The sequence below is a fragment of the Mytilinidion resinicola genome, assembly GCF_010093595.1.
Source record: "Mytilinidion resinicola strain CBS 304.34 unplaced genomic scaffold BDZ99scaffold_29, whole genome shotgun sequence".
In the NCBI taxonomy this organism is placed as follows: domain Eukaryota; kingdom Fungi; phylum Ascomycota; class Dothideomycetes; order Mytilinidiales; family Mytilinidiaceae; genus Mytilinidion; species Mytilinidion resinicola.
In genome coordinates this window covers 1-64,206 of record NW_022985465.1, presented here as the reverse complement: position 1 = coordinate 64,206, position 64,206 = coordinate 1, and the positions used below count along the sequence as shown (strand labels likewise).

General features: G+C 45.1%; 21 protein-coding genes across 21 annotated transcripts in view; 10 read left to right on the top strand and 11 right to left on the bottom strand.

Annotated features, from left to right (window-relative positions):
• Positions 1–350, top strand: part of BDZ99DRAFT_454105 (kinesin light chain 1) — a gene marked incomplete at its 3' end in the record, with an annotated part of 3,597 nt that extends 3,247 nt beyond the window's left edge. The window contains exon 3 of the mRNA XM_033718362.1: positions 5–350. Within this exon, the coding sequence (XP_033569832.1) occupies positions 5–350 (346 nt within the window). The remainder of the gene's footprint in view (positions 1–4) is intronic.
• Positions 351–1,001: 651 nt separating this feature from the next.
• On the top strand, positions 1,002–1,571 carry BDZ99DRAFT_548067 (uncharacterized protein; the record flags this gene model as incomplete). The annotated part of the gene is made up of 2 exons (XM_033726906.1): positions 1,002–1,049; positions 1,152–1,571. The coding sequence occupies 2 exons, from the start codon at positions 1,002–1,004 to the stop codon at positions 1,569–1,571; spliced, it is 468 nt and encodes a 155-aa protein (XP_033569831.1).
• A 1,579-nt stretch (positions 1,572–3,150) lies between these two features.
• BDZ99DRAFT_482436 (uncharacterized protein) lies at positions 3,151–4,589 on the bottom strand (the record flags this gene model as incomplete). Its single annotated transcript, XM_033722484.1, has 3 exons — positions 3,151–3,765; positions 3,811–4,035; positions 4,065–4,589. The coding sequence occupies 3 exons, from the start codon at positions 4,587–4,589 to the stop codon at positions 3,151–3,153; spliced, it is 1,365 nt and encodes a 454-aa protein (XP_033569830.1).
• Positions 4,590–4,628: 39 nt separating this feature from the next.
• On the bottom strand, positions 4,629–5,435 carry BDZ99DRAFT_548055 (uncharacterized protein; the record flags this gene model as incomplete). The annotated part of the gene is made up of 2 exons (XM_033726905.1): positions 4,629–5,204; positions 5,250–5,435. Coding segments are annotated over 2 exons (726 nt in total), but the record flags the coding sequence as incomplete, so codon positions are not given.
• Positions 5,436–5,474: 39 nt separating this feature from the next.
• BDZ99DRAFT_512295 (Clavaminate synthase-like protein) lies at positions 5,475–6,788 on the top strand (the record flags this gene model as incomplete). Its single annotated transcript, XM_033724620.1, has 3 exons — positions 5,475–5,535; positions 5,829–5,982; positions 6,088–6,788. 3 exons carry the CDS (start codon positions 5,475–5,477, stop codon positions 6,686–6,688), a joined length of 816 nt encoding a protein of 271 aa, XP_033569828.1. The 3' UTR covers positions 6,689–6,788.
• A 1,282-nt stretch (positions 6,789–8,070) lies between these two features.
• BDZ99DRAFT_176464 (uncharacterized protein) lies at positions 8,071–8,898 on the top strand. Its single transcript, XM_033713015.1, has 2 exons — positions 8,071–8,536; positions 8,590–8,898. Exons 1-2 carry the CDS (start codon positions 8,137–8,139, stop codon positions 8,691–8,693), a joined length of 504 nt encoding a protein of 167 aa, XP_033569827.1. The 5' UTR covers positions 8,071–8,136; the 3' UTR covers positions 8,694–8,898.
• Positions 8,899–10,276: 1,378 nt separating this feature from the next.
• On the top strand, positions 10,277–12,567 carry BDZ99DRAFT_491913 (uncharacterized protein; the record flags this gene model as incomplete). Its single annotated transcript, XM_033723130.1, has 9 exons — positions 10,277–10,302; positions 10,492–10,726; positions 10,790–11,112; positions 11,191–11,248; positions 11,282–11,407; positions 11,447–11,567; positions 11,620–11,852; positions 11,911–12,207; positions 12,319–12,567. The coding sequence occupies 9 exons, from the start codon at positions 10,277–10,279 to the stop codon at positions 12,565–12,567; spliced, it is 1,668 nt and encodes a 555-aa protein (XP_033569826.1).
• A 1,162-nt stretch (positions 12,568–13,729) lies between these two features.
• BDZ99DRAFT_482433 (uncharacterized protein) lies at positions 13,730–14,748 on the bottom strand (the record flags this gene model as incomplete). Its single annotated transcript, XM_033722483.1, has 2 exons — positions 13,730–14,681; positions 14,729–14,748. 2 exons carry the CDS (start codon positions 14,746–14,748, stop codon positions 13,730–13,732), a joined length of 972 nt encoding a protein of 323 aa, XP_033569825.1.
• A 6,747-nt stretch (positions 14,749–21,495) lies between these two features.
• BDZ99DRAFT_351369 (uncharacterized protein) lies at positions 21,496–21,672 on the bottom strand (the record flags this gene model as incomplete). Its single annotated transcript, XM_033714519.1, has 1 exon — positions 21,496–21,672. A coding segment is annotated over one exon (177 nt), but the record flags the coding sequence as incomplete, so codon positions are not given.
• A 15,114-nt stretch (positions 21,673–36,786) lies between these two features.
• BDZ99DRAFT_576464 (uncharacterized protein) lies at positions 36,787–38,330 on the top strand. The gene is made up of 6 exons (XM_033728586.1): positions 36,787–36,908; positions 36,956–37,217; positions 37,283–37,384; positions 37,451–37,849; positions 37,896–38,021; positions 38,076–38,330. The coding sequence occupies exons 2-6, from the start codon at positions 37,137–37,139 to the stop codon at positions 38,112–38,114; spliced, it is 747 nt and encodes a 248-aa protein (XP_033569823.1). The 5' UTR covers positions 36,787–36,908; positions 36,956–37,136; the 3' UTR covers positions 38,115–38,330.
• A 749-nt stretch (positions 38,331–39,079) lies between these two features.
• BDZ99DRAFT_503579 (uncharacterized protein) lies at positions 39,080–41,137 on the top strand (the record flags this gene model as incomplete). Its single annotated transcript, XM_033723974.1, has 3 exons — positions 39,080–39,182; positions 39,246–39,396; positions 39,447–41,137. 3 exons carry the CDS (start codon positions 39,080–39,082, stop codon positions 40,900–40,902), a joined length of 1,710 nt encoding a protein of 569 aa, XP_033569822.1. The 3' UTR covers positions 40,903–41,137.
• An 812-nt stretch (positions 41,138–41,949) lies between these two features.
• Positions 41,950–42,812, bottom strand: BDZ99DRAFT_548004 (uncharacterized protein). The gene has a single exon (XM_033726904.1). The coding sequence runs from the start codon at positions 42,354–42,356 to the stop codon at positions 42,057–42,059; it is 300 nt and encodes a 99-aa protein (XP_033569821.1). The 5' UTR covers positions 42,357–42,812; the 3' UTR covers positions 41,950–42,056.
• Positions 42,813–43,220: 408 nt separating this feature from the next.
• BDZ99DRAFT_400723 (uncharacterized protein) lies at positions 43,221–43,841 on the bottom strand (the record flags this gene model as incomplete). The annotated part of the gene is given in 3 exon segments (XM_033716184.1): positions 43,221–43,391; positions 43,407–43,562; positions 43,584–43,841. 3 exon segments carry the CDS (start codon positions 43,839–43,841, stop codon positions 43,221–43,223), a joined length of 585 nt encoding a protein of 194 aa, XP_033569820.1.
• Positions 43,842–44,101: 260 nt separating this feature from the next.
• Positions 44,102–44,597, bottom strand: BDZ99DRAFT_176385 (uncharacterized protein). The gene has a single exon (XM_033713014.1). It carries the CDS (start codon positions 44,407–44,409, stop codon positions 44,161–44,163), a length of 249 nt encoding a protein of 82 aa, XP_033569819.1. The 5' UTR covers positions 44,410–44,597; the 3' UTR covers positions 44,102–44,160.
• Positions 44,598–44,786: 189 nt separating this feature from the next.
• On the bottom strand, positions 44,787–46,547 carry BDZ99DRAFT_400850 (uncharacterized protein; the record flags this gene model as incomplete). The annotated part of the gene is made up of 1 exon (XM_033716192.1): positions 44,787–46,547. The coding sequence occupies one exon, from the start codon at positions 46,545–46,547 to the stop codon at positions 44,787–44,789; it is 1,761 nt and encodes a 586-aa protein (XP_033569818.1).
• Positions 46,548–50,474: 3,927 nt separating this feature from the next.
• BDZ99DRAFT_468547 (uncharacterized protein) lies at positions 50,475–51,554 on the top strand. The gene has a single exon (XM_033721279.1). It carries the CDS (start codon positions 50,512–50,514, stop codon positions 51,427–51,429), a length of 918 nt encoding a protein of 305 aa, XP_033569817.1. The 5' UTR covers positions 50,475–50,511; the 3' UTR covers positions 51,430–51,554.
• Positions 51,494–52,459, bottom strand: BDZ99DRAFT_526960 (uncharacterized protein; the record flags this gene model as incomplete). The annotated part of the gene is made up of 2 exons (XM_033726187.1): positions 51,494–52,206; positions 52,258–52,459. The coding sequence occupies 2 exons, from the start codon at positions 52,457–52,459 to the stop codon at positions 51,494–51,496; spliced, it is 915 nt and encodes a 304-aa protein (XP_033569816.1).
• Positions 52,460–53,134: 675 nt separating this feature from the next.
• Positions 53,135–53,747, top strand: BDZ99DRAFT_468546 (uncharacterized protein). Its single transcript, XM_033721278.1, has one exon. The coding sequence runs from the start codon at positions 53,355–53,357 to the stop codon at positions 53,568–53,570; it is 216 nt and encodes a 71-aa protein (XP_033569815.1). The 5' UTR covers positions 53,135–53,354; the 3' UTR covers positions 53,571–53,747.
• Positions 53,748–54,134: 387 nt separating this feature from the next.
• On the top strand, positions 54,135–54,350 carry BDZ99DRAFT_354000 (uncharacterized protein; the record flags this gene model as incomplete). The annotated part of the gene is made up of 1 exon (XM_033714577.1): positions 54,135–54,350. A coding segment is annotated over one exon (216 nt), but the record flags the coding sequence as incomplete, so codon positions are not given.
• A 1,789-nt stretch (positions 54,351–56,139) lies between these two features.
• BDZ99DRAFT_482428 (uncharacterized protein) lies at positions 56,140–56,746 on the bottom strand (the record flags this gene model as incomplete). The annotated part of the gene is made up of 2 exons (XM_033722482.1): positions 56,140–56,255; positions 56,314–56,746. 2 exons carry the CDS (start codon positions 56,744–56,746, stop codon positions 56,140–56,142), a joined length of 549 nt encoding a protein of 182 aa, XP_033569813.1.
• A 5,298-nt stretch (positions 56,747–62,044) lies between these two features.
• BDZ99DRAFT_526956 (uncharacterized protein) lies at positions 62,045–62,862 on the bottom strand (the record flags this gene model as incomplete). Its single annotated transcript, XM_033726186.1, has 3 exons — positions 62,045–62,059; positions 62,205–62,624; positions 62,698–62,862. 3 exons carry the CDS (start codon positions 62,860–62,862, stop codon positions 62,045–62,047), a joined length of 600 nt encoding a protein of 199 aa, XP_033569812.1.
• Between the last annotated feature and the right edge of the window lie 1,344 nt (positions 62,863–64,206).

Here is a 64,206-nt window from a genome sequence, read left to right as displayed (position 1 = left end):
ACAGGCAGACGCTGGCGACGCGTGAGAAGGTGCTTGGTGTTGAGCATCCAGACACGCTGACGAGCGTGTACTGCCTCGCTCATCTTCTTGCAAGTCGGCATCGTTACGATGAATCTACTGCGCTGTATGAAAGAGCATGCGCTGGGTACAATGCCACTCTTGGGAAGGATCATCCAACTACTCGCGCATGTCGCCAACACTATTCACAGATGCTCTCGTCTCAAGAGCAGGACCCGCTTGACGTTCCTCCAGACATTCCACAGTGGCGTAAGCAGACAAACGGGCAAGGATCAAGACTGTCACGTGGGCTCGCGAAGATAGGCCTTAGACGTTCAAAGGACCATACATAATAACGAGACCAGTTGTGTATTATTATACAGAATGCTATATTGATGCGTCCATCTATAAGAACAAGCATACTTCTTGTCACGGTACAGGCTGGGCGGTAAATAAGCGGACGTATGCACGAGTTATGCTTAAAGCGAGCTTTAAGCCTAGTCGGTCTGGCGTGAGTTGCGGCGAAAAGCTAGCGTCAGCAGCAATAAATTACGGCTAAGCTGCTTCAGGCTGGATGAGCGGATCCTCCTCACCTGTTAATTCCAAGCTGGTAGACTTTAAATCATAACAGAAACACAACTGCCTCTCGGACGCTATCGCCGCGCTCGGGATTGGATCGCCATATAATGAGCCGCAACTTGACAGATTTTTGGCAGGATGCATGAACTTTTGGTGCACCTACGGCCGTCTGAAGTAACACGCTTGTAGTATGCTCGTGGCAGATTATAGTATTGCACGGTAAGCAGGAGCTATTTTTAAAAGACGTTAAGAGGAAATCCAGTTTACAATTTAAGGCTATTATTCCGAGAATATCTATGCTCCTGACTTGTTATTGAGTTTGTTGTGTTAAGAAGTATATGCGGCATCTCGTTACGGCGGGCGTCTCGCCACACAGGGATAGACGTTACAGGGTTTCTACGGGTGACGAATTCTTCAACGTCATTATGCAATTTGCGGCTCCTAAGCCACGTCTTACTAGGGCGAGAATCAAGGTGTATCCTTGGGAAAATTTAGAGCGAGCTCTAAGAGGAGATTAATATCAATATGTATGGTATATCCAGTAATATTTGTTTCCTATAGCTTACATGTTACAGGTTTCCGTTCAACATGCTACTCCAGTGGATTCTGCTGTTACTCTATCCACCAAGCTCAAAAGGAGCACATACACGAAGACACCACCATTTCAGCACTCACCCGGACTGGTGTGGGGCATGTGGAAACAAATGAAAAAGGGGAACAATCTCCAAATAGCTGCCATCGTGCGGCCCGTGGATGGGTTTGAGGATATGTTAATCGAAATTCTCGATTGGACTAGCTTTAAGGAGCGAGGAAGAAGAGATACAATATCTGAAGAGTTATCTGAGCAATTAGAAAGCCAATCAATGACTCTAGACCTTTTAAAATGTAATAAGGAACTCTCACGACAAAATAAGCAGCTCTTAAGAACTAATGAGAAACTTTCACGACAAAATAAGGAGCTCTTACGAAGTAATGAGAAGCTTATTCGAAGTTAGGTGGCATTAGAATGCGCATTGCGAATATATACTTAACTTGTTTGCAGGAAACGGCACAGCAGGCGGCGCTTTTCCTTCAACAGAAAGCTCCTCACTCAACAAGCGCGCGAGAGTAGCCTGCTCGGGCTGCCGAACCCGGAAACGCAGATGTGAGCATGAAAGCGTGAAGAACGAGGTCAGAAGTTGAATGGTTGAGTATCCTCTGGTTTTTCCTTCTGATGTTCTGCGTTTTTCATCTGATGATATGTCGATATTCCCTTGCGAATACACATTCATTCCAAGAATTAAGCTGTTCTCCTTCCTGTACAACCTGTGCCAGGATTGGAAAGCCTTTGGATTCTTCATCACTCCAAATTTTCGTCGTATCCTGTCATTCGCAACTTTCCTCTTTAAACCATTCGCCTACGCCCACGCCCACAAGGGCCATCGCTATGTCCGCAGAACGCAATCAGAGCCCGAGCAAGCGCGCCCGAATCGATGACGAAGTACTCCCTGGGCAGAGCATTTCAGTGGTGTCGTACCCTCTGACACTCGAGGAGCGCAGCACATTCAGCCCGCCCGTCTGCGAGGCTTGACGGTTATCAAGTCCCTCGCGCGGGAGACCTGCGGTTTGCCGACCCGCCGATACGGAAAGAGCCCTTGAATAGAGTGAAGAATCCCATACCTCGGAGGGTTTGGGACGAAACCATGCAACAATGGAAAAAGTTGTATCGTACTACTTTTGGGGATGATAATCATTGATCCGCTCCTCAACCGCGACCTGCAAGCGCTTTCCACCAGCTTTACCCGACCTTTCCCGCTCCACCTCCGCCTGCTAGTCTCAGGATTACTTACGCCGGACAGCGCTGCGATAACTCGGCATCTCCGGCTCTGTGTCCGAACTAGGCTTCCAACCTCCGGCGGTGCTTTACAAGACCAACGACGGTGCCCTCTCCGCCGCGCTCTGGCGCTCTCTCCACCGCGCTCTCTCCAACGAGACGGGAGCCCGGTGGCGAGGCCCCGCCTTTTTTTTTCCATTGAAAATCAAATCCTGCATACCACTCCGACGGCCCAATGAGGGCGACCTCCTTGGACGAAGTCCGCCGCGCACCGTAGCGTCGTTATGTCTGAGCGCGCTGTCTAATCGTTGGGGGGATTTGAGGGTGTTCCCGACCCAGCACTCGCTGCATTGCTACTCCAACTCCTAGTCATAGAAGTTGTCACCTCTTACGCAGATGAAATCGGCATCGACACCCAGACGACACAATCAACAAAACGTTCACATAATCTTTGAGCAGGAGCGGCTTGCTAGCATTTGGAACGGAGCTTACGAGCCGTGGGCTTCCACGCTGGCAGTTTGGTGTCGCGCTCGTGGAGAGAATTGCCCTTTCAGAAGGGGGAGCGAATGGGCCATATCGAGATGCGGTTTTGTCGATTGAAAGGCTTCTTTTCTAGAACAGCAGACGGGGTGGGTCAACGGCGCCTGGATAGCCTAAGGGAGTGGAAATTGCAGGGACAATCATGTGATACCGGTTTTATGTTCGTTGTTTGCGTCTGCATGAATGGTGGTCAATGTTGCGCCTGCGTATAGGCATCGGCATTATTGTCCCTCAAGACTCTCAGCTACAGCCGAAGCCTGTGGCATCCTCTTCTCCACCCATGTGATCCAAGCCTGAGGGTTAAGAGTCTCCGCAAATAGATGATCGCCCTGCTTGGGAACTTTATCCGCGGAATCCAGTCCTTGAAGCTGCTGCAACATTGAGGAGAGAACAGACTCGAGCTCTAATTCTTGACCATGTTCTTTGAGTTGCGAGGCGTACAGGCCCCTTAGGCGGAGGGTGTACGGATCAGTCGGGCCAAGTTCAGCTTCGCACCGGTGAATAACATTAGTAAACAGCGCAATTTTGTCCGCACTTTCTGACCAGCATACGCGATCTCCCTCTATGAGTAGTGCCGAGCGCCGATCTGAATCCAAAGGGGCGTGTGCTGACGCCTCGAATTGGGCAAGAATTTCAAGCGAGATATGACTCCTCCCATGCTTACTCCATGCTCGGGCGAGTGCAAGAGCGAGAACAGGAAGAAGTCTTGGAAGTTTGAATATCGCTGTGTTGGGCTTCGGGTCAGGATCGGTGTCTTTGACCACCTTGGCTAGTTGTTCCTGGGAAACGTCAAATGGCTGGTGTTGGGCGAGCATTGCATGGGCCGCTTTGTTGTTCTAGGTGAATAAGCTTCTGTTGATACAAGGGAGGAGCATTCTTACCGCACGTCCCACCACGGCGAGGAAAGTCGAATTCAAATCATCAAGATCCCTATTGCATGCTGCAGTCCACCTCTTATCAGGTTCTCCTCTGAACTTTACAAGATTGAAGTTAATAAGGACAACGAAGCCGTCGATGGGACTAGGCCCATGTCGCTTAATACCGTCTCGAATAAGTATGTTGCGCCCGTTGATGTTATTGTGTGCCAGGCCCGCGCAATGGATAGCCTTAACAGCACGGCGTAAAGCCTCCTTACACTGCAGCAAGAGCTCTCCTGGCAAATTTCCGCATATTCCAACAGTGTTCTTCCGTATATGCGCTCGATGTATAAGATTTGATGCTTATCGTCTTGCCCGTAGTACTTCGGCACATAGCCGGACAGGGCATCGCATTTCCGTAGCCTTCGGTATGCGTAACGCTCGACTACGTAGTACTGGCTAGAAAGGCCAAGGGTGCCGTCTTTGTGGTCAAACTTTCTTCTGTTAGCTGCATCTCTCCGAGCACTCTGCAGGGTCATGTAACGAACCTGCTTTGCTGCACATTCTACGCCATTGTACAGCACCTCATTCACAGACGCAGCTAGTCCGTATCCTAGACGCGCATGTTTAGGAAAAGCCTCGGGGGTTGCTACGTGTTTCTTCGGCTGGTTGGGTGCTGGGTATCGGCTATTGGCGTTGGATCGGAAGATGCGACTTGCATCCACCTGCTTCAAGGCTTTCCCGCGGTCTGCGTGGGAGAAGGAGGATAGGCTTGCGCGCTTGCGCGAAAGGGAGGCGTGCATATAGGCTTATTTCGAAATACAGTTCTCGGCCCTCTTAACTACTCTTCTTCTTTGGAAAGACCACTTTGCACAGCACTAGTACCAGTGGAAGCCTGAATTACCCTTCCCACATTTCTTGCACCTTGCTTGAAGGGCTTCCATTGGCTGGTTCGAGCTACATGAAATGCACTCTCTATAGAAAGGGGCCTCAACGTAACTCCTTAACAAACCCTTCGTAAACTCGGGTATTTCAGTGAGAATCTCTTCATAAAACCCTGCAATGCCCTCATCCTCCAGCATTTTTGGCAAATTCTTGCGGATTGCCATGCAGGCCGCATCGCGCAGCTGTCGGGTGGTGGTAGGGGTCCTTCCGTACACGTCGTGAATAGATTCTAGGAACTCTCTTGGCCTCCAAACGGCGCACCTTGAAGAGTACTTCTCCTGAGCTATAGTACTCAAACCCTGAATGTCATACTCATCTGCTAGTGCAAACATTCGAGCATGGAGCTGGAGCAAGGATATGTCCGTCTCCTCTGGCAGGTTGTCGTCATAGTCCATATCGTAGAAGAAACTAACCATTTTCTTCAACTCTACGTGAGACACATGCCCCATTTCAATGACGACAGTAAAATTTTCCTACATATATGTTAGCAGCGAATAAGAATCATATGGTGTTGTCACCTTGAATCCTCCAGTGCATGCTTTGTAGAAGACTTTGGACTGAGGACAAACGACGATACGATGAACATTGAAGCTTTCAACGTCATGATTAAACACAAGGTCAGTAAATTCACCTCGGTCTCGCAATCTATGCACGGTTGGCGCCCTGGAATATAAGGAGATCGGATTCCATACGTCGAGATAGCCGAGAGAAGTCGTTTGCTGAGAGCCTGAGCCCTCGATGCCATGTCCTATCGGACTCGATTAATTTTCGAGCAGGTCTTCAAAACCGGTAGAGAAATAGAGGGTGCGTGCGTAATCCTTTTAAGTTGAAGTTTGAAGAGCTATCGCGGAGACATGCATTATCATCCTCATATAGAATAGGAACCGATATCTTTACAGCTACCCCGCATTTCGCTTAACAGATGTGACGACGATGCAAAATCATTGCGGGGTAGATCGTCGATCGCCGCTACACTCAACCGCAACTTCCTCAATTTAAATCGACTATGGCTACTCAAACCTCCAATTACCAACCCCCAGCTTACAAGCCAACCTGTGATTTTTCACTTCCCACCACAGCAGATCTTCTAAGCCCAGCAATCACCTTCATCAACCCCACTGTCGCGGCTCCATTCCCCGCAATCCAGCGCCTCTTTGGTTATCTGGCCCAAAACGCCGCTGCTGTCGCAGCTTTTAACGACACGTACGCTCTCCGCGGCATCTTCAAGACTGCTGCCACCACAGACCCTACGTGCGACCAGAAGCTCACCATTGACCTATCGCCCGCCCGAGCCGCGCGCATCCCACCCGCTCTCTAGGCCGAGCTTGCAGCACACGGACTCGCTGAGATTCTCAGCTTCTTCACTGCTATCACAGCCCACCATGTTCCACTAATCCTGGCCTCTCTCAGCGCCGTTGCCGGCCGCGACCTTGTCCCGCTGCACGCCGAGCTCAATGTCAACTTCCGCCTCATTGACTACACCCCTGCCACGGCATCCCCGGCCAGCCAGAATGGATGCGGCGCCCACACTGACTACGGCACCTTCAGCATCATCTTCCAGGACGGCACCGCGGGCCTTGAAATGGAGACACCCGGGGCGCCCGGCGTGTGGGTGCCCGTGCCGGGCGACGCGACTGTGCTGCTGTGTGGGTGGTGTGCAGTCGTGCTAAGCGGGGGGAAGATGGCCGCGGCGCGTCACCGCGTTCGACGCGTGCCTGGGGTGCGCCGATTGTCAGCAGTCTTGTTTGTGGCACCGGACCTGGATGTCAAGATGGCGCCGGCAGAGAGAGTCGAGGTATTTTCCGAGACTGTCAATAAGGGGCTTTTCGATGTGCGTTGGTTCAAGGAGGTCATGGGAAAGAAATGGAGATACCGAGAAGGCAATGAGAAGTTGGGAGCCGGGGAGGATAATGTTATTGAACAGGATGTTGAAGTAGAAGGCTTGATATGGAAGTAGAATTGTTTCCGGGCAGAGCTTGGGTGCTGCCGCAATGGTGGAATAGGTCAGATGAAGTTAGCTCGTGAGATATAGTAATGGGACGCGCACATTTTCCTCCATTTTAGCTCTTTGTGCCAATGGACAATACATGCTCAATGCTGCAGATGAGGCAACATTAAATATGCTTCCGATTCAGGTCAGCTCCACCCCGGCACTATCTCTCTGTCCTTCTTTACCTCTCTTATCTTTGCAGTGCAATAGAGCCGCCCAAGCCGCCTCTACCTTTGATCTTCGCGTTACGAGCCCGTCAAACAGGTTCAGGCGGCCTTCTAGCATTTCATCGGCAACAACAACCTCGTGTTCTACGCTACACCCATCTTAGCGACATTGCTGTCTTCACTGGGCCAGGGCTGGCAAGATGTTCCGGACGTAATAGCCAAGATGCTTGCTAAACACGAGCTAGAGTGAGGTGCAATCGTGAGAAGCAGTCAGTGCGTACTCACCAGAGAGGTGAATATGGGTGGTCGCTGCCATATGCTAGCCCAAGGTAGGTAAAGCGTACGCCAAGAGTTCGCACGCTCTCACGATCCCCCGGTTTTCAAGATCCTCCTGTTCGCAAGATCCTCTCGCTCTCACGATTCTTCCGATCGCACAGTTCCTCTCAATCGCACGGTTCTTCTCGATCGCACGACCCTCGCACTCTCACGATCCTCGCGCTCGCATTCTCCTGTGTTAGACTTGGATGGGAATACAGAGAAGAGCCTCTGGCCGCATGGACGACGTTATTCAAGGTGGCTGGGCCTCAGCCGAAACACGACGGTGTGGCCCTAGGCCTTCGAGCTAGCCCTCGAGCTGGCGGTTGGTGAGATCAAAGGGCTCATCACACTCTTCGCTGTGGGCGGCGTTGCATCACGGTGGAGGGCCGGGACACCCCTGTTCGGCGGCGGAATCATCTTAGCGAGGGCGGGGCGTGTCCGGTTCAGACCGCAATCAACGGGGAGGGAGAATGAGGGCGTCGTTCTACGCCGCTTGGAAGGTAGTCTGGTTGGTAGGCTGGTGGACATGGTGGGTGGACTAGTGGACAGCTTGGCGTCGGCCCAAGGACGCCAACGTGTCAAGGGATAGTGCAACGAAACTCGCTGCACTAGACGGTTACAGCCTTACAGACAAGAAACTTCTTTATTGGTTACTAAACCAACTTTTGAGATAGGCCATGCGCAGATTTTACCCGTTGTTGAAGTGTGAGTCCATGCTAAAACTGCGATTGGTCCAGCCACCGGCTTGCAAGGCAGATGCTATCGAAGTTCATGTAAGCTTCAATGCTACGTGTCGAGGTCTATAAGAACAAAGAAGAATACCCCAAAACTGTTGTTCAGTCTTCAACCCGAATTCTTCGATGACCTCTAACTCATTACGTTTGTTACTCTTTTGAACATCGCTATTACGCTGCAATACCGCCCTCCACCATGTGTGCAAGCCTTATTCGCAAGGAACTTGCCCGGCCTGCTTTGACGAAAAGAGTGCAACTGCCTTACTTGGTGCTTGGCTGCTCCCAAACCTTCAATCCAACCTCTCCAAACAACCCGCACCACCCCCCTCTCCGACCTCTCCAAACCCACCAAACTCCAACAACTCCACTACCGCCCCCCCTCCTCCGTCGCCACCCACCTCCTCTCCACCCTCCCTCCATTTCTCGACTACAACGCCCGTCTCAGCCAAAATATGGCCAGATTCCTACTAAAACACCAACATTTCGTCTATATTCCAGGCTTGGGCGTCTCTACAAGGCGAACTGGTACTGTGACTGTGGCCTTCAAGCTACCTGGGAAAGAGTAAACAAGTGTGGCCCCAGCAAAGGCAAAAGGTGTAAGTCGTGCCTTCAGCGACTATCGCGTCGTATTTAACTAAAAGATTATCAGTTCTTAGATGTCCAAAACACATCGGTAAACAATGCCCGTTTATTCTCTGGGAAGAACACGAGGCTATAGCAAAAAAGTGGTTCAAGTGTTCAAGGCCGCTATAGAGGTGGAGGAATCAGATTGTGTTGACCTCCTCGACTGTGCAGAGCTGGCTACTGCTTTCGAGACCCTCTAGCTGCTCCGTTGACTCCCAGCCTTGACGGCTGGGGATGTCGCGGCTCCCAAGGCGTCGCGGCGGAATTATCAAAATTCCCTACGGACTTTTTTTACGTACTGTTATAAATGCCGTATACATCTATCCTCTGCACGCCTTCTAGCTCCCTACACCTCCGTCCTCCGCACGTCTCCTAGCTCCGAGCAACCTCTCCCTCCGCTCCGCACATGATTCCTCTTGATCGTAGTGAAGTCTTGGAGGTTCCTGAAGGATGAAAGAGATACCACGTGACACGACTTTTATATAATTTATTTATTAAATTTGATAGAACAATCGTCACATGTACTCCCAGATCTGCCGTTCAGTATATCGTCTATGTTTTGCAATTCTGGAGATGTACTGCAGCTTGCCATGGGCGTTTCTGCATATTCTGGCATCTCTTCATCGTGATAAGAATAGCCTCCAAGCGGATGCTGCCGCGCATTCAACCATGTCGTCTACCGGGAAAGGATCTTCTAACGTAGTGGCAGAGGATCTCCGCTGTCGTTTGAGCTGGACTAGTCGGTCGTGATGACGGGCTACTATCGGTAACCTATAAGTTGAGCGAGGTGGAGACTTCACAGGGTTTTATGGGCTTTCCGCCCGGGAAATAATACGCATGGGTGACGTCATCCGAGGTGGCTGACTCTCCCAAAACGCATACGAAATGATGTAGCCGCCGAACAAAACGAGAATGGTTCCAAGGGGCGGGTTGAGCGGCTTTACCGGCGTCAAATTCGCTAGAGATGCTACGCTTATGGCGATTCGTCGCGCGTTGTAGTGTTGATGTCAAGGGGCGATGTTGCCAGGAGCGCAAACCTTCATCTCCTTGGGACGATGCCGCGCCCGTGCATCTCCACACGCTGGAGGGTAGATGCAGATGTTGGATGTGGGGTGGGAGATCTTGTGCTTCAGCAAAGTCTACCTGCGTCACCGCCCGGTACACAACCTCGAGGTCAGTCATCTTCTTTGTGGGTCTGCGGGCCCTCGAGCTGGCGGTTGGCGAGGTCGAAGGGGCCCAGTCCTCATCATATTCTTCGCTTTGAGCGGGCGTTGCCGACAACCACGGGTCGTGTCGCCCGTGGAGTCGCCAAGAGCTCCTTCCGCGAACCACACGAATGACTCCTGTCCCGACCATTGAACACCCTTAAGCGGATGTCGCTCCATGTGGAGCTCCTAGTCCTATACCTCATAGCAAACAATCTCTTTCCACGCGAGGTTCTTTGTATTCTAGTTAGACCAACCCTCCAGTCTATGCAAATGAATAGAGCTTCGGAAACAGACCTAGGCAGAAACTCGGGGTCTTAAGTGGTGGCAGCACCACCTCCGCCGCCCCTGCGCTGCTGAGAACTCTCTCCTACCTTTTTCACCACCTCTTCCATCTCCCACTTCTTCTTGGCCTCATTGCGCTTTCGCTGAGATTCCTCGGCTGCCACGCGCATACGTTCCTCCTCCTCGGAGGTTGGAACTTTGATGAAATTGCCACTGTCAGTCATGTTGGTGTTTGAGGAGTTTCCAAGGTATCGAGCTGATCTGATATCGTACACGGAAACTCCACTCATTCTCCAGAAAAGCGAGCTGCACACTCCTTTTTGTATGCCTCTAGCTGTTCCATCTTCGTCTGTATAAGTGGCCTTATCTCCGCACGCGTCTCGTCGTCAAGCGACTGAACGCCTGTCTCACCGTCATGCAACACTAACATAGTATAGATGCTGGAAATACCTTAGGAAAGACAATCTCCGTTCCTATACGGCCGTGTCCGTCAGCACACTGTACACCTTCTTTGACTGGCTACTCAGTCAGCGCCGAGGGAAAGGAGGAAGGAAATGCCGGGGGACCAAGATCGCTAGTTCCCTTGGTACATACTGGAAGGTTTACCGCCTGGTGTATGAAAGAGCAACTGGTGTTAAGCTGGATGGGCAGATGAATCGGAGCATGCACGAGGTATGAACGTCCGGCCTCCTGTTTAAGACCTCATACGCGTGTCAAGCCTAACCTAAAGGGCAGGTGCTGAGAAGGCTAGCGAAAAAGCACAGTCTAAAGAAGATAGGTCGAGATAAGGCCTGTATGTATGTAGAGGATCAGACCCTAGTGCTGCAAACAAACCTAGCAACGACCGAAAAGAGATACACCCACGGACGCTATAGGATACAAGCCCAACTCTATCTACAGCTTGGTGGTTTTACAGCAAATCGACCACGAGCTATCCTCAGTCTCTGCTATCGGCATATTCAGGTTACGCTGCTCCGGGATCCAGAGGGTCGGCCTTATCAAGTATTACTAGAGTTCACCTTTGAATTCACAAAGGAGTTCCTTGGGATTAAAGATATGTAAGTCCCTGAATTATTCAGTTCTGCCCGAGATCTACACATTCTTAAAACTGATAAGAATGCTGACACGTTTGTAAGGAATACCTTCCCTCTCCCTGAAATTATCTACGATAAGTCTCTCATCTTTAGTCCGCATGTCTTCCTCCTTGGGGTGCTTTTTAGCGATTAGGCGTTCGCAGCATACAATCTGACATCCCCAGAGGAATTAAGTAGGCTTTTTATTCCGCCAGGCCGCAATAAGCTACCATTGCGCCTTAATCAGGAATTAGACGATATCCCGGTGTTTCGGAAAGCGGTAGAGACCCCAATTGGTTGAGTTATTTCTAACGACGAGCCTCTTCCATACAATACCTTGCTACCCTGGATTAAAGCTTTAGGGAAAATTACGGGGTTTGCGCAAGTCGCCCGTTCTTATTCGCTGAGATATGCTGGAGGGAAGGCCTTCAATGAGGATGGTAAGCTCCGCGAGTTGTTGTAGGCAAGATGCAGAATTAACGTAGTACATAGGCAACGTCAACGAGGCGATGCAGAACCTGATGATGGGGCACGCCAGCATACGGACGTTTTTGAAGCACTACCTCTCACGGCGCATCACGGTTGACATACAGGCTGTCGTGCGAGGCCTCCGGCCCCAGAACGCGATAATGCGGGCGGCTTGTACCATGAGTCGTTCGATCGATCTTCGTCGGCCACGACGGCTTACAGCAGAACAATCTGAATCAGTAAACGATCATCCTACAGTTCGTTACCTGCTCCAAGAACGAGAGACTTAAACGTACCCTCTAAAACGCAACAAAGCATCCAATGTATAAAGAGCTCAATCGCAAAATCATCCAGGAAAGGCAGCGCCAGCGACATGCCCTTCTTCAGGATGTCATGGAACGCTGGGAGTACGAGCAACCTGTGCGTGATGTTGAGCAGCAGCTTGCCGGCATCGAAAGTAAAAACGAGGTCGTCATAGTACAGCCTCAATATGCCATGCTCCCGGCACAGAAGGAGCTAGCTGACGCTATTATGGCCCCGCCGGGAATCACTCTGAAAGCAGAGATATGCCGGCGTAATAGAGGCATCCGAGCCGTCACGGAATATTGTGGGGTCGAGGAGGGCGGAATGAACTCTATTTGAGCAAAGCGACGGAGCGGAAACGTTACCCTACCGGCCAAGAGCCAGTTGGAACATGACGAAGAAGCACTAGAAGTAGCAAAGGTGTCGGTGTACAACAAAGAGAAGAGGCCGAAAAGATGTTGGAAATGCATCGGCAATCCCAATCTGCCAACCGGAGAACGGATATACGAATTCAGCTGTGCAAGCGATATCAGCAAACATTTCAAACGGAAGCACTCGCAATACATTAAGAGAGGGGAGTCTCTTGGCTGCGAGCTTTGTAAGGTGCCCCTGGCAAACAAGGTGCACTTGCAACGACATGGCCTAGATGTCCACGGTACGGTTACGTAAGTACGGACTTGTACTCTTTCTCTAGTGGGCAGTGCCACTCCCTTCATGAAACCCCATTTTCCCCGTGCCACACCCTCCTCGTCGCGAGCAATCGCCGGTGCGACCGCCCTCTGCGTCGCCTGCAACACCAGAACCCCTCGAAGGTCTATGCAAAAGGTATTACAATCGATTCCGGCGGCGCAGGCTACAACTGGGCGCTCGGGAAGCGTCGCAGAGAGGAGGACTAGGTGGAACACGGGAGAGGTGGAGGTTGAGGGCGAGGGCGAGGGCGAGGGCGAGGGCGAGGCTACACGCTCGAACGGCACACGGGAACGGCGCTAAGTCCGGGTAGGAAAATGAAGTTGGTCGACTTCGCCAAATGATGATTCTGTGTTGCTCAGAGCTTGAGCTGGGCTGATTTTCGGACTTGGGTCATCTTTTCACGGATTTCTCGACAACCACTCGCCCCAAACCTTAGCCCTCTTGCATGCTATATCCTCAGACCTATCTTAAACAGCTCTAGAAGGTTCATTACAATCGAATATATGGTTGTAGTGTCGTAGCCTCAGCAGTCGTGTTGTGCAACTTCGTGATTTCCATGACGAAGCCAACTTTGATTTTCCTTGCTGATTAAGCCGGATTAGTAGTTAACCCGGCGGGAACCGTCACGTCACGCATCTGCAGAATATTGACCACCAGCATATTGATCAGTCTGATGAGTGCAATTGAATCTACAGAATTATCTTGGGAGGCGCTGCAGTCAAAATGAATTTATTATGGCGTTGTTGAAGTGATGCAGCCCCACGAAGATGCGGTCCCATGGGCACCTCCGTCACCTCCGAAACCTCACCACCACGCCAAGAATCACGACTTTCTGTGCTCCGCACTCAATTGGTCGTCTATTAACCTGCAGCTAAGTGGATATGGCACCTAATCTGGCTCACTCAGGCCGCTGGCATTGCCTATCCGCTGGCGATTCTGATGCGCCAGTGTCATGGGGCCCATTTTGGCTCGCTCAGGACGCTGACGTTGTTGCCTAGGGCTGCTTTTCACGACCATCACCATCACCACTAGAAAATCCTTCTCGAATCACTAGTCCACGCTATTCTCGAGTTCAAAATACAATGACAACGTCATGCCAGTGTTAGAGTCTTAATTTGGGTGCGATTACTGTACACCTACATCAAGCCATATAGTCCCTTGCCATTCTCCAGAAATCCCCCACAAATTCACCGCCCTCTTCCATATACTTGACAAATTCATCACATTTTCCGATCGTGTCAATCTCGCACACAATATACTCAAACACGAGTTTCCTCAGGTCGTCGAGAGTTCTGTCGTCGCTTCTATCCGGCAGATCTGGGTTCGAGTACGCATATCTCGCGAGCTCAATGATGTCTCCAACGCGCTTTGTGTACAACTTGAAGTCCATAAGTGTCTTGTGCAGCTTGTCGAGGGTTAGCGCTTTGAGTGGCTCTATTAGACGTAGATGCGCAAAACAGTAGAGCCGTGCATGGGCGAGGAGGACTGGCGTGAAGTTTTGGTCCACGGCACTGTTGGATTTGGGTTCGAAGTGCTGCAGGATCAGAGCTTTGGGGCCGCCGTCGTTTAGGTAGTTTCGGCTGTTGAGTTGAGTCCGTAACTGGGCCCTCGAGATGCGCCTTACTTCATATTGAGGCTCAGGAGCCGCCGCGAGCTCAGGTTCATCGTATACCCCACTTTCTTGGGGGTAACCCATCTCCATGGAAGGAAGTTCTGATTCCGGAATAGGTTCTGGTTCGGGAACAGCCACTCGCCCCTTCTTGCCCTTCTTCTTCTTAGGCAATGGAGCCCAATCCCCCCAACCATCATCGTCCCCGTTCTGCTGGTCCTTGCCGGACGTAGAGCTCGGTTCCGGCGGGAGTTCTTCCCACGGAGGTACTGTATAGTCCCCGCGGTAAGCGTATTCGCAGAAGCGGATGAAATCGTCGACCTTAACATCTTCGATCCTCGCACATCGCGTTTCAGATTCCCCCATTCCACCATTAATAAGTGCATCTAGTTGCTGACTGGTAGCAGTAATCGCAGCTGCATGCACCACGATGGACTTTCCCTCCTGGCCGACGAAGAAGGTAAATTGATGTGATTGGATGAAGCTGCCGGGCTTTAGCTTAGTCAGGTCGACATTAGAAATGGAACTTACTTCTCAAAAGTTGACGCCATTTTTTGCATAACAGATTTCAGATGACTTCTGCAGAGTAAGGAATGGGAAAGTCAACTCTCGACTTAAATCAATTCGCAATATGGGAAGCTCAAGAAGACAGACGAGCAGATGCGGGGTAGCACAGCAAACACCTACGTGTTACGCATTCACTGGCTGTTGAAGGCTGATAATGTAACACAGCATTATCGCAATGGCGTCCAACAGCGTATGTCGCTAGGATTTGCCGCCTGCATCTTGCCGCAAAACCTCGATTTCCCACGCAAGTGAGTTGAAGCCAGCGCCTAGTGAAGAACCGGCTTAATGGATTTGAAAGGGCGCCCCAAATATCGGGTCATCACATCTATCCAGAGTTGAATTATATCCGCTCAAGTCATGATCCACAAGTGTAACGGGTCGTCTCTTAGATACCTTCCAAGTACGCTCACTTAGGCAAAGTATCCGTCAAGTCGTCGTCGGGGTGCGATAGTCTTCAAGAAGAAAGGCAAATCAATCTCAGGCAATAAGACGGGTTACTTGCAATAACAATCTTGAAGTCTTGAATTGGAATGTTGAGTTGAACACGAGGTTCCTAGCTATGAAAACGAGTGTGCTTAAATACAAAAGACAACTCCTAAGAAACCTGCGTCCTGTTCGTGGATCGCCCTGATCCCTTCTTGGATCATGGTGATCTACGGCTCGCCCTTAGATCACCCCAATCCCTAAATGATCCATCACGTGACCTCTGGTCCCGTGGTCCTTTAGATCGTTCCCATCCACCAGCAGTCCGTGGGTGAATCTCAGATGCCTATGCGGCCAAGCTTCGTTCCTCGAGGTCCCATGGCCTGATTCTGTGTTATCAATCTGATCTGCTTACTTGTCTCCTCGAATACCTCGGTTTTCGAACTGTTTGTGTTACGGGTTGTAAAAACAAGGTGCTGTTGCCAGATTCCTGGTGTAACTTACGATGCAAGCTTTAAGAACAGGCTCCTTGTACTGGTCCAATTGTCTGCAGTTTCGTAATGGTACATAGTAAGGAACCCCTTTGGGCTCTGTTGAATGTCACGGTTAATGGTGGCTGAAACGATGTGACAAGGGGTGAGAATGGATACATATATGAGGCACCCCGCCCATCCATAGCCAGACAATCAATGAAGACACAATCACTTGCTCAACAGGTTATGAGCCCGGCTCGCACGATTCAAGGTTTTGAGAGATATATACCTACAGCTAAGCTTCCGCAGCAAGTGATGATCTTATGAGCGATGAAGTTAATATCTGCGAAACAGTCCAATAAGAACTCGGAACAAGACGGATCACCCTCCATCCGACGAAATCACAAACACCATAAATGTGATAGGGGTAGATATCACAGTAATAACCCCTGTGATAGGCGAATTGAAACCATGCCGAAACGGAAGGGGCAGAATTGACCCCACAACATGCGCTCTACGTCGAGCATATGAAATGACACCGAGAATACAAGAAGAGGTCAGGAAAGATGTCAACTCTAACAACAAGATCGCGAATTAACCTCCTTAAACCGCAACTACTACAAAAGAAACAGCGAAACAAAACCTACTGCTGGACAAGAGAGGAAGTAAATAATATCTCTTATCTTCGGCTAGACTGTAAGTGGACTTAGGGTTAGATTTAAAGCACGCTTTTCCCGTTAATATTAGTTAGCGCAGTTAAGATTGCATTCTTTCGCCTACCTCTTAAGGAGCGTATACGCCGCGCGTTAATTATATCCTCCTGCACCGGGGCTATTAAGCACTCCCGGTTTAAATAAGAATTAAACGCCCTATCTTCTAAGGCTAGGAAGAAATATATTACTAATAATAATAATATTACGCGTTATAACCTCTAACTAAATAAACCTATAAGTTTCCAGGGAATTAGGTTATAATACCCGGTTAACCGCTAATAATTTCCCTACTTTTCTAGGGCGTGCAAAAAACACTTTAAGCTATATAAGGCACCAGACGGAGACTATAAGCCCCTTTCCTATTTACCTACGCTAGGCTTATCTAATTGCAGCCCTTCTATTATCTTAAGCAAACTAAATAAAGCTTTAAGCCTTAAGCTTTTTAGCCTAGAGGCACACTCCGCCACCTTATTTAACTACGCCACCTCTATTACCCTAAGCCCGCTTAGTAATAAATTAGAGTTTTTTAGTATAGAAAAGCACCTAATTTTACTATAACTAATATTATAAAGTTTAAGCAATTTAGCCTAAATATATTCTATAATACTATTCTAATATTAGATAATACTAGTAACTAGTTTAGGTGGAACTAAAAGGTTAATAAATTTATCTAAATATCTGCTATTACTAAAGATAGAGCAACTCCACCTATAAAAAAAAGGGATATATAATAATAGCAGCACTGCTAGAAGTTCTATACGGCGATAATTATAGCAAAGCTAATATATAATACTGCGCAACAGATTAATACTTTTAAAATTTAATAAGTTTAATTTCTTTTATAGGTAGTTAAGGAGAACTTTAAACTAGAAGGTTTAGAAATATATATTAACCTACAGCGGCGGTATATATCTCTTATATAAGAAAAATATAGGAGTACTTAGGCCCTAAAAGCCGAGATTAGAAGGATTTATACTAAGAAACTTCTTTTTAACCCTAATTATATTATTTTAGAAATTAAGTATATATTCTTTTTTATACACGCGCTGGGCGCTAAATATAAAGGCTTCTATAATTATATTTTTAGGCAGATAAACCTTATTAATAATAGAAATATAAATAGGTATATTATTAAGGCTGCACCTATATTTAACTATATTAAAGGCAAGGTAATTAAGGAAGAATATAGAAAGGGGTAGCTAGGAAAATAATTAAGTAATATACAGGCGCTCCCTGCTCTTACTCTAATTCGGGGGCCTAGCTAGAAAAACCTTATTCTATTATCTAATAGAACTATATACTAAATTAAAATTAATAATATTCCCTACTACTTTTTCTGCCGAAAGCCCTACTATATTAAAACTAAATACTTTAAGAAAAATCTAAGGCTAAAAGGCTAAGGAAAAAATAAAAAAGAATATAAGGTAAAGGCACAGGGCTTATAAGCTAATAGTTGCAAACTATTAAAAAAACAGCACTTTACTAATAATAAGGGTAATAATACGGGTAGCCCGAAAGACCTAAAAAAGCCTACTTTTATAGTAATAAAGGCTATAAGAGAAGATATTAATACAGTATTTAGGAAGGATATTAGAAGCAATTGCGCTATACTTACCTATACCCTTGCAATAATAACTATAAAAACGCTTCTAATCCGTAATACCTAGATTATTAATAGTAGCTATGCCTAGTAACGTATTCTATAAGCAAGCCGTCTACCTAAGCGAGCCGTCTACTTTATTATAAAAACCTGCCTTAAACGTTAATTGCTCCACAACGCTAATAGATATTAACTATATACAACTTGTAGCCTAATCTGCAGCAACCTCTACATCGTTTTTGCACGTACGAATATTGTGCCCTAACTCGCCGCAGCGCCTACAGCGCCGCACGATTCTATTAGAGCCTGCTCCACCTTACTGCTTTTTGCTTTAAGCGTCCTTTTCGAGCCGTTAAGCAGCTATTTAAGAGCCTGCTTCTATTATTAGAGTTCTTTCCCTCTAAATGCGCTTTTTTTTGCGCGCCTTGCGCTTTATAGCAGCTTTATTTACCTTTTAAAGGCTGGTAACAGTATCGCGCAGCAGCGCAGCTTAATATATTATACTTTTAGCACCTTTAGAAAGGCTATTAAGCGAGTTAAGAATAGCTATAGGCGAGCTATTTTAATATATTTAAATACGCTTATAAATTAAAGCTAATTAAGAGCCTAGCTTAAGAGCGTTACTTAGTGTTTTTAATTCCTATAGAGCCTCTACAGCGGCAGGCGGAGGCAACAGCGTATAGAGCCTAATATTAAGCTTTAATAGCACTGCTTTTAGATTAAGTAGTATAAGGCCTGTACTTTAAAAGCCTGCGTAAATATTACTTTTTATAATTAAGCTATAGAAAGCTGCTTTAAATACTAGCAGGAACTCTAGCTTAGTAATATAGTTAATATAGTGGCGTACTAAGTCCTTAATTTAGCGCCTATACGCCTTTTTTATTAGCGCAAAGCAGCTAATATTAAGCGGCTATAGCAGGTGCGATAAATACGCTGGTATATAAAAAGTAATAATATTATTCTCCTTATAAATCTGTTGGAATTTAAGCGAGATATAGCTCTTATAGCTATTAATAATTAGCAGCTAGTACGTGCCTATTATACAATCTTTTATATATATATTAAAATAGTATAGCCAGGTAATACTAAGCTTATTTATTATCTAGCTATTATTACTTACTACTATAACCTAATTTAGTGGTATATTATTGCCTTTATACTATGCAGAAAGGTAGTATATACCTGCAAAGATAATAAATAGTAGAATAGCCTATCTACAGGTATTAATACCTTAGATTATTATTATCTATTCGCGATTGCCTAGCTGTATAGATTTTGGACAATTACAGCGCTTAGAGCCTATTACAACTACGCCTGTTAAGATAACACCTATTTAGAAGCCGGCTTTATTAAAGTTATATATATTTTTATCTAGAATACTATACTTTGCTTTTATATTGCGTATAAGCTTAAACTAATTACTAATAGCTTTTAGATCCTTATATAGAGCTTTTTAATGGTTATACTTTTGATTAAATTGTGTTTTAAGCTTAGGTGTTTGCTTAATAAAGTTCTCTGGCTAGTTTTTGCTAACTTAGCCGGCGGCGCGCTTAGTAAGCAATTTATTGGCCATCTCTCGTACAGTATACAAGCTAGGCGGAAATCCTCGCAAATCCAGGTCGAGTATATATTAAGTGATAACTAATTCCTCTAGCTTTGAAAGCTTCTTCGAATTAGGCTTAGAATCGCGTCGTGGGGTTGTTCCAGCGCGTCGATCTCGAAGTGTGCTTCTGGGGACGTTATATATTGTAATAGCGCGCCGTTCGCTTGTAAATTGCTGCCGATTGATTGCTGCAATAGCTATACATATTCGACCTTCATTTTATATTAATTGCACGTTGTGTTGTCGACGCATAGTGGTTGGAAGTTGACGCGTCGCGTTTTCGTGATAAAGTAGACGGCTTGCTTAGGTAGACGGCTCGCTTATAGAATACGTTATATATATAACAACGCCTTAAAGTTTATTTAAATAGGTATATACTATAGGCCCGCACTTTAAAGCGTTAATATATTTATATCTCCTTTAGAAGTAGGTATAATAAATATACTATAATATATTCCACTACTAAGCCGGCTAAACTACTAAGCCGGCTACTTTTCCTTAGCATAACCAACACTATATTTATACAGCAATACATTAACAATACAGCGATTATCTATCTTAGTAAGAAGGCAGTATTAATCTCGCGCTTTAAGCCTTTACCTTTAGTTAATTTAGGACTATATAACGCGCTGTAGCAGCCTTTAACGTATAATATTAGCGGCTCTCTAATCGGCTCTACAGAATTATATTTCGACCTTAATTATAACTAAACTGCCTAAAGCTTACTGCGACCGAAGAGCATATAATTATATAATATATTCTTAACCTAGACTTGCAAAAATTTGCGCCCCGGTTGTATAAGGTGGCAGATATAGCAGATAAAGTACTAGCTGCGTATAGTAGGGCACTAGTAGGCAAGAACTAGACTTAACAGTTTATATCTTATATAAAGGAGCTTAAAATAGCTTTTAATTAGGTAAAGAACTACTAGAAAATACTCTAGGAAAACCTAAAGGTTATTAATATATAGTTTACTTTTATGCAAGAGACTATAGCTAAGTATAGCATCTACCTAGATAATATCTACAACTTTAATAAAACTAGCTTTTAAATAAGTATAATTGGTATAATAAAGGTTATTACAGGTTTAGAAAGATATATAAGGCCTAATTTTATTTAACTAGGCGACTAAAAGTAGGTTATAGTTATCTAGAGCATCTGCGCTGCTAGATATATAACCCTACTATTTATTATTTATAAAAAACGCGTTTATATCTCTATATAGTATAAGAAAGCAGAGATACTATATAATTAGAAGCTTTCTATCTCTAAAAACGGCTGGACTAATAATAAGCTTAGTTTTAAGTAGTTAAAGCACTTTAATATATAACGTATTCTACTACTAAGCCGGCTAAACCACCGAGCCGGCTACTTTTCCTTAGCATAACCAATACTATATGCGCGCAGTTAATTTATTCGCAACTAGCTATAGAACTTATATATAATATACTTAGATTAGATTTAAAAGAAGCTTCTTAATCCTTTTTACACGTACGCGTATTATGCCCAGCCTTTCTATAGTTTCTATAGCGCTATTAAGCTAGTAGAGCCCTATTTACACTATTTCTACTACCTACCTTTTTCCGTGGATTAGATGCTCTAGACACTTTAGCAGCTATATATAACGCTGCTGTACTATACTCTATTATACCGCTAGTCTGGATTTGCTTTCTTTTACAACTTTTACGCTTGGTTATCTCTGCTAGTTGCTTTTTAAGCTCTTTAACCCGGGCTTTAATAAGTATATTTTTGTATAGCATCTCTTCGGCTTCTTTAATAAGCTTTAAAAAGCCTTTTTAGGCGGTTATTAGTAACTATATAAAGGAATTGCTTACTAGCCTTAACTATAATCTAAATTTATATATATTGCTTAGGGTTTTTAATTACTATAGTGTTTCTAGTAGAGGTGCTAGTAGTAGGGTCCGTAACTGTATATTAAGGCGATTAAAAACTACCTGCGTATTAATAGGAACTAATCTAGAGGCCTTAAAGGCCTTTTTACAGTTCTTATACGTAAACACGTTAAAAAACGCGTTTTTAAAGGCTGGTAGAAAGCCTTCTTTATTAATATAGTAGACGCGTCGGCGTGCTAAGTTTTATATACGTTAAGAGTACTTTAGCTTTAATAGCGAGAAGTATACTATATTAAGTAGCTAAAGTATATATAATAAATGCGCAGGCATACAGAAGGTAAGGATTTATTATTCAACGTAATAATTCTTAAAATCTTAGTTAAGGTGGCTCTTATAGCCGTCTAAAATCAGCAACCTATATAACCCTACCTAACGCGCCTTTATATATATGTTAAAGTGCTTTAACTACTTAAAACTAAGCTTATTATTAGTCCAGCCGTTCTTAGAAATAGAAAGCTTCTAATTATATAGTATCTCTGCTTTCTTATACTATATAGAGATATAAACGCGTTTTTTATAGATAATAAATAGTAGGGTTATATATCCGGCAGCGCAGATGCTCTAGATAACTGTAACCTACTCTTAGTTGCCTAGTTAAATAAGATTAGGCCTTATATATTTCTCTAAACCTGTAATAACCTTTATTATGCTAATTATACCTATTTAAAAGCCAGTTTTATTAAAGTTGTAGATGTTATCTAGGTGGACGCTATACTTAGCTATAGTCTCTTACACGAGAGTAAACCATGTGTTAATAACCTCTAGGTTTTCCTAGAGTATTCTCTGGCAGTCCTTTGCCTAATTAAAAGCTATTTTAAGCTCCTTTATATAAGATATAAACCGTTAAGTCTAGTTCTTACCTACTAGTATTCCACCACGCGCAGCCAGTACTTTATCTGCTATATCTGCCACCTTACACAACTAGGGCGCAAATCCTCGCGAGTCTAGGTTAAGGATATATTATATAATTATGTGCTCTTCGGTCGCAGTAAGCTTTAGGCAGTTTAGTCGTGATTAAGGTCGAAATGTAATTCCGTGGAGCTAATTAGAAAGCTGCTAATATTATACGTTAAAGGCTGCTGCAGCGCGTTATATAGTCCTAAATTAACTAGAGGTAAAGGCTTAAAGCGCGAGATTAATACTGCCTTCTTACTAAGATAGATAATCGCTGCGTTGTTAATGCATTACTGTGTGAATATAGTATTAGTTGTGCCAAGGAAAAGTGGCCGGCTTAGTAGTTTAGCCGGCTTAGTAGTAGAATACGTTATATAAAGGCGCGTTAGATAGGGTTATATAGGTTGCTGATTTTAGACAGCTATAAAAGCTACCTTAACTAAGATTTTAAGGATTATTATATTAAATAATAAATCCTTACCCTTTATATACCTGCGCATTTATTATATATACTTTAGCTACTTAATATAGTATACTTCTCGCTATTAAAGCTAAAGTACTCTTAACGTATATAAAACTTAGCACGCCGACGCATCTACTATATTAATAAAGAAGGCTTTCTACCAGCCTTTAAAAACGCGTTTTTCGATATATTTATATATAAGAACTGCAAAAAGGCCTTTAAGGCCTCTAGATTAGTTCCTATTAACGCGTAGGTAGTTCTTAATCGCCTTAATATACGGTTACGGACCCTACTACTAGCACCTCTACTAAAAACACTATAGTAATTAAAAACCCTAAGTAATATATATAAATTTAGATTATAGTTAAGGCTAGTAAGTAATTCCTTTATATAGTTACTAATAACCGCCTAAAAAGGCTTCTTAAAGCTTATTAAAGGAGCCGAAGAGATGCTATATAAAAATATGCTTATTAAAGCCCGGGTTAAAGAGCTTAAAAAGCAACTAGCAGAAATAACTAAGCGTAAAGGTTGTAAAAGAGAGCGAATCTAGACTAGCGGTATAATAGAATATAGTATAGCAGCGTTATATATAGCTGCTAAAGTGTCTAGAGCATCTAATCCACGGAAAAAGGTAGGTAGTAGAAATAGTGTAAATAGGGCTCTACTAGCTTAACAGCGCTATAAAAACTATAGAGAGGCTAGGCATAATACGCGTACGTGTAAAAAGGATTAAGAAGCTTCTTTTAAATCTAATCTAAGTATATTATACATAAGTTCTATAGCTAGTTGCGAATAAATTAACTGCGCGCATATAGTATTAGTTGTGCCAAGGAAAAGTAGCCGGCTCGGTGGTTTAGCCGGCTTAGTAGTAGAATACGTTATAATATATAGAGTAGAAGAAGATAGCTTATTCTTAATAATATCCTTTTTATTCTATTTATACACGCAAGCCTTATATCTATACTTTAGTTACTTAAACGCAGGGCTAAAGTTAAGTTCTTAAGTAAGGGCGCAAGTATCCGTAATAAGTTAAGTAAGAAGAGCTTATATACTGCAAGCAAATACTATAGTATTTATACACTTAACCTATAAATAAACCTTTTTTTTCTAGCCTACTATATTAGTCTATAGTTAACTTTTTAGTATAACTAACTAGCTTACCTAAGCAATATAAACTTATAATAGCTTAAAAAGTAAGCCTATAGTATTTAAAATATAAAGCTATAAAAACTATATAATCTATACCTTTAGAGGCGAATAACCGAAAAGCTATATAACTATTATAACCCGTAATACGAACCACCCGAGCGCAGAGGCACTCGCGGAGATAAGAAAGCAGATAAGACTAATTATAGAGAACCAGGTCACGGGACCTAGAGGGTTACGTAAGGGACGCATAGGGATCCTAGATTCCCCCACGGACTGCTAGTAGATGGGAACAATCTAAGAATAGAGATTATAGGATAGATTAGCACAATTTAGGGATAGATTAGGGTAATCCAAGGACTATTTAAGGATTAGGGTAATCTAGGGACTATTTAAGGATTAGGGTAATCTAAGAATAGATTAGACTAAGCTATAGATTTCTTAGGACGGAGCTTTTATATATAGAAACGCTCCTTTATATAGATAGGAACCTTATATTTAACTTAAGACTTTAATACTACCTATTAGAAGTAACTACCCTGTCTTAGACCTTAATTAATTATTGCCTCACCTTTTAAAAACTATTGCACCCCGATAATAACTTGCCTATACCCTGCCTTAGTGTAAAACACTTAGAAGGTATAGAAAAGATAACCTATTATACTTTAAATACTGCTATATTAAAGGAGTTGCATATAAACAATTAATTAAGATAGCCCTACTAACCCCTTCGGGTAGCATAACTGCTGGACTAACCCTAACTATAACCGAGGTAGCAACACGCATGCAGGCGTTGCTTATATAAATATAAACACTGGAAGAAGCTAGTAATACTAAGGATAAAGAAATTACAGCCCTATAGGGAAATCTCTAGACCGTCTAAGAAGAGCTTACTACTACTAAAATAGTTAGCTATAAAGGCTATAAAATAAATAAGCCCGAAGAGTTTACTAGGGAAAGAGGAGCTTTAAGAGCGTTTATAACGCAGATAAGGCTATACCTGCGCATAAACTAAAGCAACCTTAAATTTAAATTGGACAAGGTCTGTATAGCAGCCACCTTCTTAAAGAAAAAAGCGTTTAACTAGTTTAACCCGATGCTTACAGACTAGCTCAGCAACGCCGACGCAGACGATCGGAAACCAGAAACTAATATTATGTTTAGCAACTACGGATACTTTAAGTCAGTACTTTAGATAACCTTCGGAGACACTAATAAAGAATAGATAGCGGAACAGAAAATAGTAGTTCTAAAATAGAAGGGCTTAACTAGCTGCTATATTTTAGAATTTATATAAATCGCGTCTAAGCTATTATAGGGAGATAAAGCTCTATAAGCACAGTACTACAGAGGTCTTAAAGAAAATATTAAGGATAAAATTATATAAGGCGAAAGGCCTCTAATACTCTATAAACTTAAGGAAATAGCAATATAAATTAACAGTTAATAATATAAGCAATAACTAGAACAGGTAAATAAGAGAGGACTTTGTTTTTACGCCTAACTAGCTAGACTAAAGCTAAGAGTAACTAATCGCAACTACGGAGATTGCATAGAGATTAATATCGCAAAACGACGCAATAACTAGAAGGGTAAACCAATTACTAATAAAGAGAGGTAAGAAAGAAAATATAATAGCGCGTGCCTATTATACAGAAAATAGGGATACTTTGCGAATAAGTGCTCCAGGAACACCCGAACAGCAGCAGTTATAATAAAGCTAAATATAAACCGCCATAATTCTATATTATAGACCGCGTGCTATAATAATAACTGCTTTACTTATTAGTTAAATAAGCAGGCAACAGGGTACTATTTAATATAGAAGGCAAAGGGATATACTATTGCTATAATAAGAAATAAAGAGTATAACAGCAACCCTATAAACAACTACTACGCCAACGTAGAAGTTAAGAGTATAGAGATTAACTACCTGTTAGAGACGGATAAGGCGTTCTAGATAATTAAACCGTAATTAGAACTCTAAACCGGCGTACCCGAGCTACTAGATAATAGTAAAGCTAAGTTACTAGATATAGAAGTATAGGTTAATAGAGTTGTAGCTACGTATAAATAAAGCGCAAGAGAAATTCTTACACGCCTTAATAAAGGATAAGAAGCGCAAGAGGCCGAAAACGCTATAGCGGGCGCAGAGCTAAAAGAACTAGTAAGTTACCAATTCCTAAGAGCTATAGGAAGAGTTACCGGATAACTTATTAAAGAAGAAGGAGAAAAAATGGCCGCAGCTGCAGGAACAACAAAAACCACGCCAACCCTTAACGCAGAAACCTGCGTAAAACTAGACTTATTTAAAGGCTTAAGCTATAACGTCTAGATAAAACAGAATAATAAATTACCTGTTAAAGACAGTAAGGAATACTATAACAGTAATAAAGATTATAAACCAGAAAACTGGTCTAGTAATAGAGAAATTAGCATTAGCCTAGAGCGAGAACCGCTAGAGCTATATAGGAGGTAAACCGAGATCGAGATCTATAGAGCTTTACACCCTATTAGTAAAATAGGTGTCTATAATAAGAAAGATAAACGGCTGGATAGAAACCACCCACTTTATAGATAGATATCTTAGGTATCTTATATTAAAGATAAATGCAACAAGCACGTAATACACAAGAAATATTAAGAATAGTACCTATATCGGATAAAATATTATATTATTACGCAACTAGTACTGTTTAAGGAAATAAAGCACTATATTATAGGCAAGAAAGACGAACTTATAGGAGTAGCTACTATAGTTGCGGACCCTTAGTACCTAATAGAATATAGGAAAGGCAAAGACTAGTAAATATACTATTAGAACTTATGCCTAGTATACTGCGAAACAAAATATGCGAACTATTGGCTATAAAAACAGCTAAAAAACAAGCAGGCGCTTAAGCAACAGGACGGCCAGAGCAGCCAAGAACAAGGTCCTACGGAGCAGCTAAAGACAAAGGAACGCGAACCGCAACTATCGCCACTCTAGTAGGAAAAGCCTATATCGCAGAAAAAGGAAGGAACCCGGCAATATAGCCTAACTCTATTTCTATTTAGAACTATAGATATATAATCCTATTAGTTAAGATTAGTAGGAACTTAGTAAGAGCACTGCTAGACAGTAGCACGTAAGGAAATTTTATATCCTATAACTTTATTAGAAGAAACCGGATCCCTTAGTAATAGAAAAACAGACCCTATAGACTATATACAGTAGATAGCACACCCGTGTAATATAGTAATAGATAGGTAACTATAGAAACTCGACCAGGCGTTATATAGATTAAAGAACACAGAGAAACTATTAGCATAGATATAACCGACACGGCGAGATATAATATAATCTTAGGCATGCTATAGCTAAGGCAGTATAACCCCTAAGTCGATTAGAAGTCTAGTAAAGTAAGGATTTAATTAGAAAGCGGACTAAAGGGCACCCCGCGCCAGGATAAGCCTAAGCAAAAATAAGATATTAATACAGATACCTTAAGAGGCAAAAAGGCCTAAGGAGAAGACAGGGCAGCAAGCTAATAGTAGCCTAGACCCCTAAGCAGCCGGCAGCTAGCTAAGGCAGTAAAAGCACTAGTTGTGCCAGAAAAATATAATAAATTTAAAGGAATTTTTATAGAAAAGGTTTAGGATATATTACTAAAGCACTAACCTTAGGATTACTATATTCCCCTAGTACTAGGCGAACAACCGCAGTTTGGACTAATCTACTTACTAGCCTAGAGCGAGCTGGAAGTGCTAGAAGAATACCTGGAAAAGAACCTAAAGCAAAGATTTATTAAACTATCGGAATTGCCTACAGGTTACCCTATAATATTTATTCCGAAACTAAATAGCAAGCTACGCCTTTATATAGACTATAGACAACTAAATAAGATTATAATTAAAAACTGCTATCTATTACCTTTAATCTCCAAACTTAAAAACTAACTATATAAGGCCAAGTACTTTATAAAAATAGACCTACGCGAAGGGTACTATTTAATTAGGATAAGAGAAGAAGAAGAGTAGAAGACGGCTTTTAGAACTTAATACGGACACTTTAAGTATATAGTAATACTATTCGGGCTTACTAACGCGCTAGCAATATTCTAGGCAGTAGTTAACTTAGCATTAAAAGGCTACCTAGATTAGTTTATAGTGGTATACCTTAACAATATCCTTATATACTTAGAAACGCTAAGCGAATACAAAATATATGTGCGAAAGGTACTTAAAAGACTTAAAGAATACAACCTTATAGTAAACCTAGATAAGTGCGAGTTCTATAGGCAGAGAGTCGGATTCCTAGGATGCGTTATTAGTCCAGGACAGATTAAGATAAAAAAAGGCAAAGTGTCCTCTATCCAGGAATAGCTAGAGCCCGCAAATTTAAAGGAACTATAGTTGTTCCTAGGGCTAGCCAACTATTATAGATAGTTTATTAAGGGCTACTCGAAAATTGCGGAGCTACTAATAGAACTTACTAGAAAGGATATTAAATACAGATAAACCCTAGATGCGCAGAGCGCATTTAATAAACTAAAAGCACGGTTTGCTTTAAAACTAGTATTAGCAATCTTTAATCTACAGAAACCAGTTACTATTAAAAGCGATGCGTCGGATAAAGTATTAGAAGCAATACTTAACTAACTAGATAAATAAGGGAAGTTGCATCCTATAGTATTTTACTTACGGAAGCTAAGCCTAGCTAAGCTAAACTACAATATCTATAATAAGGAACTGCTAGCTATAGTAGAAGTATTTAGTTAGTAGAGAGTTTACTTTAAAGAAGCAGTATATATAATACAGGTGTATACAGACTATAAAAATCTAATATACTTTACTATAACTAAGGAGTTAAATAAAAGATAAGTAAAATAGTTAGAAAAACTAGGAACCTTTAATTTTAGGATCACGTACCGAAAAGGATCTAAAAACGCTCGTGCAAATACACTTAGCAGAAGGCCAGACTATATAGAAGGAGCCGGAAAGACCAGGCAATCTATACTTAGGGAAAAAAGCCTAGGAACCCTTAAATTCAACTATGCATAAGCAGCAGCTGCTTATAGGTCCGAGGACAACAAATAGTATAAATAAATTAAGGCAGCACAGAAGGTAGATTAAGAAAGCCGGGATTTAGCAGGTTATAACTAGCAAAGTTTGCGCCCAGAACCTATAAACTAAGAACGCGGAGAAATCCAGGACGGCATTATTACCTTACGGGATAAGATATTTGTGCCCAGAACCTTATAAGAAGAGCTTGTTAAGGAATTCTATAATACACCAGTGCACGGGCACCAGGAAGTAGAAAAAACACGGGAAAGAATTGCAAGGACATTCTATTTCCCCGGACTCCGGAAACTAACGGAGAAAATTGTATACGGATGCGAATATGCAAAGAATAAGTCGGCATAACACGCACTATATAGGCTAATAAAGAGCTCTTCTATACTAGAAAGGGTATAGGAATCTATTATATAGAACTTTATAGTTAAGCTACTACAGTCTATTAAACCTATAATAGGCATAAAGTATAACGCAATATTAGTAGTTACGGATAGACTAACTAAATATGCATACTTTATCCCTTACTAAGAAGTATTAACAGCAGAAAATCTAGCCTATACTTTTTTAAAGTATATTATTAGCAACTACAGGCTACCCTAGAAGATAATTTCAGACTAAGATAAGCTCTTTATATTAAAATTCTGGCAGACCCTTACCGTACAACTAGGGACAAAGCATAAGCTTTCTACGGCGTTTTACCCTTAAACGGACGGGTAAATAAAAAGGCTTAATTAAACTTTAGAATAGTACCTACGATGCTATATTAATTATAGGCAGGATAATTAGGTATTACTACTACTAATAGCCTAATTCGCCTATAACAGTGCATCCACAGAATTAATAAAGGTATTACTCTTCTTTGCAAACTATAGTTTTAATCTAGAGGCGTATTAAGAACCCTAACTTAATAGTATAAGGGCCTAGAGAGCACTACTATTAGTTAAAAATATTAAAGAGCTATAGAGGCAGCTTTTAATAGATATCTAATTCCTAATACTAAGGTTAGCAAGATATTACAACTAACACCGAAGTGTTGCGCCAACCTTTAAAAAGGGAGATAGAGTCTACCTACTCTATAAAAATATTAAAATAAAACAACTAAGCATAAAGTTAGACTATATTAAGATTAGACTATTCGAAATACAGGATATTATTAGCCAAGTAAACTACAAGCTTAGGCTACCCTATAGGATAAAAATACACCCGGTCTTCTATATATTGCTACTAGAACCCGCACTACTAAACGCCAAGCTAGAAAATAATATAGAGGTTGACAATAATAATAAATATAAGGTTAAGCAAATCCTAGATTCCCGGTAAAATAGTTAGTAAAAGGAGTACCTAATTAAATAGAAAAGATACAGCACCTCTAAGAATATATAGAAACCGGTTAAGAGTTTAGCAAACTGTTAGGAACTCCTGCAGCAGTTTTACCGCCAGAATCCGGAACAGCCTAGAATAATAGTAACATCGCGCTATTTAACTAGGAAGGATTAAAGGAACCCGGAGAAGGAATACCACTGCTATATAATTAGAATACATAGCAATAGAACAGACGGCTGGCAGTGCCCAGCACACCCAGGAAGAAAAGAGAATACCCGGCAGCCCCCAAGGCAGAAGGCAGGCCTTCCTGCTTAGCATGCTCTTGTTCTCTCTGCTTAACCTCTTCCTAATCCTCCTTTTCTATCTCTTCTAGAGTAGAGAAACCCCTGCAAAGTATATTAGAGCAATACTGCTCTAGGAGCTTGCGCTGCTTGCGCAACCGACGGTGTTTAGTATAGGCAGCCTCCTCTTCTTACTCTAATTAAGCTATAGTGGCATCCAGCTTATAAACTACAGAATATTAGTAAAGAACAGGAACACGCAGTAATAGACTGCACTAATATATAAGCGGCTTTATTAATACTAAAGATATTATACACCCTACTAACCTTTATATATTCCCCGTACTAAGTATTGCCCTCTAATACCTTATAGACCAGGCCTTTTTTATAACAGCAAGAATAAGAAGGTATTTTAATTCTAAACCTTGCAGAGCAATTAAATAGAAGGGTATATTGCAAGGACTTACTAAACTTCGGAACTTTAGGTATTATAAAGAAAGAAACAGGACAGCATAATAGCGGCCTAGCAGATAGGGCATCGCCAGCTATTTATCTAAGACCCTACCACAGAATTACTTTCGGGCCGAAAGCCTTAGAAGGGGGAGCGAGTATTACAACCCGTAATATAAACCACCTAAGCGCAGAGGCACTTATAGAAATAAGAAAGTAGATAAGACTAATTATAGAGAACCAGGTCACGGGACCTAAAGGGTTACGTAAGGAATATATAGGGATCCTGGATTCCCCTATAAACTGCTAGTAGATAGGAATAATCTAAGAATAGAGATTACAGGATAGATTAGCATAATTTAGGGATAGATTAGGGTAATCTAAGGACTATTTAAGAATTAGGGTAATCTAGGGACTATTTAAGGATTAGGGTGATCTAAGAACAGATTAGACTAAGCTATAGATTTCTTAGGACGGAGCTTTTATATATAGAGACGCTCTTTTGCATAAATAGGAACCTTATATTTAACTTAAGACTTTAATACTACCTATTAGAAGTAACCACCCCGTCTTAGACCTTAATTAATTATTGCCTTACCTTTTAAAGACTATTGCACCCTAATAACAACTTGCCTATACCCTGCCTTAGTATAAGACACTTAGAAGGTATAGAAGAGACAACCCGTTACAATAACTGCTTAGGTTATAAAAGAGAATATCTAATAGAACTCCTCTATATAAATATTGCAGGACTATTTAATAAGGGTCTTAATAGCAGTTGCTACTGGCTAACTATTATTAATAACTTAACCGGCTAGATTAAAGTTATTCCTATACTATAATAATAGGGATTTGTTATTAAATTACTATACTTCTTTCTTAACTATAATAAGCGCCCTAAATAAAAGTATAGATAAATATAGCTTAATTAGATTACTAAGTAAGTAGGAGAAGAAATAAAGTTTATCCTTTTTTTTTAATTAATTTAAGCTAAAGTTACGGGTGTAGACTAGTACTAGTAGAATAGTATAGCTAAAAAAGCCTATAAAATAATATATAATTAAGTCGGACCTATACTAGCACACGCAAAGCTGCTATTAAAGTTCTGGCTAGAAATAGCTTAAATAGCAGTATACCTTTTTAACTAATCGCTTTTATTAAAGCTTTAGATAATACTATATTAGGTATAGTATAGTAAAAAGCCTAATTTATTATAACTAAGAGTAATTAGGTTAAAAGGGGAATACCTAATCCTACTAAAGTAAAGGAAAAAGCTAACTAAACCGCAAATAAGGCTATATATTTTACTAGGCTATAAGGAAAACACTAACTACTATATTCTACTAGAAGATAGAAGGATTATTAGAACTCTAAATACTAAATTCTAAAAAGCTTTTATAACTCCCTTTATATAGATTATATAAAATATAGAAGCTAAATAATATAGCTTACCTAAGGTAATAGCTACTACTATAAAAGGGAGTAAAATAGTAGGGCTACTAAACTAACTATTAGTAAGTATATAGTAAGTATCTATACTAGCCTTTAAATATTACGCATCTGTAGTAGCACTAGAATAAGCCTTTTCTAAAATAAGTAATAAGAACTTATAAATATTACTTTATACAGGCACTAAAAACTTATAAATACTACCTTAGGCGGGCACTAAAAACCTATAAATATTACCTTAGATAAGTAATAAAAACTTATAAATACTATCTTAACTAAGTAATAATAACTTAGAAAAGGAAGCGCTGTTCTAATTAAGTAATAATAACTTGCAGTTAGTTACTAAGCAGGGAGATAGGACCTTATTACCTCTTAGAAGTAATAATACTTTTAGGTTATTTTTAGATACTCTAGAAAAAGATAATCTACTACCTAATAGCAGTTAGTAATAGAATAACGCTTTATATAACTAAGCCTTAGAAGAACAGTAATAATATCTAAAACTCTAGCTTAATCGCCTAGTTTATAAAGTAAGGTAAAAAGCCTTAGAATATTACCCTAAACTTAGAATCTATATCCTACAGGCCGTATTAAATATATCTAATAATAGCGCAGAAGAACTTGCGCTAATAAATATACCTAAAGGTAATATACTCCTAATATTTTTAATAGTAGCTATAAAAGAAATAGAACCCTTTAAACTAAAAACTATTTACTAAATAGAGAATAATATAAGCTAGCCTAAATAGAAGAGGGTAATACTTAAAGAAGCTAACTTGCTTAAACAAAACAAAATATAGGAGCTTATTAACCCTTCTAGAAATTAATAGGTTTTTAGTAGTAAATAGGTTTTTAAGCTTAAGTAAAAACTATATAGAAAAGTTATCCGCTATAAAAGTAGATAGGTAGTTAGGGGCTTTACTTAAGAAAAGGGCGTTAACTATAATAAAACGTTTGCCTCTATTATTAAGCTAATAAGCTATAAAGCTTTATTTATAATCGCGGCCGCTCTAGGCCTTAAAATTAAATAAATAGATATTAAGACGGCCTTTCTATATAGTAATATAGACTATAAGATCTATATTAAACAGCTATACTAAGGGTTTATAAACTCCGGAAAGCATTCTACGGCCTAAAATAAGCTCCTTATATTTAGTATTAGACCCTTATAAACTTCTTATATAGTTTCGGCTTTAAACTAATTAATACTAACTTTAGAATTTTTATATAAAGCAATATATATATCGCGGTATATATTAATAACCTTTTAATTATTAGACTAAGTATTACAGAAATTAAAAGGATTAAAAAAGGCCTAAAAAACTATTTCTAAATAACAGACCTTAGACTATATAGCTACTACCTTAGGATATTTATCTAGTAAAACTATTAGAATAGAATACTATACCTAAGTTAAGAAGCTTATATTAATAAGGTTATTTATTAGTTTAGAATTAACAACTATACTTCTATTAGCACGCCGATAGAAACCTTACTACTATTAGAAAACATTCTAGAATATAACTGCCCTTTAGATTAAAAAGCGGAATACTAATATATTATAGGATCTCTAATATATATTATACTTAGAACTAGAGAAGATATTATATATATAGTTTCTATAGTAAGCCGGTATCTAGCAAATCCTAGGCTATAATATATAAAGCTTGCTTAACGCATTCTGCGGTACCTTAAAGGTATAAAAGATCTTAGACTTATATATAAAGGTTACCTCTAGATATTAAAGGATTTTATAAACGCAGACTGGGCTAGATATTATAATATAAGATAATTAATAGCTGGATACCTGTTTAATATCGGGAGCGGAGCAATTAGCTAGTAGTCCAAGCGCCAGAGCGTTATCGCTCTATTAACCTGTAAAGCAGAATTTATAGAATAGATATAAGCAACTAAAAAGGTAATTTAGTTAAGAAGACTCCTTAATAAGCTAAATATAGGCTAAGGAAAAGCTGCAATAATTATATATAGCGACAACCAGGAAGCTATTACTCTATCCTCGAACCTATAGTACCACTCACGCACAAAGCATATGGAAATCCAGCGCAAGTGGTAAGGAGAGGTTTAAAACGCTGGAACAGTTAAACTGAAGTATGTTCCAACTACAGCACAAATTGCCGATAGATTTACCAAGCCTCTTGCACGAGACAGATTTGAATGGTTTCGGAGAGGGCTAGGTATCGAGTGATCCGCACAAACTATCAGCTTCGAGCGGAGGCAGAACACAGGCACCCTTTCCTTCTCTTTTTGCCTTCAAGGTTTTTGAAGGTTTTAACGGGGTCTGTCAGAGCCGTGACAAATTGTCGCTAGCACTCTTCCTAGTAAAGATAGCCATCGAGTGGGAGTGTTAAATATCACGGTTAATAGTGGCTAAAACGATGTGATAAGGGGTGAGAATGGATACATATATGAGGCACCCCGCCTATCCATAGCCAGACAATTAATAAAGACACAATCACTTGCTCAACAGGCTCCTCTTCCCTTTTCGTACTGGTAGACTCTTAGTAATAGTACGAATCATGCATTTTTGTCACGGGACCGCGCGACGTAGAAACACGTGATTAGCATTGAGCACATGAGCTATGACTCGCGGAGCCCCTTTCAGTCTCCGCTCGCTCGTATCCTTCTTTCTCTCTTCTTTGTACTAACGTCCCTCCCTGGGTCGCGGAAAACCCACCGTGCCGGAAAATATAAGGGGTACTTTAACTTCAAACAACTTAGACTCGATGCACACATGAAGATTTCCTATAGTTCTATATATGTCATGTACTTTAGCTACCCCTAAACACTTAGAACATCTCCCACCTAAAAATTACGTTTGCATCGTCGCTTTCGCGCCCTAATTTGCGGAGAGCCTTCTTCCATGGCGTAACAGAATTCCTTCGCCACAGCACCACTTTCAAACTCTTATCACTCCTAATATTTATAAAAGAGCCTTATCCGAGCTTTAGAGCCTTATAACCATACTAGAAGTCGTTATCAGCTTTGTGGTTGCTATCGCACGCAAATTCATTTAAAGTCGCCACGCGGATTGGTACCTCCAACCGAGGCAGCCACCAATACTAGTTAGTGCGAGACAGTTCCGTACGCTCGAAATAATTATTACGGTGTAATTTACTTATAGAAATCAAGTAAGCCCCGCCCGTGGCTGTTAGGCCTGTGGCTGCGCGTGGCTGCGCGGACCCTTGCTAACGCTCGGAGTAAATAAAAATCCGACTCCGGAACAACAAGATGCGGGCAAGCTGGCTATCGCATGCGTTCTCTCTCCGTTATTTAATTCCTTTATTATAGTATAGCCGCTAGCAAATGCGGTTTCACTTTTGCCCATTGTTGCAACACTATTTTGCTCCGGCCGGCAAGTATAGGTAAGAATACCAGTCTTGGCATTCCAGCCACAATTACGCCACAGACATAGGCACGTGATTTTCCACTATACTAAAGAGTACTTCCATCAGAATTTGGCCCCACAAAGAGTGTGGCTGGTGCGGGTTGGCTGTCCTCTCTGTGGCAAGATCTAGGAGGTAGTAGCAGATTCCTCTCGGCACTATCAAGTACTAGCCAGCATGCTTATCTACTTCTGTAGCACGTGATGGTGCAGCTAAGGCTGCCTTTGTACAGCCTTCACACAGCCCACCATCATAATACATAGAGCGCTACTATCTCCCCTGCAATCCCGTAGCCATCCATCCGGATTTCGTGCAGATCGCCCGCTCTCTTCGTTGTTGCAATGCGACTCCTTTACTTTTGACGGTTCAGTACTTTTGGGTCGACACTTGTTGTATTGACAAATGGAACCTCCGCGAACTGTCAAACGCGATAAACTCCATTTTCTAGAGGTATAAGAATGCGGCAAGATGCTACGCTTTGCTCTCGGACGTCTCGACGCCTATGGCAGATGCACATCTGCACGAGGGTACATGGCATACATCCTTTCGAAAGAGCAGATGGTTTACTCGAGGCTGGACGCTTCAAGAACTCCTAGCTCCAGCATCAATCGAGTTCTTTTCCTCAGATCGTCAGCGACCACAGCAGTGGCACTTAACATAGTCTTATCGCATGAGCTTACTGCGGCTGAGCCGAGCTGAAACTAAATGTGCGGGGCGATGTCCTCAGTCTACCAATGGTCGCAGCCACGCCTGAAGTACCAATAAAGCGCAAAGCCGCTAAACCTATAATAAGATCAATGCGGCGGGGCTCAGCGCGTATAATCATCATACAACATCCAAATTCCTACGACACTACTACCTTCTTAGTCCGCTTCTTTATGATCTTATCAACATGGCAGAACAGTACGGATTTGGAGAGCCTCTTTTCGATCCTGCGGAGGCGAAAATAGAGTATAGACAACCACCTTACCTACCTGCAGCCCCAGCTAACAAGACAGTGTCGTCTTCATCCACGGACTTGGTGGCGATAGGGCCAGGACCTGGACATAGGAAGGGGACGGTAGGAAGCATTTTTGGCCGAAAGATCTCCTGCCGCAAGCTTGTCCAACGGCTCGAATTCTTTCTTTTGGCTACAATGCTGAATTCGCCCACTTCTTTCCATTTTTCGGCCCCAAGTTCATGCCGGAGCAGTTGACCATCGACGACCATTCGACTGCGCTATTCCAAAACCTGATTGGTCTGCGCGAGAAAACCGAAACCGTACGGAACAGACGAGCGTGTCCATTCTTTCACAGCAATCAAGCTAACAACACGTACAAACCTAGGCAGATCGCCCGGTGATTTTCGTCTGTCATAGCCTAGGAGGCCTTGTTTGCGCCAACGCATTGTCAAGGCACCACGGGACGGATCTGGCCGGCGCTGGCCTTGTGGAGAAGACGATTAGAGTTGTCTTTCTCGGAACACCGTTTAAAGGATCTTCAAAGGCGAAGTAGGCCGGGAGGGCGCTCAAGGTGCTAGACTGGGCAAGCACGACGCATAAGGAGGATGTGAAGGATCTTGAAGAGCGTTCGGCAAAGCTTATAAACATCAACAATGCTTTCCAGAAGTTTCTTAAAGCACGAGACCGGTCGGAAACCGGACAGTTTATCGAAGTGGCTTGTTTCTTCGAGCAGTATGCCATTTATAAGGCTGGGAAAAAAATTGGTATTATTGTACCTAAGGAGTCAGCTTGTCTGCCCGGCATCAATCCGCAGTCAATCCAAGCCAACCACGTCAACATGTGCAAGTTTAAGGATGAAGACAGGGAGGGATACAAGAACATTTCACAACGGTTGAGTCAGTGGATAGTAGACCTTGATAGGCGGCTCAAGGGTTCGCAAGCTGAGAGCCAGGTTTGGCTGCCCTTATCTACTCTTGAAGCTAGCTAATGGCGGACAGAAACACTCCGTGTATATGGGCGACGTCAACTATCGAGACAAGATTGAGAACAACCGAGGGGTGGTAATAGGCCATGCCCACAGCACGGCCACAGACGGGGTTAGAATAACTGGGAGCAGCACCACGGTATAAAGTCACTACGTTGTTGCGGCATCGATATCTGCGCTAACAAGCATACAGCACACATACAACGGCGTTAACCCAAACACTTCTGGGTAAACTGCTAGATAGGGAAGAGTACAGAGCGATAGGATGGTAGCAGGGAAGATGTGTGATATTTCCGATCACGTGATGAACAATTCGGAGGACAATAGATGTCGATTCTATATAGGAATCTAGCTAGGCTATATACACGTAGGTGAGGCCCGTGCGGCCTCCAATTTAACTAGATCTATGGTAGGAATGCCTCCTACTATAGATCTACATTTCACGTGCATATAAACCTATACATCACGTGTTCTTATACATCACGTGCTCGAATATCACGCGAACGCTGAGAATTCCACAGATGCGCAAAGTATTAACGCTAGCAAGCAAAGTTTTCGAGCCTTTAAGAATTTTTGGTTGGCTTGAATTTAGACTATTTGTTTTACTAGTGTTATAGTTGGAAGGCTAGAAGAAATGGAAATAGAGATTAGCTTGAAAAATAGAGAGAAAACTCAGTACTTGCTATAACTCTATAGCTTTGCAAATGCCTGAGGCCCTATGTATGCGGGAGTCATGCACGATACGATCAAGGATCTGTCGGCGCTTCCGTGCCATGTTTCTACCACAATGGACCGTGCCGCGTGCATGCAGATCGCCCCGTGATGACAGTTCAGCTGGGCTCAGCCGCAGTAAGCTCATGCGATAAGGCTACATTAACTGCCGCTGCCGTTGGGATGGACTCAGTACAGTTTCTGATAGCCATTATACATTATTCTCTTTAACAGCAATGGCCGACAACACGCCGACGTTTACCACGGGCGCAACGGAGTTCGGTGCGATTTCTGGATTCTCGTACCCATGTAATGTGCCAATAGCAGGCAGACCGACGCCTCCAAAACAGCACGAGTCTGCTCAGCCCCACAGCCTTGCATAGGAAGGCAGATTTCAGCTGAAGCTCAGCCTGAAGGCAAAGAGCACTCATCGTCAACTCTTAGACTTGCAATCGACCAGCAAACATCAAGATCGTCGGGTTCAAAATGGCCAATCCTACTTTCAACTCCACGTTCTCGGGTTCGAGTAACCAAGGATTGCAAGTTGGGCATAGCTCGGGCCAGATTGAGGCCCACTTCCACCAGGCTCGTAAGTTGCTGGTTGCGTCAGTCTGCCTTAGAATAACGCTAACAGCATTCTGCTTTCCCCTAGAACGACCAGAGACCCCACCGAGCCCTTCCTGCGTCGTCCCCTTTCGCCGCGACCCGGACTTTGTCGATTGTGGAACACTGCTCGATCAGATACGCGAAGGGTGCTCCGCGCCGGCATCTCGCATAGCGCTGGTGGGCCTGGGCGGTGTGGGGTAAGCTAAAAGGACACTTGGGCCAGTGCTTGTATCTAACGTAAGCATAGGAAGTCGCAGCTTGCCATTGAGCACTGCTATCGAGCCGCGGATCAATCGCCGGAGACGTGGGTGTTCTGGGTGCACGCCAGCAACGCGGCCCGCATCGAACAAGGCTACCGAGACATCGCGGACCAAGTCAAGCTGGCTGGCCGCAAAGACCCACAAGCGGATGTGTTTAAGCTAGTCCACAACTGGCTCCGCAACGAGAAGAACGGAAGGTGGCTGCTAGTCCTCGACAATGCCGACGATGCCGCTGCTCTCTCTCTACCAGCAAGCAATGGCCAGAAGACACAAGCAAGCGACGGAGATGGCGCTCCCCCGCGTTACTTCTCATCGTACCTGCCCCAGAGCAAGAACGGCTCGGTTCTAGTCACTAGTCGGACAAGGAGCGTGGCATTGCAGCTGGTGGAGGAAAGAGATATCATACCCATCGAGCCCATGGACGACGCCGGCGCGCAAGCTCTTCTACAGAAGAAGCTAGGAGAGAAAGTCGACAAAGACGGCATTGCAGAGCTAGCGGACGCCCTTGAATTCATGCCACTCGCTCTTGTACAGGCGGCGGCGTACATCCGACAACGGGCACCAAGGTGTTCAGTGCGGCAGTACCTGGAGCAGTTCCACAAGAGCGACAGGAAAAAGACGAGCCTGTTAGACTATGATGGAGGCCGTCTTCGGAGAGACGACGAAGCCAAGAACTCTATTCTTATAACATGGCAAATCTCGTTTAATTATATACTTAAGGCAAGGCGGTCGGCGGCAAACCTGTTGTCATTAATGAGCTTCTTTGACCGGCAGGGGATTCCGGAAACGCTTATTCGAAATCGAAGTGGGACAGAGAACAGACATGGGGACGTAGACGCTATCAATGCAGACGGTGAAAAGAGTAACAGTGACAGCGACGATAGCGAGTCGGAAACCAGCGTTGACGACGGATTTGAAGAGGATATTTTTACGCTAAGGAACTACTCGTTTATTGCGCTTACCACCGATGCCACGTTCAACATGCACAGACTTGTGCAGCTGGCCACGCGGAAGTGGCTAGAAGGGCAGGGCCAACTAGAAATGTGGAAGCAGCAGTACATCGACAATCTTTGTACAGCATTTCCGACAGGGGAACACGAAAACTGGGCCCAATGTCAGGCGCTCTTTCCGCATGCTAAGTCGGCGCTATCGCAGCCGCCCAAGTCCGAGGAATCCCTTAAACAGTGGGCTCTGTTGTTGTATAACGCGGCCTGGTATGCGTGGCAAAAAGGAAGTCTAAGTGATGCTGAGAAACTGTCGATGAGGTCAATGAAGGCTCGGATAAAAGTGCTCGGTAAAGAGCATAAGGACACATTAAGCAGTATGGCGATGGTAGGGCTAGCAGCAGACCTTGCTGGACAGTGGAAGGAGGCCGAAGAGCTGTTTGTGCAAGTGATTGAGACGAGCTCGAGGGTGCTTGGGACGAGCATCCAGACACGCTGACCAGCATGAACAATCTCGCATTTACGTTAAAGGCCCACGGTCGCAACGACGAGGCTGTTTTCTTAATGGAAAAATGTTTCCAACTACGAAAACACGTCCTAGGCCCTCGGCATTTATACACAACATCATCACTAGACGCTCTAAATGGTTGGCGGTTGGAAAACGTGGAGATAAGCGTTTGAAAGGGTTCTATCTGTTGTAGGCTTGGAAGTATAATAGGTGTTGCCTGGAAGAGAATATCATTCTTCTTGTTAAAGTAGCACGCTGAAGATATTGCAAATATGGATAAATCAAGCTGTAAGAGCACGCTTACGAATGATATCTAACGGTAATCTTAACGGTTTGATAGTTGGTGTCGCCACCACTAGCAGGGAGGATGGTCGACCCGCACCGGCCACACTCTTGTAGGCTCTAAACTCTGATAGAAGTACTGATTAGTACAGTGGCAAATCACGTGCTTTGGTCTGTGGCGTAATAGTGGCTGGAATGCCTGTACCCCTGCTTGCCGGCCGGAGCAAACCGGTGTTACAACAACGAGCAAGGGTGAAACCGGATTCAATAACGTAGTCGGCAAGCTAGTGGGCCATGCAAGCTAGTGGGCCACCCAATTTTTGGTGCGATTTAGACCTTTTAGCACCCCAGCAATCTCAACAACTACGAGATATAAAGTATAGCTTTAAGATTGCATATACTATCTAGCTCATTTTAATAGCTAAGAGAATGTTTGGAGCAGTATAGCAGCGTAATCCTATTATATTGTAGGTATTACTTGATTTTAGGGGCCAAAACTAGGCAACATTTTACTGCGGCTAAACAGGGCTATCAAGAGATCTAAAAAATTAACAGATGATATTAAAATAACCACGGATATCATTATCCTAAGTCACAACCTGGAATATTCTGTGATTGTTAAGATTGCTAGGGTGCTAAAAGGTCTAAATCGCACCAATAATTGGGTGGCCCACTAGCTTGCATGGCCCACTAGCTTGCCGACTACGTTAGCGGCTGTAACGTTATATAATCTTCACAACTCCCAGTGTAAGATCACCCCATATACTTTCAAAACTGTTCTATATCATTCGCGCCACTGGGGCCCTCCATGGCTCTGTCATCTGCGCTCTCCGTGGATCTATCATTTGCGCCACTGGGGCCCTCTATGGCTCTGTCATACGCGTCTCTGGCACTTCGCTCATCCGCATCTCTGGTGCTTCGGTCATCCACACCTCTGGCAAACTCGCCTCTGGCGCAGTCGCCTCTAGCGCAGGAGTCTTGCGCGGACGACCATGTTTTCCGTTGCCCGCCGTAGCTTTCTCTTCCGCTGGTGCCGCCGTAGCTTTGTCTTTCGCAGCAGCACGCTTTGCTCGTGCTTCATTAAGGTCCTCATAGCTCATCACCTTCGCCTTCCCTAGGATTAATAACTTGGTCGATCGGCGAACTTTGGCTTCGTTGTTCATCTGAGCCAAGAATCGATTTTGATCCTAAAGAAGGGCACATTTAGCAAAGGAGATTCTGGCGGCACTTGCGAGCTTCTGTACGTGTCTCTGTAGGCGCTGTTTGCTAATCTCATCAAGCTTATGAGCATCCTGTTTGATCAGTTTGTGTAATAGCATAAGACCCTCTGCTGCCACTAGCGTTACAGGCGTTTGCGGTACTTCATCTTGCGGACAAGAATTAGCTTTTGGAATGGTAAGTTGAGCGGGGGGCCTCGGTGTATCTCTGAGTACTCTCTCTGGGTTGAACGGAAATAAACTAGTCGCGGCCCACCCGGCTGTAATATTCCTCTTTGTTAATGCCCTTCCCCTTGCAGGGCTGTATAGAGATGTGAAATGCTCCTTGCTAACTACATCTACGCCCCCTTAATATAGTTGTTCGACCTGGTCGCGATAGGCTGCCTTTAAGGGTGCAAAGACTCCGACGTCGCAGGGCTGGAGCTTGTGGGAGGTGTGAGAGGGAAGACGGCATAGGATCATGTTGTTTTCGAAGCAATGCTCTAAGATCTCGACCGTCTCGTGTGTCCCGAAGCTATCGCATATTAGAACCCGTGGTTTCTGGTTAGCCTGTTCTTTGGTTTGGGGATCAAATACACGCTTAAGCTACTCTAAACTAATCTTAGAGTCAGTGTATCCACTTTCAGAATGCGCATAATGCCATCCAGGAGTTGGGTATATAGTCCAGTTGCTTTGGTGGGTTAAAGCTGGCCAGATTATTAGGGGGAGCAGCGGCCTGCCGTCAGCACTAATGCACTCAACAGCAGTAACCATTGTCCGCTTAACACCCGCGCTTCTATAGTCTCGCAGGTCGTACTTACCTATAAGGACCTAGTCAGCACTAATGCACTTAACAGCAGTCACTATTGTCCGCTTAACACCCGCGCCTCTATAGTCTCGCAGGTTATCCTTACCTACAAGGACTTTAATAGAACCGAGCATGCTTAGCAAAACTCCCGTCTCATCTATATTATAGGTATTTTCCGGCAGAATAGCTAAATCCTAATCCTGTAGCACTTTTCCAATCAATTTAAACCACTCTACAATCTTATTATATATGTTATTCCTATGTTGTTTCCAGTTAATCGGTCTAACAGTTTTAGCTTTAAGTTCTAGATAGCGTTTTTCAAAGCCCCAAGCCCAGTTCTTGCCTGGAGGCTTAATCGGTTTATTCTTTAATTAGTTGCAGGCGACACAAAAGGCTAGCGAAGGTATAAACTTTATGCACACTGGCTGCCCGAGATTAGACATTAGTAATAAGAATTTAATAACAGCTTTCTCTTTATCTAGGGTCAGGTATTGCTGGCTTTGGGCCTTTTCCTCTATTAAGCGTCGTCCCTTGTTATAATAATAGAGCGATAAAAGAGGAACATCGCCCCGTTCTGCAAGAGTAGCGTATGTCCTAGGCACGTCTAGAGGGGCTTGCGCCAGCACCTGGCTGGCTCGGTCCATGTTAGCAATTGTGGTGATAGTGAACGAGTGGCGGGTGGCAAGAGGCCACAACACTAACAATAGGCGCGGACGCTAAAAATAGTGGACACATAACTGTCAAAGTTTCTAGAAAAACGCCGCACTTTATTTTAATTTAAATCTATATACCAAGACACCGAGCGTTCCCTTGCACGGAGAAACTTTAAAGTGTATGCTGTTTTAAGTGTTACGCATCTTTAATGCTTCCAAATATATTTTCCTTTAATAGGATTATTATCCTAATCCTCCGAAATTTGAAAATATATTAATAGTCGCAGTGGAGCAGGGGGGTAAAGCTAATTTAGTCCTGGACGCCATGAACGGAATAACTAAAGCATGACCAAGATTGTTGTATTTTTCTTATTGCAAACTGGTTTCCTAAGGAGAAATGCGTAAAGAACATTATTATATTAGCTATAACTTCATAGGCGTACAAGGAAAGACTTAAGATGTCTGAAACAAAAAATATTTCTCGGCACGGGGGTTTTCTCGCTACACAGGGACGCACCTTACTGTTCCTCTGAGCATCACTGTTAAATTGATTTCGCATGTGAACCTTGACACTGCGCGGTTGTTGGCGCGAGTACAGCGGGTATGGCGGTGTCAAGGTTCACATGCGAAATCAACTCAGCAGTGATGCTTGGCCAAGTGGGCATTTTATCCAGCCCAGGTTGAGTAGGGGGTCCTTTGCAACATTAGCTCCTTGAAGAGCAGTCAATCAGGCCAGCACCAAGGGAGAGCGAAATTACAACGTGAATAATTCGATCAATGATAAAATATAGAACGAGACGAGTGCCGAAGAATGAAAGGATGGGGAGTGTTGGTAAGCAATGCTTAGGGCCTGGTAGGAAGCTGGACAAAGCGTTGAGAGACCGATCTGCCTCTGAGTGCTTGTGCTGAATGAGTTGACGGATATGTGGAACTAGACTAGATACACCAGCTCATTTCGATATTCAACTGGAAACAGTCATTCACCCTTTTCTTGAACATATCACAGTCTTCGCAGATCTCGTTGCTGCTCAGTATGACTGCCCGTTTCAATGAGATAGGAGGCTCATTTCTACTCAGCTCCATCAGGTCTTGATGTATCTTCTCACTCTTCAACAACAAGCGTTTCTTCTTCTCTTGAGCTCTCATCGCAGCCACGTTAGCGTCCGACTCAAGGCTTAACAGTTCTTCATCGATCGCATAGATCTCATGTTTCAGTCTTTTAACCTCGTGCTCATCGTAAGAGTCATCCAGCAATCGATCATCTGCTTCGAAGAGTTGGCCGTCCAATTGTACTTTCCTCTCTTCCAGATCATACACCTTTGCCCAGGCTACGGACGAGTGCTTTCCCTCTGCAAGAGAGTCTTCTACTTCAAGGATTGAGTCTTCCAATTTCAGGTCAGGCTTTCCGTCTTGAGGCATGAATACGTGCCTGTCTATGAAGTAGGCGATCAGCTTCTTCTCCGCATGGGAAGCAAAATACTTCCCAGGTTTGCCCTGATCCCAACCTGGATCTGGCGCATCTTGGAAATTATGGCCAATTGTGGATGCGATACGGTAGACTCGCTCGATCCAGTGTGGCCCAGTCTTATAGTTCAGAGGCAGAGCATCGGTACCCCAACTACTGGTTGCCGATATACGAGCGAATTGATCTCCCCTACCGAGAACGGCGGCAGTTTTGGTGATACGTGGCACACGATGGCTGCGAATGGGTCCACACAGCGTTATGACCATCTCAGAGTGGGATTTCCTGAAGCTACACTTATTGCGTTCACTCTCCGAAGGTGGTTCAGTGTATCCATGCTGCTTCTCGGCGTTCAAGTCACCGAGTAAGACGACAATATGTCGCCTGTCTCCATCACGCTCTGGTACGCTTTCTGCAGCCGCACGCGAAGAACGCCGGTATCTCTCTTTTTCATTTTTGCGAGTCGGTTGCGCTAAATCCATCGCACAACGACCCTTATGGTCTTGAAGGCGTTTGTCGGCATTGGCGTTGAGCAGCGCTTTTACGCTTTCAATTCGGCCCCAGAGCGCCGCCTCCATGAGCGCACTTCGTCCGTTATTGTTGATAGTGTTCGCATCTGCACCGTGTTGTAAAAGGAGTGACACCATCTCATGGCTCTTTTCTGCCGCAGCCATGATCAGAGTAGTCTCTCCAGCCTCGCTTTTCCCGTGCAGAAAGAGTTTCGTTTCGGCCGAAGTGCTGAGATATCGGCTTATTGTATGCAAGTTGCCAAGTATGCATTCTGAGATAGCGAATAGAATTCTCTTTTGCTTAAAGGTATCGCCGCCTGTAAGAGGGATAGTTTCCAACTCTCTTGAATCAGTACGAAGATTCAAAACCAGCCCTGACATTGGTTCTGTGGCTGATATTTTCATAGTGGAGCGAAAAAGATCGGCCAGTTCGCACTCATCTTTTTCTGAAGAATGTAAATCCTCATCCTCTTGACCTGCTTGCAAGCAAATATTCACAAAACAGGCCCTTTCCTTATCAATCTCATAGCCGACAAGTTTGTTGCTTTCATCGATGGGAAATTTAAACTTGTATTGGCCACCTGGGTAACAGTGCGAAGCACGTCTGCCCGGAAGCCCGACGCCGTGCTGATGTATCTCCTCGCAGTACGGACATTTAACGTAAACGTGACACGCATTCCAGTGAAGCACATCGATTTTCGGACATGGAAATAGGTTGGTAAACATGCTGCGCTTGATCAGAAGGGAACGACTCTGGTGGAAAAGTACGAAGAGCGGGGCTCGCTGCTTAATCAGAATCCGAATTCTCATTTGGCCAATCAGAACTCTAGGATATTGAGAAGCGAGCGCACCCATTTTGGGGAACATGCTGTTAACACCAAGCGCTGCGCATGGAACTCGAATTTCTTGCTTCTTTTGAGGTAGATCTAACAGACACAGCTACTTAAACGTATTGCTAGCTCCCTAAAAATTATTGCCCTGAGTTGGGGTGCCGATGTTTCATTTGAAAGTTTGATGGGGTCGACCCCTGTTAGCGCGGATTCTGATTATCCAGCGAGCCTCGCCCTTTGTATGATGCTGTCTTGCGCATGGGTCGCGTTGTCGCGGGGTAGATGCCAAGCACTGCCCAAGTAGCAAGCTGACGTGGGCTGGATAAATGCCCACTTGGCTTGGCGGTGAAGTCCCTGCGCAGAAAGAGCGTGTGCAGAAAAAACCGGAAGCTGATTATGCAAGTCACTGTAAGCATAATTTCGCCTTCTGCCGTTGCATGTTAGCCTTACCGTGCAGGGCGCGCCACACTGCGGGTTGTGCAATCAGCCGCACCCCGCTTAGAGCTAAGCTTGTCCAAACTCCCTCCTTATAAAACCAAGCATATAGCAAGGCACAGCAGGATTCGCTCACAGCACTATTGCGCTGTCTTACTTTCAGATGCGATTCTTTAGTATAGCTTAGCGTCCTCTCCTCCTGTATACTCGCCAACCTTGGTAGCTAGGACTAATATTCTTAACGTACGAGTGAGTTGCCCGGCTCCTCTTTAGTTGTGATATTTCCGATCACGTGATAACAATTCGGAGGACAACAGATGTCGATTCTATGTAGGAATCTGGCTAGGCTATATACACGTAGGTGAGGCCCGTGCGGCCTCCAATTGAACTGGATCTATGGTAGGAACGCCTCCTACTATAGATCTACATTGCGCGTGCATATGAACCTATACATCACGTGCTCTGTACATCACGTGTCCGAGTATCACCCGAACGCTGAGAATTCCACATAGTTAGGCTGCCGCGTTTAAACTCGGCCGAAATCTATTCCCTCCGCTTGCCCTCGCCCAGCTCCATGCGATACAATGCGTCTTTTGCGACGCCGATAGGTTGTGAGCATTGGTTGGTCGTATTTCTTCCCATTTATGTTGCTATCGGCCACGCTCGACACTCTTCCTTCGTTCGTGAGGGACTTGTATTAGCTGAACTTCTACTTCTTGTCCAATATTTCGGTGTTGTCTAATGTTTCGGTGATGCCTGCAGCCATTATAATTGCAAATGCCTTGCTTAAATAAAACCAATCTTCTATATTCGGATTTACTAGTCCGACGCTTTGGCGGGACATGCTCGGGCAGATAGAGCAGATTGCATTTCGTTTGGCCAAGCAGAGCTTTCCCAACTGCATTGTTTTCCTCTTATTTTGTGATTGTTGCTAATTTCATGCCTAACTAATCCATCAAGGAGTCCATAACCCGCGCAGCTCTCGATGGAAACTTGACTCGAAGACTTATTAGCATCTTGACGCATTCGGATCCGTTCTCGTTTCATGTGAGATAATTGTTTCGCCAGGTATATAACACAGCCGAATTTAAATGTTAAACACTTCCTTTAACGGGCTATGCGGTACTGCCACATGGCCAGATAAGCTCTCCAACAAGGACACAGCCTTAAGACGGAGCAAAACCTTGCAGATGGTTTTCTCCCTCGTAGGATGACTGCCATATGAAACAGGCATCTAGCGTAGCTCCTGTATTTGCGGCTGAGTCTCAAGGTGGCAATGAGATGCTGTTGGACCTCCTAACGAATCCTGCCTGGACGCACAGGATCACGGAGGACTTCTAGTGTCCACAAGGCGCACGCAGCTGAAAGATGCCACCATTGCAATTAAGCATTGCGAAATGTACACCTCTAGCGTTAAAAGCTATATATCTGGACTTCGGAAGCCTGTTCTCGAGGCCCTCTCTTGACATCTCCACCTACTCCCTTCTCCAACACCAAGTCGAAATCTCTTCGTCTACCACATCAGCACATCTCCTCTTAAGAACCACGCCGTTCTTTCTCTTTAATCTTCTTATTCCTTGTTGTTTCTCCCTTCGTTTCTCGCTATGAGGAGCTTCTTTCTACTCGCTTTCTTTATTGCATACGCTTGTGCTCAAGCGCTATGGCGATATAATAGTAGTGTGACGCAGACCCAGAGAACCAAGCTCGAGTCCGCATAGGGCGAACTACGGTGGCTCTATCATTACGCAGCTAGGGAGGGAAGAAACCGCAATTCGGGTGGTCCCTCCGCCACTCCATGGATGCAGTGCGCCCACATCGGTCACCTTCTATATAGATCAACTACTGATTTTCCGCTTAGTTACTTTCCAACAGACGCTGATAGGTCACAGCGAGTACAAAATACGTGGGAGTACCTGGCTGGCTGGACACCATAGTCGGCCCCCAAATCCCCGCTAATCAAAGGGGACAGCCGAGCTGGGCCTCCGTTTCAATCAGTACAGCCACAATACTTCCTCACCGTAATGAAGCGGTCACGCAGATTATAGATATTCCCAGCAGCCAAGGTGGAGGAAGAAGATGCGTTATAATGCTTCATAGCAGAGGTATGGATGGCGCACTGCTAAGCAACATCCAACCGGCCGATATACGCGCATACGCGTCAGCCACCATGGAATGCGTAGCCAATATCTTGCTTCATGAAATTATGTAAGATATCCCGAAAGTCCTAAACTCTAGAATCTAGTTTCACGTTTCCAATTAGGCATTGCGACCAACTTACCGAACAAACGATATTATCCAACCCAGCAACTGGTAGACAAGAGTAAGCCCTAGCGCGCCCACAGCAGGACACAATGCGACCCTGGAGTTTCTGACACTTTTTCTAGCATGTTTCAAAACTCTAATATTATTGACGACCGGCCTTCACCCGACGAAAGTCTCTACAAAGGCGTTTCCTAGGGCTCCTGGCCAAGCCAGCAGCTCAAACGCCATGATATCAACGCCTCGTGGCTTAACAACGACAGCTATATGTATTTTGCGCTGGTAAAGTTCCTAGCCCACCAGCTTCCCAGTTGTTTACTAAAGTATGATGCATATAGGAATCCTACTGGCAACAGACCTTGAGCAGGCCTTACTTCAGGAGGCCAACCAAGGCGGAGTACCAATTCGACTGTCCAAGAAGGCTTAACTTCTACTAGAACACTGGCTGCAATGTCATGTGAAAACCTAGAAAAGCGGACGTCGATGAGACTTTTAGAATGTGTTTCTCCTTCTAGCCGCGGAGGTGATGTACCGCGCCGTACAGTCTTCATGTTCCGTCTTGTTATTTCTGGCATCAAGTACTCTGGTCTCCACTTTCACTTTTTGGTTTCAGTTTTTCCTTTGAGCTTTCCGATTGTCTTTAGTTGCGGTCTCGCGTTATAATGTGCTTTTGTATTCCACGCCTTGCTTTGATAGATGTGAGAAATCGAATTTCGAATACGTTTTACTGAACCTACCTATGCAGCCTCAGCGGCCGAGTGAGCTGCTATGGATAATCCAGAATAAAGGCTTGCGAGCTCATAATCGATAGTTAATGGTTCACAGTTGCTGATCTGAATGTGGCGTATTTCCACTTGAATGCACACTATTGGATCCCCGGGCGTACCTTGGACGAGCACGTCGTGATTTCTGAAGCTTGTCGTGGGCAGAGCAGCAGCGAAGTTCAATTCTTGGTGATGTATACATGCAGGTTGTAAATGTCAGCCTTGAGCGTTTACATACGGCATACGTTCACGTGTGTGAGGCGAATCTTTCTGTCCAATCAGCTGGAGGATAGAAAAGTGGAGGTGCTGCGCCGCACCAGCCTACCTTCCGGCGAGGCCACCTTCGTCTTCTACAACTCCCCCAACCTCGACTCCCGTCTCATAAGATCTGACGTCGCCGTCATGTTCGGAGGTCGCTGTGGAGGTGTCATCCATGTCACGATCGAACAGCAAATCCGGATGCTAGACAAAGCGGCGCCTCCAAAGCGATCATTACGGCGCCGGGAGCTATCACGACCGCCGAAACCTGGTTCCAGACTCCCATTCCTCGGAAAACGACGCAAGCAGCAGCGTCAGACGGGTCCACTGTTTTCGCGACTCCCTGCAGAGCTCCGAATCATGATCTTCAGCTACGTCTTCCACGATCCCAACGATGTCGTCCATGTTCTGTGGATGCGAAAGAGTCTCGCCCACATACGATGCCAGATTCCGGAGCATGCGCATGGCCGTAATATAGGCCGTGATATAAGCCGTGAATGTGTGGACTACGCTTGTGGTCCATCAGACGGACTCTACCATCCTTTGCATTACGGCTGGAAAGGGACTTCGAGAACCGAGATTGCCCTCCTGCAGACATGCCGACAGGTCTACGGGGAGGCGATTAATCTCCTCTACTCAACTGCTACTTTCGACTTCACATCCGCTCGATCGTTCATGTACTTTGAACGCGCTATTCTTCCACAGCGCCTTGACGCCATAACGTCGCTGCAGATATATTGGTTCTCCTATGGGCTGCCAACTCGAGACGATCGCGAAATCATTCAGATCGAGTACCTACCTACGCATTGGGACCCTATGTGTCGGACTATTGTTACCATGAAGGGATTGCGGAGCTTCATTTTGCTGCTTCACGGCTTCGACAGTTTAGATGACTCGCATCAGGACCTTTTATTAGAGCCGTTGGAGGACTTGAGGGGTTTGAAAGAGTGCAGGATCCAAGCAGTGTACGATAACAAGCACATCTACTGCCAGGACAATGGGATTACACGGCTGTCGTCTCTGGGTAAGAGAATTATGGCGCAGGCCACCCTGACACGCTAGGGTAGGGAGTATTTCATAGCCTTGTCACGTAGAATCGTATATCAACTTGCTGGCAAGCTAGATTTCAAGAAGTACCCTGAGTAGAGAGTTCGATGATTTGCTCTCGCAATCGGAGTTTATCGCTACTGCTGAACCAGTCCCTTACGTGATGTTTCGAGTAGAACACAGAGCGGCCATTGCCACGGCCGATGACCTCAAACCCGTCAATCGTTTGCGACTCCTCAATTGCACCCACCTTCCCAGGTTCGTCCCTCCAGATCTGAATCTCATCCCATCCAACTCGATCGGGAAAAGGAACCTCCATCCTCGCGTGCTCATGTGCTAGCTCCTTCCCGAGGCGTCTGGCTATTCGTGCGACTCTAAGAGCCTGACTCAAGTCTGCAACTTCAAACAACACCATTATTGCTTTAGCTTGATGCGCAATTTCCAGAAGACGGGGATAAAATACGTCGCCTTCCTCTTCATGTGATATTGCAGAGTTTGGTGGCGGAACTAGGGCTAACTCGGGTTCGAATTCACGAACGGAGCGACTCGTAGTGCGCAAGAAATCCGAGGGGGAGATGTAGGGGTGGTTGCAAATGAGAATGTGGAACGTTTTGGCTGTGTAGGCCCTTAGTCCTTTAGTCACTCGACTCTCCCCAGGATTTAGCGCAGGTTTGAGGACCAGGGCTGCCTCAAGGGTGGGGTGATCGGGGCTTTTGCCGAGTACGTCAGCTGGAATATATTTTATTTGCTCCAATGCTTGAGTCTGCGGTGGAAGAACGTTGTATTCCTCGCCTGTAAGCAGATGCTGTTCCTTCTCGTTCTTCTACTCTATTCTGCGCAGACGAGCGTCTCGAAGCACACGCTCCGTGTTATCTCGAGCTAGTTGCAAGGCATCAGGAGATATATCAACACCGACCATCCGCAGGAGTGTGTCAGGGCGTCTTCTGCTGAGCTGGTGCTGGAACGGCAGTGGAATGCATCCGACGCCGGTACATAGATCGAGAACGCGAAGATTTCGAGGAAGATTGGGGGCTATGCTGAGCATGTCGACGAGATGCGGAACAGACGCTGCAACAGCCTCTTGGGCTCGGCATCTGGAGCAATTGTGCTAGAATCCCGAGAGCCTTGTCGTGGAATTGCTCTAGGTCGGCTTAGTCGTGGACGGTTTCGAAGCTGGAAAATCGGCCATGGGATCCGTCTCATCGCGCGGGCATGGTGTTGAGAGGCGCGTTCCAATTGAGTGGACGCGATTTAAGTTCCGAGGTCCCAAGAAGGTCACGTGGACGGGACGAAAACTCCAACGACGCTTCCTTCGCATCCCACCACTCTCACCATGGAAGCCGGCATCTCACGATGAAGGCAAAAGGTCTTGTTCATGGCCTCAGCGATGACTTTTCCATTTCCTTCGCCTTTCTCAGCCACACCACGGCTGTGTGGCGTCCTACTCCTTTCTAGCGCCCTCTCGGAGCGCGAGTTTAAACAGCCCTGAAACAGGGGCTCGAACCTCTTCTTAAGCATGAATATCTTCAATCCCCGGGCCCGAGAACCCGGAGAAAACACCAGCTATGATCATATCACTCTCCATCAAGGCTTTCAGCCTCTTCGTCCTCATCAATGCCGCTTTCGCGAGTTCTCCATTTAACCATCCATCACCACAATGTCTTGATTCCCCCATTGCAGGGTCCGATCCCGCATGTACTAAGAACAAGTCAGATGACGGCATTGCTGGAGTTGACCAGAATGGGCAGATGCCCTTGGGCGATTCTTTCCAGCTCGATGACGACCTTCTGGATGCGCCCTGGACTCATGAACCGGTCTGTACCCATCACATTCACGAAATCGACAGCGAACTATGCGTCTACACAATCGCAAACTTCGATAGAGGGCGGGGCATCTCCATTTTCACAACGCCCCGAGTAGCCAATGAATTTGCAGCTTAAATGCCCTTCCGCGATGTCCAGAACCTTGGCGTTAACGATTACACGAAAGTCTGGTACACGCAGGCTCTTACCGATAAAGGCATTGCCATGTTAGCCAAGCGCGATATCAAGCGCGCCGAGATGATTACTGCCTATACGCCTGTGCTACTGGTCTACATGGACCCGCAACTATCGACGCTAGAGCAAGAAAAGTATCTGAAGAATGCGGTCAATTAGCTCCCAGCCCCGACAATGGATGCATTTCTGAGCCTTACGAGGTTCTATAAGAACCCGATGGCTGTCATGCAAGATGTGCTAAAGTCGAGTACCTTTGAGATGGAGATTGGTAGCCAAATGCATCTGGCGCTAATACCAGAGCTATCCCGAATGAATCACGATTGCGCTCCAAAGCACAATACTTAAAGTCACTGTCTAAAGAACTATAAGCTGATTTTCAGAAAGTGCATAATACTACCTCGACAGTGCAGCCCTAACCTATGTAGTGCATGCCACAAGAGACACTAGCCTAGACGAAGAGATCACTATTGCTTATACTTCCATCACTTTTCATCTTGTTAAAATGTATCCTAACAAGATGCAGATTCTGATCTACTTACTTATTACGAACTCCGCCACAAGAATCCTGAGATAGGATACCACTTCTCCTGCTAGTGCAAGCGTTGCCAGGCATCTGAAGCCTTGGACGCTGTGCTGACTACTATTAAAACGCTAACAGCTGGTCTTGAGGACTAGTCGCCGGACTCGACCGCCACGAACGAGGATGCAGAGCACGTCATTTAGCTGTTTGAAGAGCAAGGTCTCGAGGGCTTCCTTGATGTCCCTCATGGCCATGCAGCCATGGCATACAGCGCCGTCTGCAACGCAGAAGAAGCAGCGAGGCATGCGAAACTAGCTGCTGAGATCCTGGCTGTTAAGCTGGCGCCAACAGTTCCGGGTGTGGCGGAGTGGGAGGAGATGGCTGCTGATGTGAAGGCGCATTGGAGTTGGGGGAAGAGGAAGAAGGGCCTAGGTGGAGCTTTGAAGAAACTATTTGGGTGAGGTGGGTTGCGGTGGCTGCACTGGCAACTTCTCGAACCATGATCATCAGAGCTAGGAGTTTGTAAACCTCGCGAAAGGATTACAACTCCATTCAATGTCCCAGGATCCGTCACCATCGAAGAATCTCGGCGTTGTAAGTAGAAGGAAGCACGGCTTGGACGGGAAAGGCGTATGGCGTGACATGGAGTCGGATATCTGAAAAAGGATATGGATATGATTGTGAAGTCAAACAGCGGTTGGTATATCTTCAACTGGTCCTTCATTCGGTGGTTATGGTTCATTTGGCGTCCAAAGCTGTGAAAAACACGTCCTACGGTCAACGACCTTCTTGCTCATTCAATTATCAACGTCTTTTTTTCATTTGAATCCCCTTTTCTGGTCTTTATCTCGCAAAAGACATAAGACGTATCTCTTTCTCAGTGTGTTTGCAATCAAATGACTTCATTGTCACATTAGACTTGGAAGAAGATGGCTTCGTGGAGTACGGTCACGTGACCACGACATCACCGCGTCGAATGATTCCGCGAACATCGTAAGTTCTGGAGGCAGAAAACTCTCTCCAGCTCCGTCGAACACATGCCGATATCCAAAAAGAGCTTCTGGCGGTCGTTGTGGTCAATCGCAGGTCCGGACCCAGTCAGCGCACGGGCCTCTCGGGGTGAATTGGAGACTGATATCGGCCACGCACCCACGAACAAGAGGAAAGGCGGTTAAGAGAGATTTTGCTCGTGATAGTCGGGTTGTTAGACTGCTGCCACGTATGTATTTCATCCGCGCTGTCGGGTGGCATCACGTCAAGATTGGGAGAGTGCAGCCGAGTGAATGCATTATCTCTGTAAAGGCGATATGCTTTTACACTAGAATTGTATTGATTGCATGCAGGAATATAATAAACAACATATCGTGGCGCTGCGCACTAGTATATCGCCCTGCTATTTTCGATATGCAAAAGCTAAATATAGTGTAGTCTTACGAGCAGAAGCTCTTTGGTACGTCCCTTTCCAGAAAAACCGACGGTTCGTTGGACGGACTTTAGAAATTGCCCAGACTACCACTTTGCTTGCAAACAAAAGTCGCTGCGAGCGGGTAGCAATAGTTGGCCTTGGAGGCGTTGGGAAGACGCAAATTGCACTCGAATTTGTCCATCAATGGCGGGAGAAACACCCTGACTGCGCAGTGTTCTGGGTACCTGCAACGAACGTCGAAAGCATGCTAGAAACGTACCTGGATATTGGCCGCCAGCTGCAGATTCCTAACATTGAAAAGGAGTAGGGTAGTATAGCTATAATTCTATTTAGTTTCGGGTTATAGATATTATAAATTTAGATATCCTCTCCTCTAGTACAGAGAGAGAGGGTAATAAGGTCTAGTAAGTAGTGCTCTATAGACTACTAGTTAATATTAAGGTTCTTATTAATACATATATATACTCTTATATTTAGACTTCCTTTATATAGAAGGTAATAGGACTTTATATAGAGTATCCAACATGCATGTCTCTCTGCTATTCTGTCCGCCCCCGTGCCCGGTTTTGGCCCCGCACTTCTGCTGGAAAACCCAGTTTGGACCAAGCGGGGAATACGCGCTGTACCGGCTTGGCAGAGCGATATGCTGATATCTCGTCGAAGAGATTCGACTTCGGACTCTGCAACTTCATCCACTCAATCGTTATTTCATCCCCTAGCTCCTCATTTCTCTTTCTAATGTGCTTGGCCCAATTGACACGTCCGAAAGCCTCTAGCTCCGCTCATTTTCGGCGGGACCGCCGCAGGCTAGAATCCGTAGCCGCCTCGGACGGCGTGGGCATCGGTGAGGTTGAACGTGATGGTGCAGAGACTTTGTCGAATTCCATGGTGCAAGACCCTAATTTATGTCAGATTCAATCATTTTTCTGCTTCCTTAGAACTTTAATTGGGCTTACCTTCTATACCGGTGGATTGGATAGTATCAGCTTCCTCCAAGTCATCGGTCTTCAGTTTCCCGAAGGTCTCTGCCCCCTGATTGCGCTTCTGGAATTTGAATTCGCGCAAAAGGTCGACACGCAAGCCATCGAGGCGGTCAGTGTCCATGACTTCCCCATCCAAGGAGATTTCGCAAGAATCGTGCGCCATCTCCGTCGCCTTCCTCTTCTTTGGGTTCATGATCGGGTGAGGTCGTTGAATGGAAGAACCTCGAAGAGCTGGGGTGACGACATCCTCCTCATCAAGGTGTTCAGTTCCCAAGGCTTCTTCATCCGATGATATCACCAAAATTTCGTGCCCTATCTTCTGCTTCGAGTTTTTCACCGGGCGACGTGGGCCATCAGATGAACCCTCCGGAGCTGGGGTGCCCGCGTTCTCAGCGAGTTGATCCATGGCTTCTTCACCTGAGCATAGGATCTCCCCAATATTATAATGCCTCCCCTTCGACTTTCTCTTCTTTGGGGTTTTCACTAGGGGGAGCTGGCTAGTAGGGAAACCTCAAAGAGCTGTGGCGATGGTATTCTCCTTCGCCCTTGGCTTGCTTGTATTGGCTTGCGCCAGCGGGCGAAACTGGCTCGTAAAAGGTTTTCCGAGAGTTGGGGGGACAGCATCATCACCAGACGACGGAGTATGAAGACATTCTATGTGATTGCTATCATCCGTCATCGGCTCAGCTGGTTGCTCGGTTGATAGCTCCGCTGGCTTGGCTGGCTCCTCTAGATGCTGTTCACTTGGAAGTGCGTAATAACGTATTTCATGGTCGCTATCGTTTAACGGCAGCTCAAGGCAGTAAAGCAACGGCTGGGCTGGTCGGTCCACTGGATCTTCGACTGGATCTTCGTCTGGCTCTTTAGCGGATTCTTCGACTGGCTGCTCGGCTGGTAGTGCATCGAGCCTTTCTCCAGGGTCGCTACCGCTGGTACTGTGCTCCGGGGAATAAACTGGTAGCTCAGGAAGCTTCTCCACTGGCTGCTCCACCGGCGGATGAAGAAGGCTGGAAGGCTGTCGTGTGCTTGCAGGTGCGCGAGAGGAATAAAAGAATGCTTGGGAGTTGGACTTCGGGCGGGCTGACTATGCTTTAAGTACTGCGAGAGCTTCTATCTTTATCACAAGCTGCTGTGTCAGTTGGCGGAAGCCTTGTCCCTGGTGGATCCACTGCGGCGACGGATACGGACCCTGCACAGCGAGATGACATCCATGCCGAACACCATGAGCCACGGTTCAGCCTCAACGCCTGTTCCAGCTCTCCGCCCTCTCTAGCATTCCGAGCCAACCATCGCCAGGGCTGTATCACTGCCACCACCGTCAGAAATTACGCATGAAGGCCACTATTGAAAGGGGTTGGCATGGCGGCGAAGCCTGTCTCAGTCATCTCTCTCGAACCTGTCCATTCACGGGCGCCCAACAGCCAGCTTCGTCACTGCCACCTCATGGCGTGAGCGTGCGCATAAGGATCACTTTTTAATGGAGTTGGTATGGCAGCGAAGGAAGGCAGAGCAAACGCGAAGTCTCGTCACTTCCCGTTTTTCAGTCCCCTGAGCCAATCGTTAACTCATGGGAGAAGGAATCCTGTCACCTCCCTCATGATCAGTGATGTAGTCAACAATGTACGCATAAACCTTCAGCCACGCAATGGTTTCACCGTCGGCATCAGGGCGCGAGTCTTCGCCCCGGTGCCTCAGCACAAGCATTGCCTGCACTTTAACGTCGCCGGGATCAATCGTTGGTTGAGATATTTCCACTTACTTGGATCACGTTCCCCATCAGGGGCGGAACGCCGTTCCAAACATGCTCAGCCCCTGGCAGCGTTACCACCAGGAAGTTCGCATGGATGCCTCATCATCTATAGCGTAGAAGCGTAGCTGCTGATAAGCGTTATTAGGTGCGTCGCCATCTAATCTACACGAGATTAGAAATAGATCAAAACGCCGCATGCCTTAGTAGTAGCTGGAGATGCTTGCATGAATGTCTGGGAGCGCCCGAGCCTTGTGCTGGCGAAGGAAGGCTATGATACGCACCATGAATCTGAAGTCAGCCTCACGGATCGCATAAGAAAGTGCCCCTAAGATGTGCTAGTGCTTAAGGGATCCGTAGGCAGCAAACACCTCTAACTAGGAAGCTGCGTTAAGGCGCGTAACCGGGCTTAAGTCAGTTGCCTCCATATCGCCATCTTGGAGTGGCTCGGCGAAAGGGGCTGACGCCAGTCCTTGTCATTTGGAAACACTCCCTCGGAAGCACAGCAATAGGATATAGGTAGGGAGGGATCAGGCTCCTATTATAGCTATACCACAGCGCATCTATAACACTCCTAAGTCAGTGAATTAAGGCGCAGTTAAGACGGAGCCTACCTTTAGCTCTCCTACTAAGCAATAGAGGAGAGCAGGATATAAAAGGCCTCTATACCTCTTAACCAAGCGTATATTAGGCACACTACTCTTCCTCTTTTCTATTAGACACTAAACTAGCAGCTGCATAAGAAGTATCTTTAATAATAAGTGATTTAAACGCTATAATTAAAGATCCTATATTATACTAGGCCGAGGTATATTTGAAATATTAAATCCTTTAAGAGATACTACTAATAGAAGCTAGGGTATACTACTTGCTGCTAACTCTACAGGTTCTAATAAGGTTGTTAAGATAGCCGGGCGGGTAAGTAATACTTGCTTCCCTACTACCTATTTATAGTTTACTTGTCAGGCCTTGGAAAGTACTTGGCGCTGGCTGGTGGTGAGCGTATAAGTAGCTAGCAGTTGGGAATCGAGATTGGTTCTCAATTCACACTCTTTTATGGCGCTGTTGGTAAAGCCAGCTGCCCGGCCTCACAAAAGGGGGTATATAAGTAGTATTCCCCCTAGTATATACTTACTAAAAAAGTAGAATTTATTATAATAGGTAACGTAATCCACAAGTTAGTGGCCCGCACAAGCTAGTGGCCCACCCAACCACGCTACCGAGGCCAAATATTCCGAATTACTCCACCACGAACAAATATATTTGATGCAGCTACATACTAGCTAGCTGCCTGCCGCCTAGGGCACGTACGTGCATTGTGTTCTGTTGATTCGCACATGCTGCACCTAGGTTTTGCTCGCTGTGGCCGCTCGGCCGGTGGCTCTGCTGCCTCCTCTGCTGCCCCTTCCTGTACAGGTTGTGCACGATCGGCTGCTTCTTCACCTGATAGAATACCCTTTCTAGCTATATACGTGCGCTTCCTTGCCTTCTTTTGTTTCTGGCGCTGATTCTCTATGCGCAGCTTCTCATTTTCGCTTGCAAGCAGCACGGCGTTTGACATTGCTGTTTCGCACGCCTTGATAATTTGGCCAAGGGCCTGTTCTGCTGGACTTTGTGGGCTATGCATACGCCGCTGGCGATAGCGCTTTAGCAGGGCTGTCTGCTTTTGTAGCTCGGCGACATTATGGGGTGTTTCGGCTGTCCAGGATCCATTTGATTGTGGCCGTAGAGAGGGGGGTGGCGGCGTGTGATATCCGGCATGCAGCAATGATAGCACACGATCGGGGTTGTATGGAACTAGGCCAGTAGCTGCAAATCCCGCCCGTATATTGCCTGCATGTAGTGCCTCCTGCCTGGCCTGCCTATATATAGGTAGGAATTCGTGTTTGTCGATGTGGTTGACACCGTGGCCCATAATCTGTTCAACCAGGCGTCCATAGGACCGCTTTAGCACGGAGAAACAGCCAACATCTAGGGGCTGCAGCAGATGCGATGAATGTGCAGGCATGCAGACAATAATAATATTGTGATCCAGGCAGAATTGGTCGAATTCGGGGTTCATATGGCTATCGTGGCCGTCCAATACAAGCATCCGATGCGTGCCAACTGTGCGATCTTTTGTATACTTGTGGAATAGTTTTAGCCAGGCAAGGCCAATTTCATTTGTTGTCCAGCCATTCTCACTAACGCCGATTGACCATTCCTTTGGAATAACCTCGTACCAAGCGGCTTGGTGCATTATTGCTTCAAAGATAACTAGGGGTGGAATTTCAACCCCCATTGCATTAATGCATTCGATAATTGTAACCCATTCTCGATTGCCCGGCTGTACAGTCCTAGGCCGGCCGGCACGGTCTGTTCCAGTAACAACCCGGGCAGTTGCAATAACACCCATTTGGCAGCCGGTCTTATCAAAATTCCAGGTGTCTTCATCAAGAATTCCATATTGTATCTTAATATCTTGCACGCGTTTAAACCAGGCCCGGATAAGCACAGGATCTTCGCATTTAGCACGCTGATAGTCGTATTTGCGATTGAATTTGGATTTTAGGTTGTCATGGCGGCTGATGAAATTTCGCACCCAGTTCTGGCCGACAGTAAGGGGGGTATTCTGTACAACGCGTTGGCTAGCTAGAATGCTGGCCATCTGCCGTACAGTAGCAATACGGGGCGGCATGCCACGCTGGTCCATCGACAGAATCCTCTGTACAAGAACCTCTTCTTGTACAGGTGTAAGACGGCGATTTTTGGAGATAGCACCGCGTTGTGGAGGAATACCACGGGCGCGACGCGTAACCGTCTTTCTGGGCACATCGTATAGTTTCTCAACGCCTCGGAAGGATGTAATTTGGCCGGTCTTGTAGGCTTGAACGCCTAGAATAACTCTGCCTTCTTGAAAGATGGCTTCTTGTTGTTGTGGTGCTGCCATTGGGGTGGTTGTTGGACGACGCGTCGCGTGTTGAGTTGGGTGGGCCACTAGCTTGTGCGGGCCACTAACTTGTGGATTACGTTAGTTGCTAAAGGTCTTAATTAATAAGCAATACTGCAGTACGCTAGCCTAAGGTAGGTAAAGCGTACGCCAAGAGTTCGCACGATCCTCCCGCTCTCACAATCTCCCGCACGCATGATTCTCCCGCATGCACGATCCTCCCGCTGGCACGATCCTCCCGCTGGCACGATCCTCCCGCTGGCACGATCCTCCCGCTGGCACGATCCTCCCGCTCGCACGATCCTCCCGCTAGCACGATCCTCCTCAAGGATTCGGAAAGACCACGTGACATAACAGGCTGAGTCAACAGTGCACCTTGCAACTTCCAGGACCTTGCAAGGTGCACTGCTGCGTCTGGTATGCGTGTCGCTGCTGGCTGGCGGGGCGTTCCAACTTTCGACTAGCTTGGTGGGGTAAGCCCAGTTTATCATTTATCATGTGACCCATCCTGTGCACGGATCTTCGAACTCGTTGCTAGTAGGCGAGGGGTCGCGAGGACGGTTTGTTGAAGAGCGATTGGGGCGGGTTTAAGTAAGTCCATTCCTAGCCTAGGACGGTCACAACCTTCTTGGCGTAGGGTTCAGCGGATTTCTAGCGCCGAGGCGCGTTGACGTTATTCCAGTCCAGCCTCCTGGCTTGCAGCCGTTCAAGCGCAGAAACTAGTTTTAGAAGGTGAGCATTAAAGCGATACCAGCCTATATACAATTACTAACTATCCCGAGGAATATGTTAAAGCCTCAAGAATACCCTTCGCCTCCAGCTCCGCCTCCAGCTCCGAACTGTCTAACGGGATTGGCCCTGTCAACCTATTTCAAGCCGACGCCATGGACGAAGAGGATGCCCAAGTCCAACCAATGGATGCTCCACTAAATAATGCTAGATCTACCATCGCTCCTTCGTTACCGTACGGATTTCGACCACTTCTACCAACAGCCTGGCATAGAAGACCATTTGCAATACCCACCATATTAAGAGCCTTGCCCCTATCTCAGAGTCAGAGCTTAATAAGTTTGTTGCAAGGAAAATGGAGCAATTGACAGCATATAAAGTAGAGTGGAGCGCGATGAAGAAGGGTGGATAGGAATAGGTTGGTCTACGCACCTTACCATCATCAGGGTCTTATCATACCATCTTGCAATGGTCTAGGTTGTGGAAAACATCCCAAGTTGGTACTTGAGCCCCTTCCTCTTTCCCGACCGGCCCCATTCTGCCCATGCCCCCCTGGATAATGCGTTCGTCGTGCAAGTAGTTCTTGGGCTCCAACCGCTTCTGATGTTTGGGGTCCCGGGATTCCAGGGATATCAAGCGCTCCTGCGGTTCAGCGTTCTCGTCCTTCAGGGGCTCTTTGTTTTGCGACATAGCTGCTTCAACTTTTGTGCCCTGTGCAGAGCAAAGTTCTTTTCTAGCCCTTAGTTCCTCCAAGCGCTTCTTAAGTGTGGTGTTCTCGAGTTCCAGAGATTCCAAGCGCTTCTGAAGTTTGGTGTTCTCGTCCTTCTGTAATTGCAGGTGCTGCCTGGTTCGTGCCAAGAAGGTGTTGGCATTTGTCTCCTATTTGGAGCAACGTTCTTTTGCAGCCCTTATTCCTGTTTCAGCTTTAGGTTCTCCTTTGGAGGTCGATTACACCGAACCCGCATTCGCCGCCCACAACCTGCGCACCAGGTGGTGCGTTCAGCGTCTCGACGGCCTTGTAGCCGCGACTGCTCTTGGGACAGTAGAAGCGGGGCGCGCCGGGCGGCCCACTGTTGGTGCCCACAGCGGACAGGTCGGACGCTGAGTGGCAGTCCATGTTCAGATATCAGGGCTCGATCCTGAAATAACGATATGCAGGATCGCTATCTATGTCTCTGTGAGCTTCTGTTAAAGCATCAATTCTGCAATTTGGGAGGCCCGAGAGTATCACCGGAGGGAGGGGAAGTAGCTCTCCGTGAAGCAGGGTGGCTTCCTGGGATTATTGTCCTGTCTCAATGGTAACGGATTGAGAAATTCGAACTTTGCTGTGAAGATGTTAGGTCGAGGAACTAAGGCTTAGAATTTCATACTTGTTTGTAGATCTCCCTATTACCCCTATAGCTATCTTCACCTTCCCAATAGTTTAGTTATGCAAGTGGAGAGAAACAGACGAGTAGAAAGACGCTAACGCAGAGAACGCTAATGATAGAAAATAAGCCAATAAAAGGGCCTCGTAGTGCAGGCTGATGCAGGCAAAAATGCTCACCCTCGCAGGGAATTATAGGCAAAGAGCGGCGGGTGAAAGCTGCAGCCGCAAGGTAGGCGCAGAAGACAAACATGCATAGTCGGGCGCAACCAGATATATCAACATGGTCGTCACTGTGCCGCAATTTAACGCCCTCCGTGCCGCGCATTGACTCTTAGTCTCGACTATTCATCACCAGAAGGCTGGCTGATCTCTATTAAGACATGAGCACTGCACAAATACGGGTCACTTCATTAACGTTCCCGAATATCTAGATTCGACCCGACATCCTGGTAGCTGGCGTAGGAAGGGAGAATCAGTGAGGGAGACATGAGTTGTATTGAGGTTCTAGCGAGTGGCTATATAGTTGGAAGACGGTAGGAGTGGAACATGGTGAAACAAGGAGAAGTGACAGGAGCGTAGCAGCAGCGTAGCAGTAGCGTTCTAGTACAGTATCAAATACACTAGTTCTTACGCACTAGGGGGTGCATCCAGCTGCCATACCCCCCCAGGTTGTAGCTGAACGGTAGTGAAGCTGTAACCTGTATAGATATATAGGAAATGTGATAGGAAATTGGAAATAGTAGGAAATCTACTGCGTAGCCGTATGTCAGCGTTGAATCTTGTGTTTGATGTCTACTAGGCCGATCTGTTCGACGAATTTCTCGTGCTTCTGGCGATCTAGGGCCTTGGTGAATCCGTCCGCAATCATGGCAGCCGTAGGTGTCCATTTGATGTCAATTGCTCGGCGTTGTACTTGCTGGCGTAGCCAAAGATGATGCACGTCTACGTGTTTCAACTTGGTTTGTAATTGTGGCCCGCGTGTAGTGAGAATTCGGATAGTTTGGGCATTATCGCATTCGATGGCATGGGGTTCATCTAGATCTAGCTGTAGGCTAGTGAATAGGCGTTGCCAACGGATAGATTCGCTTCCAG

Excerpts from the sequence above, each read along its gene's own strand:
- BDZ99DRAFT_548004 (XM_033726904.1), bottom strand. The coding sequence starts at position 42,356 with ATGAACAACGAAGCCAAAGTTCGCCGATCGACCAAGTTATTAATCCTA.
- BDZ99DRAFT_468547 (XM_033721279.1), top strand. The coding sequence starts at position 50,512 with ATGTTCGGAGGTCGCTGTGGAGGTGTCATCCATGTCACGATCGAACAG.
- BDZ99DRAFT_176464 (XM_033713015.1), top strand. The coding sequence starts at position 8,137 with ATGTGTGCAAGCCTTATTCGCAAGGAACTTGCCCGGCCTGCTTTGACG. Across the intron at positions 8,537-8,589 it reads CCCCAGCAAAGGCAAAAGGT|TTCTTAGATGTCCAAAACAC; the intron begins GTAAGTCGTGCC and ends AAAGATTATCAG.
- BDZ99DRAFT_176385 (XM_033713014.1), bottom strand. The coding sequence starts at position 44,409 with ATGCGAAATCAATTTAACAGTGATGCTCAGAGGAACAGTAAGGTGCGT.
- BDZ99DRAFT_468546 (XM_033721278.1), top strand. The coding sequence starts at position 53,355 with ATGCCCTTCCGCGATGTCCAGAACCTTGGCGTTAACGATTACACGAAA.
- BDZ99DRAFT_576464 (XM_033728586.1), top strand. The coding sequence starts at position 37,137 with ATGCCGGAGCAGTTGACCATCGACGACCATTCGACTGCGCTATTCCAA. Across the intron at positions 37,218-37,282 it reads TGCGCGAGAAAACCGAAACC|GCAGATCGCCCGGTGATTTT; the intron begins GTACGGAACAGA and ends GTACAAACCTAG. Across the intron at positions 37,385-37,450 it reads ATCTGGCCGGCGCTGGCCTT|GCCGGGAGGGCGCTCAAGGT; the intron begins GTGGAGAAGACG and ends AAGGCGAAGTAG.